This window comes from Lactuca serriola, chromosome 3 (genome assembly GCF_051521515.1).
Source record: "Lactuca serriola cultivar US96UC23 chromosome 3, Lser_US96UC23_V15, whole genome shotgun sequence".
NCBI lineage: Eukaryota > Viridiplantae > Streptophyta > Magnoliopsida > Asterales > Asteraceae > Lactuca > Lactuca serriola.
The window spans coordinates 107,204,692-107,276,780 of record NC_136410.1 but is presented as its reverse complement, the minus strand read 5'-3'; the positions used below and the strand labels follow the sequence as shown (position 1 = coordinate 107,276,780).

Below are 72,089 nucleotides of genomic sequence, written 5' to 3'. Positions count from 1 at the left end.
TTACCTAACTTGGGCATTGCCCCTATTCTCCTACTAATGAGATGTGGAACACTGTCCACACTCTGCTATTAGTGAGATACGAGACCTTGCCCACACTCACCTCCCTACCAGGCACATACAAGTATCACACAGACAACAAGTATACTCTATCATGCAAACCATTCCCTGGGCACCTGCCCGCTATCGATGGACCTTGGTCCTAATTATCACGCTGGCATACCGTGCCTAGGGCTAACCCCTGGGTCTTCCTACTCATATCTACATGGTTTGGCATTGTGGCCTTAGACCCATTCACACAAAGGGAAACTCACCTCGTACTGCTGAACTTGTTGGTAACCCCTCTGGATTCTAACCAAAAATTCCCTGAACCGCTGCTCCACTAGCTCCCCCAGCTACCAATATCAAAAAAAATATCACTTAGCTTAACTGTTCTCCAAAAGTCAACTAAGTCACCTCTAGTCAAAGTCAACCTTCCAGGTCAACCCTACTCGCCGAATCTGCCTACTGACTCGCCGATTTCATTAGCTCAGAATCTTTTCATTCGCGACTCGACTCGCCGAGTCAGCCCCTAACTCGCCGAGTCTACCGTTTTTCGGGTCATGACCTGTCTAACTCACTGAGTCCCCACTCAACTCACTGATCCGAGTCTTAACTTGGAGGGTTTAGGGTTTCGCGACTTGACTCGCCGAGTCCAAGAACGGACTCGCCGAGTCCGAGGCAATCTTCAACAGACTCGCCGAGTTGTTCTTCCAACTCGCCGAGTTCCTCCTAATCTTCATACTACTCGCCGAGTCGCTTCAGCTCTTAATCCATACAGTGGCTTTTCGAGCCGTGTTGGGGCTCCAACCTGTAGATCCACTCTTCCCAAGTCTATTCCTCACGTAAAGTTGCAAACTTTATGTGAAGCCATAGAGATATAGGCTTAAAACACTCTAGGGCTAGGGCTTGGGGCAAAGATGTTTTACCAACACACCAAAAACTGATACTTTATGGGTCTCTAGGCCAAGACACACCTAGAGCTGAAGGGATCCATCTTGAGGACGTCCAAATCCCGAAATGCATCATACTTGGTCCAAAATCTCATAAAGAGGGACATGAAGAGATCTAACAAATAACAAGACAAGGAAGGAGCTTGGTTACCAAAATGAGCAGCAAAATAGATGAATCTTCTGGATCCACAACCTTCCTCGTGAACCCTCAACTCCTTCTTCTCCTTCTAGGCTTCAAGAACACTCAAAATCCTTCAATATTGGCTCACACACTCAAAGAGAGCACTAGGGTTTCGTGAGATAACTTCTGGACAACGGGGGCTACAAATGAGGCTGATAGAAGGAGAATGAGATGTTTAAATAGTGCACAAAGTCCCAGATTTAGGGTTTCCCTCTTAAGAACGGACTCGCCGAGTCCTCTTTGCCGACTCGCCGAGTCGGCTACTTAATCGATCCCCCGGATCCCGCTCCGACTCGCCGAGTTCCTCCCTGGACTCGACGAGTTGACCCTTTGACTTAGGGTTTTCCTTTCTTTTCTTGGTCTTTCTTATTATGGGTGTTACAAGTAAAATGTAAACAATTTCAACAAGTTAGATAATATATGGTGTGCAAAGAAAAAAAAGACTAAATGCAAACAAAATTCAAAGTTTTTATGATGACCAATATTTGCGTAAGAACTTAAAACTGTTTTTCGGCAAAAGTGTTTCAAAACCAACACTACCATACTAAAAGGTGATTTTGTTAGTTTTTTATTTTATTTTATTTATTTATTTTGTAATTTGAATATATTTATATTTATTGTTTTCATGTTTTTTCTTCTTATTTCGTAATTTAAAACTAAACTATCAGACTAGTTTATCAATGTATGCAGGAGTTTTACTCGTCGTTTTAATTAATGTTTATTTAATTTGGTTTAATCAGTTTTTTCCTTCTGAAATATTAATTTAAATCATACCAAATAAGGTTTGATTAAAACAATTCTGATGATATTTTGTTTGGTTCTCGGTTAAATATGATTAACAAAAATCAACATTTCAAGTGTATTAAGAAACATTGATTTGTCCAAAAAATAACTTAACAAACAACGTTTAGACTAATGGTGGGTCAAGAAAATACAAAAAGAAAAAAAATGAAACTATAAATATGGATTGTGTATATATGCACATTTGTGAATATTCACACACACACACACACACATATATATATATATATATATATATATATATATATATATATATATATATATATATATGCGGATTACCATAAAAACTATTATTATTATGGTGCGGCTCACTTAGATAATACACTAGTAATTGTGTGGTGGTGTCAGTTTTGATCAAAATTAACAGGAAAAAAAATCTAAAGTTCTCACATAAATATTGGATCTCTAAAAACCTTTTAATTTTGTTCATATTTAGTCTTTTTTTTTTTTTGTACATTATAATTCATATAATTTGTTGAAACTGTTTACATTTTACCCGTGTTACCTGCAACTAATCATAACGGTAAAATGTGAACAATTTCAACAAGGTTGATGGTATATTTTGCATAAAAATGAAAATGGCTAAATGTGAACAAAACCTATAGTTTGTTAACTAGTTATACAATTAAATATGATAATATTGTTGGTCATTTTACTATTAACACATATTTAAGTGTAATCAGAATTAATATAAGTTGCAAATGAGATTGTTAGCTATTTTTAATGTAAACTAGAAAGGTTACCCCCGCTACGCGTGGGCTAGAAGTTTTCAATGTTGTATCCGAATCGATAAATATAACAGACGTAGGAAGTGCAAGGATGAAAAGCCCGGGCTTTGCTCTGGACCATTTTTTTCATGTTTTTATGAAAAAATGTAAAAAGTTTTGGCCGCAAGGATCAGAAGCGTCAAAACGGATAAAAAATTAAAGGGGTAGGAATTATCAGTAAAGAATGAGGAGCAAAGTGTAGGGACCAATTTTGCCAAAAAAAAATGTTAACTTTACTATTCCTAAGATTCATTATATATATATATATATATATATATATATATATATATATATATATATATATATATTAATTTTTAGAAAATGGATCAAAGTTGTCAAACTGTTAAAGTTTTGTGGCCAAGCTTTAAATATTAAAAGGTTCCTAAAAAATATAAAAATATTGATTGTAAGGACAAAAACTGTCAAAATAGATAAAGAATGAAGAGCAAAGTGCAGGAACAAATTTTGTCAAAACAATGATAACTTTACTATTCCTAAGATTCATAAGTTTAATATATATATATATATATATATATATATATATATATATATATATATATATATATATATATATATATATATATATTAATTTGGCGGTACGAAGTGCATATTTAAATTTGGTCTCAAAACAACAAATGAAGAGGGTCAAGGGGGTCATGCCCCTAGCGGTGGTCCCGCTGATCGTCGCTAGAAAATCATGTTTTCAACTACAATTAATTCAAATATAACCATCTATTTTTTTTCAATATACATATTGCTTTTCTAAAGGAATGTAGGGGACATATTCTCATAGTCGTTTTTTTCTTCTCTCTATTTTTGAGAATTTATCATTATCTTTAAGAATTTAGCTTTCGTGTCTTTGTCTAGAATTGAATGTATCCTTGTAGATTATCCTTCATTGATTTTAATGATGCCTATACATATGGTCGAAATATCAGTTCGAAAAATGATCTTAGACAACCCACAAACAATCTGAATTTTTGTACCGTAGCTTCACCTTTTTCGTCTTTTTGTACCGACAAAAAAAAATACTAAATATTATCATATACTCATCTACTTAAACTCAAAATCCTAGAACAATTACTACAATAAAATTTCATATGTCTATGGGATTTTGCCATGGAAGCAAAATCCATAGATGTTCTAGCTATGAAATTTTCTTGAATAATTGTTTTAGCTATTTTTCTACACGATTAGATAAAAATAAACAAGTCCCTAATAACTACAGACGTTTCAAAAGTTGCTTGATATTATGAGATGGATTATGCTATTAAATGCTTGGTTGTAAATATTTTATATACTTGATGGGAAAATTTTAAACCAACACATTATATACAATAGTTATTTATAAAATTCCAAAATTACACTTATATGTTTGATTGATCTGAAGTTTGTTTAAATCGAGTTTAGAATACACAATCAATCACTGAAAGCAATAAGAACACAATCGTAAATAATATTTGATTGGCTCATTAATCGTATGTAAGAGTACACGAGTTCAAGAGAGAGAATACAAGAACGAAACATGCAAAAAGCTCCTCTCTACCGTATACTTACTCTATTTATAGAGTTTTACAGACGCACAAAAAATATACAAGGACTAGACATTGAACTTCGATATCAACAGTGCTTTCCAAAATACATCACTTCGAAATACATGACTTCCCACCCAAATAGATTAAAATGAATTCTGACTTCTCACTAGACATTTCACACCCTAAAATATCCCCCTTACTGAGAAAAGTATAAATAATGTCATTATCTTCATAGTCTAAAGAAGTACAACACGAATCTCCACATACCAAAGTATTTGTTAGGTCCAGTTAGTGTTGCGTCTTGGGCTCGATAGTTAGTCTAGTTTAGTCTCCGGTATGGGCCTGTCCATCCGTGAGTTCTTTGTAGGGTTTAATATTTATAGATGCTTGCATGCATTCTGGAACGTAAAATTTGATAGAGATTTTCATAGCGTTCAAAGTTCTTATCTTTTGTAACCCTAATATCCTCTACAACGGAAGTTCTTCATCGAGCTCTGCTGAGGATTGAGTTAATTGAATCATTCGACTCATTCAGATCCATTCTTGTGTTTTTATCTTACTATTTTTGCTTTCTTGATTTACCTGTTATAAGATCTAATCGATCAAAGAGTTTTATAAACTCATCAATTGGTATCAGAGCAGGAGGCTGTGTAATTCATACACATCTCTTCTGTGAAAGAAGTGATTAGGGTTTACTCCGCATTAACTGATATTTATTGAGCCGTCACACCATAATTGACGTATCTCATTATTTATTCGTTTTCCCCTAATATTACATATTACAAGTCTGATCTTGCAACATGTTAAACGATCAAGCATGGACGATTCCAAATCTAATCCTATAAACATCTCAAACAGTATTGGATCAACAACAAAGATTCCAATTCTTTACACTCAAGATTACGAGGTTTAGGCGCATCATTTCGAAGACTACGTCATCGGATCTGAAGATAATGGGTATCTAATATGGGAAGCCATTGTGTCTGGACCATTTGCTCATTCAGGAACATCCAGAATTATTAAAACTCAGAAGGAGTATAACGATCTGTTAAAGGATGTGAAAGACGTCGCTCAGGACGAAAAGGAGAAGTTTCAATGCGACATCAAAGCATTAAGACTGATTCGATTCGCTCTTCAATCTGACACGTTTAGGTTGGTGAGTTCCTGCAGTACCGCTAAAGAAATCTGGGATCGGCTGCGAGAGCTGTATTCCACAGATGAAGATTTGGAGCACTCTATTCAGACTTTGCTTTTGTTTGAGTTTGGAGAGTTTAAGCAAAATTCCGATGAGTCCGTTACTCAGACGTTTGATCGCTTCAATCATCTTCTCAGCAAGATGATCAAACATGATATCGAAAGGAAGTTTATTGAACAAAAGGTTACCTTTTTGGATGCCTTAAGATCCGAATGGAGAGCTGTTGTGTCTATAGTTAAAGCTCACGAACAATTAAAATCATATTCGCTGGCGAAACTGGTGGGAATTCTGAAATCCCAAGAAAAGATAGTGATGCAAGAGAAGAGTGTTGTCTCAAAATTGGGGTCCTTGGCCCTCCTGTCTAAAAGTAAGAATGCAGTAGAAGACGAAGATCTGAACCCAGAGGACAACGATCTAACATCAGAAGATTACGCTATGATGGTGTCCAATCCAAAAAGGTTCATCAAGAAGAGGTTTCCTACCAATAAGAACCGAAATTGGCAGGGAAGCTATAGTTTAGAAAAGGTAAGGGAGGAGCCGAAGATTGACGAACCAAAGAAAGAAGTGAAGGTTGAAGCGGATTCTAGTGTCAGCTGCTATTACTGTGGAGGAAAGAATCATTACGCCAAAGATTGCGTTTTCAAGAAAATGACGGAGAAAGATGAGGAGAAAGATGAAGAGGCAATCCTGATGAAAAAGCTAGAAGAGATTAAGAGGAAGAAAGCTGCTATTAATCCTTCTATGAATGCTCTTATTGTACAGGGTTTGGCAGAGGATGACGAGTTCGGTGGCGTACAGGTGTGGTCGACCGACTCAGAAGATGATGACGTGAGAAAGCCTTCGCATGGAAAGGCGTATGTAGCAAGAGGTGGTGAAAGTAGTGGAAAGTGTCTGATGGTGACTGACGTATCTCACGTGAGGGGATACAATACTGATGGTGGAAATGAGGACACCAAGGGGCGAGAGGACTTATGCTTCATAGCAAAACCTCTCAGTGTGCAGATCAGTGAACTTGATGAACTGATCAAGAAGGTACAATCTCTTTTTATTTCGGTCAAAATTCCACAGAAATCGTATGAAAAGGAATTAAATAACTTAAATTCAAGAATCTCAAATCTAGATAGTTGTTTAACTCAAACACGGGTCACAAATTCTAACCTAACTGACCAAATAAGCAGGGTGTCATCCAATAGGGCAGAAATACATCTCAAATGTGGATTGAGCAGAAGGAGTCGGGGCTAATTATGTCTAAGGATGAAAACATTTATTTGCAAAGAGACAATTTGAAATTGTTAGAACAAAGGAATGTTTTTTGTTTGATTGCTAAAAGACCTTACGCTAACATTACTCAACTGCATCTGAATTGTGAAATAGGGCAGAAATACATCGCATGATTCTACCCTTCCTTGAGATTAAGGAGGATGAAATCGATGCCGAAGCATACAACTGTGAAAGTGTTGTATCTTCCAATGATGTGAATCCTACTTATATGTACGGTCTGGACAAAATAGAATCTTTTATAAAGTCAAAAGACCATAAGGACACGCTTAAAAATCTTTTGGATGAAAACGATAAGCTGAAACTAAGGACCGAAACCATACAAAAATTTGACTCATTGAGTGCCAATTTAAGTTCAGAAAATAAAATTGATGTTGAAAACGCATCTGAACTTAATGAGGACGATGATATGAGTGAAATTTCTGTAGAGGTGAAAGTCGACTGCTCTAAGTTTGTAAAGAGCGAACCCGAAAACCACAAAAATCTAATTTCTAAAAATTCTGTGGAATTCACTCGTTTGTCCAAGAATAAGTCCCCGACCCTTAAAGAAAAAGCTCTTGTGTTTCAGAAGGTCAGAACTACTCCAAATCAGGTGTATAAAGTCACAGGAGTAACCGAACATCAAACAGCCGAACTCACTGCCATAGTGAACGAAGATAACGTAGATGGCTGTGATGAGTTCTTCTGGTCCGCTCCTATAGATAATGCAGACAAAACCGTTGGTCTGTCAGAGCGAACGTCCTGGAAAACCAAAGGAAGATATGTACCAGAGCCGCTGAATAAGCCTGACAATTTTGACGTGCCAAGTACAAGCGGCACAAAAGAAATACCTGTAGAAGAAGTCACCTCCACAAGCGAAACCTCATCTATGAAGAGTGAATGGGTTGTCAAGAAGCTAAAACAAAAAGCTAATATCCATAGACAACCAAAACAGGTGAAAAATCAAAAGCAGCAGAGAAACCTAAGATACAAAAAGAATCTCTCAGAGCGAAAGCAGTTTTGGCGCTCTCAAAACACTCATTTCTCTTATCCTGATAAAAATTCAAAGTCAGAGAAAAAGACTTTCAGGACGCATGAGGAACAGAACCGAAAGGTTAGGTTAGGTCCCGAGAGCAACAGCAACCGAAAGGACAGGTTCGGTCCCGAGAGCAACAACAACCGAAAGGACAGGTTCGGATTCCAAGGCAAACGCTACCGAAGGTCCAGGTTCGGTCCCTCAAATGACCAAAAACAAAAGGGTCATTTAGAACCTCAAGTCAGGAAAAACCCCCAGTCTAAATTCACTCGTTCTGATTCCTCTCATTCTCAATCCTTTTCTAAACCCAGTTCTGTTCCTGCACAAAATTCAAAATCATCAACGAACATGAAAGGAAAATCGAAGATTTCCTCAGTCAAGGATGACCGAAAGCAGTCTAATGCCCAAACACCAAAATCTGAAACCAAAACGTCTGTAGCTAACCCTAACAAAATCAAAGTATTTACTATTAAGAGGAAAGATGAAACAACATTAATAAAAAGAACATATCTTGTTGATGTTTCTCTTACTATTCCTGTTCCTGTGAAAGGCTCACGTGGACCAAAGAAACTTTGGGTTCCTAAATCTGCTTAATTTTTGCTGGTTATAAGTGACGAGCAGTTCGACGAAGAATGGTACATTGACAGTGGCTGCTCACGTCACATGACAGGAAGGAAGGAAGAGCTAAGGGAGTTTCGATCTCTTCAAAATGGTGGGAATGTCAAGTTCGGTAACAACTCTTATGGAACGATAAAGGGTTATGTGATGATAACCAATGGAGACTTCACAATAAGAAAGGTGTCATACGTTGAAGGGTTGCAGCATAATCTCATCAGTGTATCTCAACTGGTGGGCGGTACCGGTCTCGAGGTTTCTTTCGACGATGAAGGTTCAGAGATTATAGAGAAGAAATCCAACAAGGTCATTCTCAAATCAGAACGAAAAGGCGAAATGTTTCCTCTCAATCTCAAACCAATCAAAGGAAATCCAGCTATATGTCTTTTATCCAAAGCTCATTCTGACGAAAGTTGGTTGTGGCACCGAAGGCTCTCACATCTCAACTTCAAAGACATCAACAAGCTTGTCACCGGAGGTCATGTTCGGGGTCTTCCCTTGCTCAAGTTTGATTGAGAACACTTGTGCGCTGCATGTGAAATCGGGAAACAAAGTCGTTAAAGTCACCCTTCTATTATAAACACAAAAGTTGTTGAACCACTTGAGTTGCTTCACATCGACTTGTGTGGTCCATCATCAATCGAAAGCATTGGCGGTAGCAAGTATATTCTTGTTATTGTTGATTATTTCTCACGTTTTACATGGGTGTTCTTTCTGAAGCACAAATATGAGGCTACTCCTAAGTTAAAGATGTTCATCAAGCAGGTTGAAGTGCAACTGAGAAAAGTCGTTCGCAACATTAGGAGCGACAATCGACTGGAGTTCAAGAACAAAGAATTTGAAGACTTTTTGGCAGAAAAAGGAACCAGTCACAACTTCTCAGCCCCCTACATGCCTCAACAAAACGGAATTGTTGAAAGGCGAAACCGATCCTTGTGTGAGGCGGCCCGAACTATGCTAAGTTTTGCTTCTCTTCCATTATATTTCTGGGCTGATGCTATTGATGCAACATGTTTTACGCAGAATAGGTATTATCTCAACAAGCGTTTCTCTCTTACACCTTATGAGATCATCAATAACAGGAAGCCGAACGTAAAGTTCTTCCATGTGTTTGGCTCACGATGTTTCATCTTCAACCCCAAAGAACATCGTAACAAGTTTGACGTTAAAGCTGATGAAGGAATTTTTCTGGGATACTCTCTTACTTCAAAAGCATACCGGGTCTAAAATAAGCGTTCTAGAAAGATTGAAGAAACTTATTATGTGACTTTCAATGATAGCTACATCAAGAAGCTAAAGACGACTGAAGAAGCAATTGGAGAGATTTTCTCTCAAACTGGTCAAGTCACCGCCACGATTGCTAATTTGTTCGATCAGTTTGTGGATTTATTCAATGAACCTGAGAAAGCTACTCTCTCGGAAGCCAAGGCAACAGACAACAAAATCGATCATCTGAAGAAAATCGTCGAAGATGCATCCAAACAAATAGGTGAAGGAGAACAAGTTCCAAACGAACCTCCTCAGCAAGGTACTTCAGTTGAGGGGGAGAATCCATTTTCTTCAAATCAACCGAACTCACACTTTCAGGAGGAGGATTCTATTCCTGCTACACCCGAAAGTCCTGTAGCACCCGAAAGCCCTGCTACACCTGAAAGCTTTGCTACACCCGAAAGTCCTGTAGCACCAGAAAGTCCAGCCATACCTGAGAGTTCTGTTGCACCTGAAGGTATGAAACAACCTGAATACCAAAGAAATTCATCAGTCGAGGGGGAGAATTCCGACATGCTTTTCGATGACGATAGTCAATCTGAAATGGAAGAAATGGTCAACGCCGAATTGGATCCATCTTATGATCCAAATTATCCTCCTCTTATTAAATGTACCAGAGATCATCCTGTATCTCAAATAGTGGGTAATGTATCTGAAAAGGTCCTGACCCGATCCCAACTGAAGGCAAAGCAATCATCTCTATTCTCCAAAGTAGAGTTCTGCATGTATAATTCTTTCGTATCCAAAATTGAGCCAAAGACTGTTAACTCAGCTCTTGATCATTCCGATTTGGTACAAGCCATGCAAGATGAACTCAATGAGTTTGAAAGAAACAAGGTATGGCGCCTTATTCCAACTCCTAAAGATGCCTCAGTCGTTGGTCTCAAATGGGTATTCAGAAACAAAATGGACAAGGAAGGTAATGTAATTCGAAATAAAGCTCGTCTCGTGGTGAAAGGATACTGCCAGGAAGAAGGAATTGATTACGAAGAAACTTTTGCTCCGGTAGCTAGGCTGGAATATGTTTGAATATTTCTGGCCTATGCTGCACACAAGAACTTCGAGGTATACCAAATGGACGTAAAATGCGCCTTTCTGAATGGAGAACTTGAAGAAACGGTTTACGTGGAGCAACCTCCTGGTTTTGTGAATGAAAAGTACCCAAATCACTGTTATATTCTAGACAAAGCAGTTTACGGTCTGAAACAAGCACCTAGGGCATGGTATGAAACGCTAACTAAGTTCTTAAAGATGTCAAAATTCAAACAAGGTTCGGTTGACCCAATCTTATTTCGTAAGAAGGAAGGTAACCACCTTATGATAGTTCAAATCTATGTCGATGATATCATCTTTGGCTTAACGAATCCTAGCTTAACAGCTGAATTCAGAGAGCTGATGGAGACCAAATTTGAAATGAGCTCAATGGGTCCGATTAACTTTTTCCTTGGTTTAAATATTAGACAGGGACCCGAAGGCATCTTTATCAACCAGGAAGCATACGCCAAGACTCTTCTTGCTAAATTTGGCATGATGGGAGACTCAAAGGTCAAAGTTCCAATGGCGTTCGACACCAAACTCACACCATCCTTGGAAAAACCGGCAGTAGATATTACGTTATACTGCCAGATGATTGGTTCCTTAATGTACCTCACCACTAGCAGGCCTGATATAATATTTTCTGTGTGTTATTGTGTTAGGTTTCAGGCGAATCCTCGTGAACCACATATGCTTGCAGTGAAAAACATACTCCGGTATCTGAAACGAACCACCTCCCTCGGTCTATGGTATCCATCAAACTCAGGTTTCTTTGTTCAAGCCTACTCAGATGCAGACCTTGGAGGATGTGGTTTAGACAGGAAAAGCACCACAGGAGGCTGTCAATTCCTTGATGGGAAGTTGGTTAGCTGGCAATCAAAGAAACAGACATGTGTTTCTCTGTCTACAACTGAAGCAGAGTACATTGCAGCTGCCTCCTGTACATCTCAAGTGATTTGGATCCAAAGCCAGCTTCGTGATTATGGACTCAATATGAAAAAGATCCCACTATATTGCGATTCAGAAAGTGCAATTAGGATCTGTCATAACCCAGTGCAACACTCCAAGACCAAGCATATAGCACTGAGGTATCACTTTATAAAGGATCATGTGGAAGATGGAAACGTCGAAATTCACTTTGTTCGCACCACTGATCAACTGGCCGATATCTTCACCAAATCTCTTCCTGAAGCGAGTTTCAATAAAATTTTACAAGGGCTAGGAATGATGGAATCGGAGTCAGTACCAAAAACTACTTCTCAAAACTAAAATTGGAAGCGAAATGAACCGAACGTTCGGGTTCGGTTCACATGTGTGCCGAAATGAACCGAACGCTCGGGTTCGGTCCTATTCTCTTATCTTCGCTTATCACTCAAAGGTAGTTTCTTTGGTTGTAAACCTTTTGTATCCTTTTCTCAAATTTCATCTCTCTTATTTTCAAAGTCCTTTTCTTTTTCAAACTTCATTTTTTTTGCAACCGAAATAGACCGAACGCTCGGGTTCGGTTCCATTTTTATTTTGTGTGTCTATTTTTTTTATCTTTATTTTTTTTAAAATCAAAAACTCCAAAAACAACTTTTATTTTTTTATGTTCGTATTTGTGGGAAATTCTTTTATTAGTTAGGTGTCCCTAGAAGCATGCTGTTGTATGTGTCCAAAGCCTCACCAGATTCTGAATAACAGCCTTACTGACTTGGTATATACAAACCTTGTCTTCCCAATCAGGCTTTTACATTTATTCTAATCATGAGCTACCTTACTCTCTTCTCACATGAGATAAGAGTTTTCTGCTTGGTCCTTATTTAAATAGCAGACGTACTTTGGTTTCTTTACACCATCTCAATTATTTTTCTCCATCATATTTCGATCTCATACACGTAAACCTTGAGACTCTCAGAAATTACCACCGAGGATTATGGTTACACAATTTTTGTGTTCATGATCTTAGCTTCGTGCCACTACGTGCTGAGTGAAACCCACAATTCACTACCTTCTATGCATTGACGGTGAACAATTAACTTTGATCTAGCTTTCACTAAAGAAGTGACGAATTCAGCCTTAAGACTGTACCTTGAAATCTCTGAATTTTATCTTTGTGTGATTCCTATGAAATTGTTAAATCCCATAACATTTCTTCCCTTGGAATCCAGTTTTAATTTTTTTTGAGATTTCACCAACAAATTTTTCCACCATGTCACTTAAATTCTTTTCAAACCTACTTGTTCAACAGACTACATTGGTCTCACAAGTACTTTGGTAGATTTCTGTCTTATATCAAAGATCAGGAATTCTGAACTGAAGCAAAAGCCACCCAAATTAGCCTGATTAAAAGAAGCCTTTCAACACTTCTCAATAAGTGTCTAATCGTTATTCAACGGGAAACCAAACAAACACTTTAAGGTCTCTCTTGACTTTGAAGGAAGCGATTCGTTCCCGGGATCCATTGTTTCGTGTCTTTATGGACATCACAATTTCCCACATATGTGTTGCTTTATTTCTTTTTCTTTTACACACTAAGCACGAAAATCTTTTTGATTTTCCATAATTCTGGTTTCATTACTTACAAGGCATTTTTTTTAAGAGTTGTGGCTTACATTGTTACACGTGGTCATTTTGCTTTAAGATGACATTCCCTCCAAAGGGATAAGATGTTGACTCAGCCGAGAGTCCAATCGCTTTGATTTTCAAACGACGCTTGAAGGACAGGCATGCGAAGTGGAACCGTTTTTTTTTAAAACGACGCCTGATGGGAAGGCGTGTGAATCAGGACAGTTCTTCTCTCTCCTGCGTATTCATCAGGGCTACCAACTGTCACACATCAATCACCTTAGAAAACCCTTCGTATTTCCCTCGAAGATTTGGGAATAGATTCTTCTCTCTCCTCTCGCCACAGTATAAAAGGTAACTTCAACCATTATTTACCTCTTTACTGCACCCAAAATTCAGAGAGCAAGAAAAGCTTTGAGTATTCTACTGTTCATCATCTCTCCCAAATTCTTCACTTCAATGGCGGATTCATCTTCTGTTCATGCCACTTCCCACATTCTGCCGATTCGTCCTCAACAGAGTCTGATCATCGATCTTACTCCATACGTTTATGATGCCTTCATGTTCCCGATCATCGAATGCCTCAAATATTCGCCGCTTGCTCCCTCTCTCACCAAAGTTGAAGCTGTTCCTATGGAGTGTTTATCGCAAATCTTCGCCACAACTCATTATGATAAGTTTGTCGATAGAATTTTCTTCGACATTCTTGATCACAAGGCATCCATCTCCAAGCAGCGACTCTGCTCACTTTTAGGGTTTGAACCCGATTCATCTAGGGTTAACCCTGAATCCATTCCAGTGGGTCACCTGTTTTCTATGTTCTATAACATGGGATACACTGAGGTTATGACGACGGTAACCAAGTTCAAGAAATCGTGCTTGCCTCCTCAATGGAACGGGTTATTTACCGTGTTATTCAAGGGGTTATCAGAACGCAGTGCCGGTTCAGACGGAGCAAGTCGTCTGTTCATCACGATTCTTTATGGGGTATACAACGGTATCAATCTGGACTATGGGTCGATCTTATGGCAGCAACTGATTCAAAGTCTGGCCTCTACATCTCGCCATTCTGAGATCTCCTATGCTCGCTTCTGGACTCTGGTCACAAAATGGGTGATGGACAAGTATCACGTCCCCATTGTTGCTGATTCTCCACTCTCTTCGATTGGTACTTTCCATACCACGAAGATAATAGTCTCCGATGCATGTAAATTTCAGTTCATTGGCTCCATCCCTGAGTCGATGTTTGGAGACGTTCCTAGCGACAGCCGTATCATCCGAACTTACAAGGAGTTTCGTCGCTCTGGTCCTAGAGAGCTCACTCCTGAGATGATCAAATCCATCCACGAAGCTAATAAGCCCGCTCCAAGGGGAAAGAAAAATGAAAAGGGCAAAGACAAGCAGGTTGGCAAGGGAGCGAAAGGGCCTTCTCCGAAGAAACGTAAACCTACCAAGGCGGCTCAATCTCCTCCACTGAAGAAGAGAAAAACCCAACCTAGGTGAAAGCTGATACTTGCTTCCTCCTCAAGCGAATCTGAGGAAGAAAATTCAGACTCTGACGAGTCCCCATGTGGTAACACTCCTCCACGATCGCCTACCCCATAAGTATATTTTTCCAGTTCACCTGTCTCTTCTCCACCAATCACCATTCCTATTTCCATTCCTCCCATAACCTCCACCACTCAAATACCACCTACCTCTATCCCAGTACCCCCTCCCATTTTCACTGAAGCTACCACAACAACCGCTGAAGTAAGAACCAATGTATCTAATACGGGGGCTCTTACTAAAGCACCCGAACCAACTCCCACTACCGAACATACATCATAACCCGAACCTACTTCCACAACCGAGCCTCCACCATCCCATCCACCCTCCTCTCCTGCTCACTCCGCATAAAATGAAGAACCTTTTCTTGGTGGGGAGGACATGACATTTGATTCGGTCTATTACAGTCCGTATCAGGTGCAAAGTGACGATGACGACGATGCTCCTGTCACCAAGAAGCATCTCAAGGAGCTTCACGAGAAGATTGATTTGCTCATTGCTTCTTCCTCTTCTTCATCACAGTCTACCATCTCTAAAGCTGCTATTCAGAAGATTGTTGATGCTTTCTCTAAATCTCATGAAGCCTCCATCAGCTCAGCCACTGCCGCCATTGACGCCTCCACCAAGGCCTGTGCTGATGCGACCGAAAAAGTCGAAAAACTATTTGCTGATGCTTCTTCTCTTTTGCAGTCTTTACAGGAAACTGCTGATGCCAACAAAACAAAGTTTCAACCCATTGTCAACAAGCTGGCTACCTCAGTTGCCTCAGAACTGCAGTCCTTCGCCACTCTTCTTCAAACTCTCACTGAGGACAACTCAGCGTTTAAGGCGACTATTGAGGAGTGCCTTACTAAGCTACAAGAAGATTTAGCTGCTGAGAACTCCCTCATGGACGCTCTCCCTCAAAAGACCACTGCTCTAAAGGTCAAGAATCTTCAACTCTCCAATTCTCAAAAGGAGATTGAATCTCTTCGATCTGAACGAGAGATTGTGTCTTCATGTGTTTCGGATGTCCATGCCGCTCTTTCCAACATCCTTGAAGCACACGATCCCATACTGAATTACTCAGTCAGGCGTGATCTCGCTGAAAACCTTGCTCCTGCCCTTTCTCTCCTGAGCAAAATTGAAGGGCTCCTTGAGTTCGTGTCCATTCCGAAACAAGGGGGAGAGCATGTATCTCAACCGCCTCCCACTTCTACAGCAACAAAAACAACCGAACCTCTTCAACAGGCCAAGCCTCAGGTTCGGGTGTCAAAGACAAGGGGAAGAAAATTGCTGAAGAGAGCGATGATGATAAAGAGACGATTGCAGATCTCTTAAAGAAGCAAGGTCGAGACAAGGACGCTAATATGAGTGCTCGGGTTGCCAAAGAGGCTGAGGCAACTGAAAGAAAATTGAAAGAGGCTCATGACCATCTTGAGAGTAGGAAAACCCTTTTTCCTCCGTGGACTCTTGAGAAGCTGCTGAAAGAAGCGATTGAAACTCCAAGCATCTTGTGGCTCAAACCGGTGATTTCACTGGATCGCATCAATTCTATTGATTCTTAGTTCGACATGCCACTGACTCGAAAGGCCTTCATCTTCCATGCCTTTGACAACATTGCTGATATCCCTCATCCTCATCCAAAGGTTGACAGGGATCTGGTCGAGTTCTATCTGAGAGCTGCTCAACCACAGTATCAAACTTGGAGCACTCAGAAAATAATCAACGTTCGGGTCCTCAAGCCGTTTAGGGAAGGGAACTTCACTAACGTTCGGTTCAAGGTGCTAGGGGGTTCTGCTAAGACCGAACATGCCATATCGCTAGCTGATCTTCCCAATTTGAATCCACATGATTGGATAATTTTGCACAACATCCTCCTCACAAATGAAGCAGAATATGGTCCGATCATTGATCACTTGAAGAGGATGCTTGTATGCTACATAATGGAAGTTGCCAAGATGGATCAGGAGATCGCTAGTGTCTTCAAGAAAAAGCCCACTATCTCACCTGTTGGCTATGCCAGTGACCTAAACATGATGCAAATGGGGAAGATTGACCCGAAACGCAATTCTGTTATGTTTACCAGAAACGAAAGCCAAAAATGCCTGTTCGCTTTGGCAGACAAACATTTATACACCACTGCATGCCTGGAACATGTTTTAGGAATCATTCATCGTTGCAAGCAGAATTCGGCAGATGACAAGAAGTACTTTGATGATATGATTCAGTGGTACATTCGCTTCAGACAGACAATCCTCGCTCTTATCCCTCGTCTGTTTGATACCACTAAGAAGGTTCCTGCAGCTGGACCCAGCAAGAAGAAGTGACAGTCTCACTCCAATTGACGCAAAGGGGGAGATTGTTAGGTCCAGTTAGTGTTGCGTCTTGGGCTCGATAGTTAGTCCAGTTTAGTCTCCGGTATGGGCCTGTCCATTCGTGAGTTCTTTGTAGGGTTTAAAATTTATAGATGCTTGCATGCATTTTGGAACGTAAAATTTGATATAGATTTTCATAGCGTTCAAAGTTCTTATCTTTTGTAACCCTAATATCCTCTACAGCGGAAGTTCTTCATCGAGCACTGCTGAGGATTGAGTTAATTGAATCATTCGAGTCATTCAGATCCATTCTTGTGTTTTTATCTTACTGTTTTTGCTTTCTTGATTTACCTGTTATATGATCTAATCGATCAAAGAGTTTTATAAACTCATAAGTACTGTCTTTCGAATTTTAGCCTTGTCAACTGCGTCATTCCTTTTGCAGTTGTTAACTCGAACAAGAAAGCTTGTATATTGGGAATTTGTATACCTCTCTACATCATATACTTGAAATAAAAACTTCGTCATCCTCACATTCTTGTTTTTGCTACGAAACACCACTCCCAAAGGTTGAGGAATGATTTTCCCCATCTTCATATTCATCAATGTTGATCTTCCCCTTTAGAAAGGATTGAGGAACTTTTGAAATCTTGTTGACAACCATAGCCAACTCAATATCAGTGATTGAGAGGCAATCAAAATAATTATCAATGAACACCTTGATATGAGCAAAGCCAATGAGAAAATCATCCTTATTGTTCTCTAGCAGCTTCATAACATCCACATTGCTTAAAATCTCTGTCATAATGACCAAGTCATTTAAGTTCATCAATGGGAAATCAGTAATAGAAAAATCATAAACTACATTATTCACTCTAACAACCACATCGAAAATTCTATAGTATGCCTTCGAACAAGTTCTCACATGTAATAGACATCACTTTTGTGATTTTCACATATGACAATACCCCCTCTTCACTTTCCCCCAAAACTGAATGAAATCGCATCTTCAGTCTTTTATATTCTTCTTTGTCATTGAAGTGACCAACCAACTTGTATTGAGAAGATATGTACATCATATGATTTATTGGGAAATCAAGTTGATTAAAATCAGAGTTCTCAATCTCATAACTCTTCTTTGGTACTTTATGAAAATACTCAAGCTTCCCAGTTGAAACGATTTCCTCAATAGTTTTGTAGCACTAATGCTTGTTGGGATCACCCTTGTTTAAGGCTGGTGGATTATTCTGCCTTCTCCACAATATACTATTGACTTGCCTTTTCCTTTCGATCTCTAAGGCTTGTTGCTTCTTCTTTTCTTCGTCTGAAGGAGTAACTTCAACACCCTTTCCTTTGTCTCCCTGATTGTTTTTCGAAGGAGGTGGCATAGAGCTTGAACCAGAACCTCCATAACTATCTCCTATAACAATCCCTTTTGTACTAGGTCTTGAAATGATTGTAGTTGAGGTTGTTGTTAATGAAATCAGAAGTGAAGTGGGTATTTGAGTGGACATCACCTTCCTAATAACCGTTCCTTTATTTGTATCTTTCGAACATCCAACACATCCACATCCTTTTCTCTCTCCCCTTGTGAAAGTTACTTTGCTGGTGTAGCTTTTGGATTAGGTGTCTAAGCCCATAACTATAATTGGAATGTACTTGACCCGAGAGTAGCATGGTCCATTACGGGGTGCCTTCACCAGAACAATTTGAAAGGATGGATTTTGAGAAAGAGGGTATTTGTGATTTATTAATATATTATAAGATATATTAATTGAGAAATCAAATTATTTAATTGGTATTGATCATGAATTAATTTGGAATTAATTTAGTGTTCAAAAGAGACTGATTAAATTTACGGGGACTGATTAGGCAAATCAGTAATACTTATAGTTTGGGCTAATTATCCATGTTGATTAGGATTGGACTAATTCTTTGTGAGATTCCATGAATAGTTAATCCAAAAGGCTAATGAGTTATTGGATTAAAAGCCCAAGTGAATTGGGGCTTACAAGTTGAAACTCTAAGAATTCCAAACTATAAGTTAAACCCCTAGCTCGCTAAAATCAGCTCTAAGACTCCTAAGGTTAAAACCCTAGCCAATTTATGCTTCATAACTTCTCTCTCATTATCCTCCACTTGTTCATAGTGTTTGTGACTTGTTTGAGGCATCACACTTGGGGTGCTAAGCTCTTGAAAGGCCAACTTCTACAAGCTACATCAAAGAGGTAATCATCTAACTAGGTTTTTATGTTGTATATCTCCAATTGTATAGAAAAAGAAGTTTTATATTCCACAAGCTTCTTTATTGCTTCAGCAATAACATCTACTTTGCGATGAAGACTAGAATAATTCTCTTCAAGCTTTACAACGTCTTTTTTCATTTCATATTTAAGTTCTGCTACTTTGAGATTGGCAGACTCCTCCACCTTCTGCACTTCTTTGATAAAAAGATATGGTGTTCTTTGGCTACATCATGAAGCTTGGTGACCTAATGTTGAAAATTGTCAGTCTGAAGTTTTAAGCTATCTTCATGATGCTTTTCAATCTTTTCCATAGCCACTTTCAATCGATGTTCTTGTGACTTAAGCAACATATCCACTTCAATTCTAGACACTGAATGTCAACTGGTTGTGTCTGTTTAAATTTGCAACAACGAATTCAACTTGTTGTTTAAAATTTTAAATTAATTCCTAGATATAAGCATGTGATCTGGAATATTATCTTGTTTTGGGTTGAAGTGAATTTCATCAAACGACACCATCACATCATCATCATCTTGATCTTCTTCTCGAATTGACTTTTCATCATATTCTTAAATTCGCTAGACAATAAAGGGTCAGTCGAGCCAAAAATAATATCATCTACATAAATTTGAACAAGCATTAGATGATCCCATACTCTCTTTTGAAATAGAGTGGGATGAACTGGTCCTTGCTTGAATTTAGAGAGTTTTAAGAAATTGGTAAGAGTTGCATACCAGGCTCGTAGTGCTTGTTTTAATCCATAAACAGCTTTATCGAGAATATAGCAACAATCAGGAAATTTATCATATACAAAACCTGGTGGTTGTTAGACATAAACAATATCTTCTACGAATCCATTTAGAAAAGAACACTTGAGATCTATTTGATACACATCAAACTCTTTGTGTGCTGCATAAGCAAGAAATATTCGAACAACCATGAGTCTCGTGATAGGGTCAAAATTTCCATCATAGTCAATACCTTCTTGTTGCGAATATCCTTTAACTACCAGTCTTGATTTGTTTCGAACAACATTACCTTCTTTGTCATTTTTATTTTTAAAAATCCATTTTAATCTTATGACCAAAACGTTATCAGGTTTTGGAACTAGTCGCAAAACCTTATTTCATTCAAAGTCAACAAGTTCAGGTTGCATAGAAAAAATCCAATTAGGATCTTCCAAAACAACCTTAACTGTCTTCGGTTCTATTTTCGAAATAAAAATATTAAACATGCAAAATTCTTTGTGTTCATTCAGTATCTTGTTTTTAGCATGAAATTGACCCCTTTTCAAAAATCCAGCTTGAGGATCACCAAGAACTTGTTCTTTAGAATGATTTTCCGTCCATCTATCCAGTGGTGGATATACAGGATCGAAATCCAAAGGTGCATCTTCAAACATTTCATCCATTTCAAAACCTTCACCTGTATTGGACACATTATTAGACACATCTTGAAAAACTTTAGTTTGTGCATTAGAAACATTAGGTATTAATACTTTTTGCTCCCCCTCGACAATTAGATGTGGATTGTGATGCTCCCCCTTGAAATCAGCATTCGAATATCTCTTCTCCCCTTCGAATCAATTGTTAGTTGGACAACGCTCCCCTCAACATGAGACACATTGAAATGATTTTATGATATCGAATTCAAGTGCTCCCCCTCCACTTGAACACCTTGAAACACAATTTGACATTCGATATGCACTTGAGAGTTTAAGGTAGAATGAGAATCATCATCTTCCCTAGTCATCGTCGAATCATCAGAATGTTTCGATGCTTCAGGAAGCCGATTATCATCTTCATGAACTTCTACATCTATTGCTTTGTATGGAACAACAAAAATTAAATTGTAATCAGGATCAAAAGAATTAGCAATTGCAGACTTATCAATTGTTTCTGTAATGATAGGCTTCTGTTCAAAAGTTTGTTCGACACTTTTGACATAGTAATCATCGAAAGTCAGATTGAAAGTTTCTTCATTCTTCCTTTTTCGCTTATTCAACTCCCGATATGCTATGGAATTGTGTGAATATCCCAAGAAGATCCCCTCATCATCTTTGGACTAAAAGATAGAAAGGTTATCTTTGAGATTCATTATGAAGCACCTGCAACCAAAAACATGGAAAATTTTCACATTTGGTTTTTGATTGTTGATGATTTCATATAGGGTGATGTTAAGATGATGATGAATGACCGATCGGTTTTTAGTTAAACACGCTGCTGAAACTGCTTATGCCCACAAATATTGAGGCAAATTCGCATAAGTTAGCATTGTCCTTGATGCTTTGCATAGAGATATGTTTCTTCTTTCGACAACACCATTTTGTTGTGGTGTGTAAGGAGATAAAAAAGTATACGTTATCCCTAAGTAAGCCAGAAATGAATCAAGAACTTGATTCTTGAATTCTGAGCCATTATCACTTTTGATCCTTTGAAATTTCTTTCCTAGACTGAGCTCGATGTTCTTGATGAAATCAATCATTACTTGGGCAGTTTAAGACTTCTGTCGAAGAAAGAAGACACAAGTGAACCTTTAAAAATCATCGACAATATCCAAGATGTACCTCTTCTTGTTGAGAGTTTCAACAATCGAAGGTCCACATAGATCAATGTGAAGAAGTTCCAGCGGTTCGATGATCTTGGAATCAATCACAAGGGGATGACCTTGACGATGTTGTTTTCCTTATTCACAAGTTGAAAATAACGAATCGTCATCAAATTTTAAAATAGGAAGACCACACACAAGATCATGTAAAACCAATTTAGTAAGATTTTTAAAGTTTAGATGGAAGAGTCTTCGATGCCACAGCCACCTACGACCAGAAGATGCCTTAGAAAGTAAGTAGACAGAAGGAACACCAATACTTGGTTTTATTTTGAGTGTGAACATATCACCTTTCCTCTTAGAATTAAGCAAGACCTCTTTTGTTTCTTTGTTCGAGATGACACTACCTTCCTCATCGAAGACTAATTGATTATTAGTGCCCACAATAAGCTGTGAAACACATATCGAGTTGTGTTGAAGACCTTCGACATATACCACCCAGTTGACCGTAAACTTTCCATTCATAACCTTCCCATAACCTTTAACCTTGCATTTTTGGTTATTTCCAAACTTCACAACTCCAACATTTTCCAAAATTCTAAAATCACATAGATTTTCCTTTGACCTGTTAGGTGACAAGAGCAAACGCTGTTGATATATCAATGTTCATCATATTGCTCGTCACACAATACCGCCGTTCAATTAAAAGAATTTTGGTCTGCAAGGCTTTTTGGGTCCTTGGTTATTAGATTGAAATGGATTGTGAAAAGAAGATCCTAACAACCAACTTCGAACCTTCGATTTCATACTATCGATTAAGTCAACTTCTACAGTCTTAGGTATCGAAATAAAATCATTCATTGGTTTAGGTTCAACACTGACTTTCCCTTTTCCATCAACAACTCGTTTTGCCTCAACCATTACTTTGAGAACATCTTTCCATTTTCGAACTAAAGGATTCAATTCCAATGATGAAGAACTCTCAGTTTGTGACTCATTCAAGTAGCTGTCAAAAGCATACATGATTTCCTCTTGAGAAAACTTTCCTGATTGGTATGGCTTTTCTGTGCCTTCGAGCCAATGATTGATATTCTTTATTTCAATTTTCCCTTTAACAAATGAAGCTTTGTCGTTCTGCTTTGAATCTGGATTTGGAAAGTGAGGTTGTGTTGGTTTAAATAGTTCATTTATCTTTCCTTTAACATCCAACTTTAGAAGATTTCTTTTAGGAAATGATGATTTTGTAGTGTTTTGAAACTGATTTTTAAAATGTTTATTATAACCAACTGATGTTTAGTTAAAAACATTTTGTTCTTATGAAAAACTTATTTGATCATGAAATTAACGAAATTTTCTTTGTACCTTATGTTGAAAACAATTTCTTTGAAAATTGTGTTGTGAAAACCTTGCATTTTGATGATTAGAAACAAAATTCCTTTGATTTTGGTTTTGAACAAAACTTTCATTTCTTTGTTTGTGACCAATTGATGTTCGAACTGGTTTTGGAACTTTTGAATGATGTCACACCCTAAAACCATGAACGGCGGAAACGTTCTGGGGCGGAGGACGTCATGTACAGTATCACAACAATGAAAAGTAGTAAACAAGCAACAACATCATCCATTGCATTAATAATATAATTTTAATACAAGTGAGTTCTGTCAAGTTATGATAAACACTAAAGCATAAATCAGAATGAAAGATGCGTCTTGAACGACCACCATCTTCCCTGAACCTTGCATCGGTACCTGTCTATGGTTGACCTAAGGATACAAGTTATTTTGAAAGAGAGTATCAACTTTAATGCTGGTGAGATCATATGTACTTTAGTGTCTTAATTTGTATGTAAGTATTTGTAGGTATATGAAATGTAAGTATTGAATATATATATATATATATATATATATATATATATATATATATATATATATATATATATATATATATATATATATATATATATATGAACTGTAAGTATGAAAATGTTTTGAATGATCCTAGGAAGCCCTATGTTTCCTACTAATCGTATCCTTCTACCAAGGCATCTAGTGTCTGGGTGTGTGTCTCTTGTAAGAGTGTGTATTTTCCCAAATCTGACTATCATTAACCAAAAATATAGTTTCTACATTACCGTGCGTCGTGTGAATGTTCACGAAGTGAATGTAATGGGAAAATGAAATAGTACTATGGTGTAGTGTCGAACTACAACCGTACTAATTACCTTAAGTCTAGGGTAATTCTTCTAAGTACTGTAGTATTTGTAATAAATGACTACTTCTGTATTCCTATTGCCTTATTTGAGGGATAAGGTATAATGTGATGGCTAGATCCCAGGCTAGACGCTCCCCTGTCAAAGGGATTTTTGGACCTTTACACGACCCCTACGTATATGCAAGCCGTGGCCATCCACATTACTATGATCATGTATACCCGATATAACTATCACAATGTGTTGCGATTCATCGGTATAGTTAGATCTTGAACTTATAACACCTAGTGATGTCTGTCCTACTTACGTATATGTAAGCACACTCATGTAAACGTACCTATGTATACGTACTCATGTAAGCGTAATCATGTAAAAGTATATGAACGTATGCCTTGCTACCCCAAAGGTACTGAACTGACTGAAAGGAACTATTATGTCCATATATGTACACATGATATATAACTAATGTTTAAACGACCTTCGGACGGGTACCCGATATCCCACCAGACCACATCTCAAGCGCGAAAAGGAAATAGGGTGGATAGCCTTCCTAAGTCCTTTAAACATTGCTTATATAACTATACATATATTGTCATGCTTATAACCGGGTCTTTATGTAAACGTATCTATGTAAATGTACTCATGTAAAAGTAATCAGGTAAACGTACTCATGTAATTGTATAGTAATGTACTGTAATGTTCTGCGTGTGCTAGCTGTAATGTATGTTCTCTCTATCTAGCAAGTATTGACTCATGAATGAACTTACTCGTTGTATGATATCGCGTTCTAGTAATGGTTCTAATATCTTCCTAAACTACCCATATGGTAGCTTACTAATAATGTAACTGGTACGTATGAACATGGATGTATACCCTTGCTACCTACGGGTATTAAATGAACTCGAAGAACCTTTATGACTATATATGTACACAGGATATATAACTAATATTTAAACGACCTTCGGACGGGTACCCGATATCCCACCAGACCACATCTCAAGCGCGAAAAAGAAATATGGTGGATAGCCTTCCTAAGTCCTTTCAACATTTCTTATATAACTATACATATATAGGCATGCAATTGATAATATAAAAGCATAAAATAAGTTTTGTAAAACCTTTGAACATAATTATTATCTGAGAAAAGATCGACTTGATGTCAATATATAAAACGGGTTGAAAGCTTGGGTTTGATAAAACAGTTTAATTATAAAGAAACATTTGTTTGAAACAAAATTGTAAATGAGTTTGAAATGAAACATACAGAGTAAAATGAACAGTTTAATAAGGAGTTTTAAATCTATAAAACGTTTATGAAAAACATTTGAAGGAAACTGTTTGGTAAAACGGCTAATGAGTAGCCAATCATTTGAATGTTGCTTATTAATCACATGTGATTGATATAATAACTAGCATGATTCTACTTGTATCCCCCCCCCCCTATAAAACATATAAAAACAGTTAAAACATTGATTAAGGCGGTATGAACTCACCTGCTGTGAGTGGTACGGATGAACTGAAGAGGTAGGACGGCAAGGTGTCAAGTGAAGTCTTTAGACACACACAATGATCCTAATTACATATGAAGACACATGTATATAAATAATTAGTGATTTAAAACACTAATTAACCATGTATAAATATCCTAATGCGTGGAAAACACTTTGGTCTAGTGCTAGGAGGCTATCGGGTTGCAACAAAAGAGTGCAAGACCTCATACGGGAGTTTATGGTCTAAAGACCATGTGTGTTGGAGTTTACGGCCCAGGGGAGTAAACTCCTAGCCGTAAACTCTCTATTGGGGCACTAAATGAAGCTCAAAGCTATTACAACTTAAGTGGTGAAGTGCTTCTAGGCTTAAACAAGTGTTTGGGTGGGTTTAAGGCCTTAAAATGGCTTTTCTTAATGTTCACGGCCCTGAGACCACTCCCCCATGAGTTTATGGCCGTAAACCCATGGTAAGGAGTACCATTTGATGTTTTGAGGTTCCTAGCTCATTGGTGATTGGCTATATGATAAGTTCTAGCCATGTGGAAGCATTAGGGGCACAATATCACCCCTTTATAGAGTTTACGGCCTAAGGACCAATCCTTATGAGCTTACGGACGTAAAATATATGGGAACATGGTTTCTTGGATGCTTAAGGTCCTTAACACTTCAAGGATATGATCTAAGTTGGGTTCTAGGCTTAAGGAAGGAGTTAGGGTGCAATTTGCCCCATTAATAGGGTTTTACGACCCACGAACTTGTCTTGGCCGTAAACTCCTTTGTCCTTGTGTTTCCTTATGATTTCTAGGCTATAAACACATTAGGGTACAAGTCCAACTAGTTTCACACTTCAAGAAAAGGTCTAGGGCATCATTTTCTCCTTAAAGAAGGGTTCACGGTCCAAGATGTTCTTGGGCCATAAACTCTTAAATCTAGGGGTTTTGTTACAATTTCTAGTGTTTTAAGTACATAACTAGCCTTATTACACACTAGGATGGAAGTACTTACGATTTGGGACGAAATCCCGAAGATCCTTGAGAGAGAATTCGACTTTTCTCTAGTTGAAAGTGGAACTAATGAAATAATATGGCTCAGAATCCTATATATACTCCTGGGATTTTTGGCAAAAAATATTTTTATCCCTAATATCCTAGAGTTTTGGAATAACAGTGTTGCACAAAACCCTAGTGCATCCACTCTCCTGATATCTCCTTAAGTGTAAATCCTGAAATACTCAAACTTATACCCAAAAGTCTGGAAATTCTCTATAACTGTTCTACTTCTATTAGTTGGATATGGTTTGTATAGAATGGAAATTTCGGGTTGTCACAAATGAACTTTCGAAAAATCATTTTGTTTTAGAGCAGTTTTCTTCTGATCAAAAGACTTATTTTGTGAAAAACTCTTAACTTTGTCAGTCAATTTTTGTTCAGACGATTTTTGTGAAAATGCTTTTTTTTTCTTAAATGACTTGATATTTTTCCAACAGACCTTGTATCTTGCATTAGACATCGAAACTCCTTCTTTTGAAACTTTTTGAATTTCTTCATTGAAAATTTGTGCTTTTGTCTTTTGATTTTGAGAAACTGGTCTATTTCTTTGTTTATCTACTTGTGCTTCTTTTTTTTTTTTGTCTTCAATTCCCAAATTCTTTTTGGTTTTTGCCTTTGAAAAGTAGATGAATTCTTGTTTAGATTATTTTTACAATGCTTTGGTTTGAGAAAAACCCTTCTTTTGTTACTCCTTTGTTGTCTTCATCAACAATTTTGTTGATTCCAGGATTCACTTTGTCTCCATTTCCTGTAGTGACAAACAGCTGATTGGGAAACACTGAATCATCGGTGTACTTGAAAGACGAATATATGACAAACAAACCTGGGAATAGTTGTTTCTTGCTCATCATTATCATTGTCATAGTCTTTGACTTCCACATGATCATAATCAGGAGCTTTCGATGTCGAGGGTTTATCAGTGTTCACCTTTTCTAATGAATCATTACAAAATTCTTCACCCATGGCCATCGAATTGACATTAATGACAAATAACTAAGAACAGTCAAGAGTTTCCTCTTCCCGAATCTCACTACTATTGTCAGAATCATCTTTGATATCAGCAAAAGTGTGTTGAGAATCAAATGTCGAATTCTCATATTTTTGAAAATTTTGATTCGTTTAGTCTTAGACAAGGTCTCATTCACAATATGTACCAAATCATTAGCATCTAAACATTCATCGATTTTAACAATTCCATATGCATAAGAATCATTTGGGACTTTATCATATTCAAAGATCTTTTTCTCACAATCATAAGAAGTTGAATCTATTCTCTCCCTTTCAAATACCAAGAAGGGTAATAGTTTCCTATGGTGCTCTTTACTAATATCAGAGGAATGATGAAGATCTGTTAGTTTAGCATACAATCATTTTGCACTATTGCAGTAAATATTATGTTGTTTCATTAACACATAATTATCTGCACTAACAATATCCCTATCTAGATTAATGTTTTTCAATTTCAATTCTAGATTATCTACTCTATTCCTCTTTGTCTCCAAACGTTTCTGTGTTTCTACCAACAATGATTTTGATTTTTCAGCTGCGCTATGAATAGAAATAAGCATGTCATTAACATAATATAAAGTATCATCAAAGTCATATAGAACAGAATTATAAGAACTAAAAGGAATATCAAAGGATTCGAGAATAGAACGTACCTTCGAAGTCATTGGAGATTTTTCTGCTCTAGTTGACACGAAGCATTTTCCAGTTACCTTCTCCTAATCATAACTTATTTCTTCAAACCTCAAATATATATAGCTCCATGTGCGGGATTCCTCATCTCATCGTTATCGAAACCAGATGACCAGATTTGATAGGTTCCTTATCCATCACCACATCCCTTTGCAACTAGTGACATTCCCTTCGTCCTAGCTCTTACTTCCTCTAACCTTTCGACATAGTAGGCTTTATCCTTCACTTTTTCTTTCTTCTCCTCTTTCTTCCTACGCATACCATCAACTGCAAGATGATTCACACCATTCCAGTAATTACAGTTGAAACTAGAATCTCCATTAATTTTCTTCTCCACCTTCTAATCAGCGATGTTACTCTCTTTCTTCTCAACCTTCGACTCTTCTCTAGCACTCTTCCCAGACGATGAGTTTCCATTGAAATCATTGTTTCCTTTGAACTTCAGATTAAATGGCTTCTTAAAGAACTTCTTGACTTTGTTATTGGAATAATACACCACAACTTCATCTTCCGAATTCATAAGAAAACCCTCATCATCTGAACCAACAATCTCAGCAGACTTGACCTCAGACTCTTGTCCAGACAGCTTCAAAATCAATGCAAGAGGGCCTCCCAGATTCATTTTTCTCTCTTCAGCAATCTCATTGATTTCACTCCCAGGAGGTTTTATAACATTGAGATTTCCCAATAAGTAGTTATCGAAGCTTTGCTGGGTCTTGATAATCAAGCTAATGTTTATCCATTCCTTTCGAAGACCCATTAAGAAAGTGAGATTATACTCGATAGTAGAACGTATGAATCCATAACGATTGCATTTGAAGATCAACTCATTTAGACGATTGTAATAAAGTTAGATTGTTTCATCGTCCTTTTGCTTGAATTCACCCAATTCAAGGAGACACTGTTTAACAGAACTTTTCCTCGTCTTCTCACTTACCTGATACTTCACTTTCAAAGTATCCCAGATCTCCTTTGCTGATTTGCAACCTCGAACATAATTATAAACAACCGGTGGAAGAGCACCATGAAGTTCATGCATACACTTCTTATCATTTTCTTACTGTTTGTCAGCTTTCACACCAACATCAGTAGAAAAACTTGTTGTTCCTATCTGTTCCAGCCTTTCGGAAAGGTAGTCTCCGCTCATAATACAACGCCAAAGATCTTCATTAAACCCATTGAGATAATCTTCCATTCTATCCGCCCATTGATCGTAATATTCAGGAATTAATATAGGAATTTTGGTAGAAGATCCGAGAAGATGAGAAAAACCAGAAATAGTATTCATGTTAAAGTTCGCCATTGTTGTACAGACTGAAATTATGAAAAGCTTCAGAAAATAGAATCTAATGGATGAATCTGTCAAAGAGATTCAAAACTTTTGAAAATACACGAAAACCAGAAACCAACTGAAAAAATTCTGCTCTAATACCAAATGTACTTCGTATGAATCGAATGTTAAGAACAAAATTAGAGTAAAGAATGAATTAAGAACAAGGATGTAAATATAATTTTTTTTGGCTTTTTGATTACTTTTGAATGAGTACAAGATTTCTGAAAGAGTAAAATGCTCTCGTTCCCACAAGAATACAAATGTTACCCTCACCCTTATACCTACGCCTATTTATAGGGTCATACAGACACGTACAAAAAACATAAGGACTAGACATCATCGATTCAAAATTTAAATAATGCCTTATGTAATACATATTTTCAAAAGACAAAACACTGACTTCGAATCTAATCAGGTCTAACTACACTTCAACACCTCACAACAGACGTCGAACTCTACATTAATTCCTTTGTTTGTCAAGAAATCCTCAAATGCTTGATTTTTGAATTACGTTCCATTGTCACTTCTAATCTTCTAAACATGTTTTCATAACTGCAACTCAATCTGCTTTACAAAATCTATCAACTTTTTTGTAGTTTCAGACTTTTGTTTAAAGAAAAATACTCAAGTAAATCGAGAAAAGTCATCAACAATAACAAAAATATATTTTTACCACCACTACTTTCGATAGAGTATGCACCGCACAAATTAGTATGAATCAATTTGAGTGGTTTAATGATCTTTGTATTCATGATTGAAGAATGACTCTTTCTACTTTGTTTTCCAATTTCGCAAGCAACACATAAATGATCTTTATCAAATTTGAGAAGTGAAAGACCTCGTACAAGATCACCAAGAATAAGCTTGTTGATATCTTTGAAGTTGAGATGCAAAAGTCACCTGTTTCATAGCTAACTTTCATCTGGAGAAGCTTTCCTAAGTATACAGATTGAAGGTTTCCCTTGAATTAGATTCAAGTTGAGAGGATACATTTTGCCTTTCCTCTTTGACTTCAAAATCACTTTTTTAATTTCCTTGTTGATGATTTCTGATCCTTCTTCATCAAACGAGACTTTTAGACCAGAACCTACAACAAGTTGAGAAACACTAATAAGTTGTGTTGTAATCCTTCCACATATGCTACCTTCTGAATGGTAAATTATCCATCAGTTATTATGCCATATCCTTTGATTAACCAGTTGCATTATTTCCATATTTTACTCCTCTAGCATCCTTCAAACTCTGAACTTCTCTCAATTTTTATTTCCTTAATCTCATGTGACATCAGCAGCTGCTATCAATATACCATTATGAATCATATTGCTCATTGCCCATAACCTACCAAATTACACAAGTTTAGTAACCCACACCAACTTGGGCCCTTATGAGGCTTTTGATATTGAGATAGAAACAGGAATGAACTTAGTTTTGTCAATCCAAAATGATTTCGATGTCAAAACTTTATTTTCATCATGTTTTTTGTTGAAAACTTGAGTTTTGGCATTACAAATATTTATCTCACTTATGAGAGTTTTCTTTTGAAGATAAGCCTTTATTTTTCGATTGACCTTTTTCAAAAATTCATTTTCTCTGCCTTTAATTTTTCCTCATAATTCTTTAAAAGAACATCTTGATCCGAAATTAATTTTTTTTGAACAAAGACTTGTTTTGAAATTGGTTAATTTGATTTCGAATCCTTTAAATAAAATGAATTAGGACCAAAATGAGCACTTGCATTTTTGACTTGTGATGAATAACGTTTTGGACTAAAATATATTGATGAATTGATAGACTTTTGATCATTCTTATGAGATAAAGAACAAGAATCGACATTCTTTTTATTATTAACATAATATGGTTATTTTTCTTTTGTTTCCAAAAATTCTTTCTTTCTCTCAAATTCTTTTTGTATCTTGCATTAATTGGCTTTTTCTTTCATTAATTTTTCCTTTTGTTTTTTTATCATCCAAGTTTGATTTTCCTTTCGAATTTTTCAAAACAACTTCTTTTGAATTGCTTATCACAGTTTCAGGTTCATCCATCTCATTAACCACATGCTAAATGTTCACATCATTTAGTGGTTCTGGAATGTATCTATCTTTTTGTTTTCCAAGATGTCTTCTCTGATAGACCTTTCGTTTCCTCAGCATTATCACTTGTTTAGACCCAAAAATAATCCTCACAAGAATTAGTATTATCAGTTTTAACAATTGATGTCAATTTAGTTGTATCTTCTTTTTCCAGTCCTTTCTTAACAAAAACATGATTTGGAGTTGATTGTACTTTCGGAAAAAAAACATTTTTTTCTTCCAAAATCTTTAAACCTTGATTGTCAACAATCTTTTCAAATTCAATTAAATTTTTAGAAATCAATTCTTTTGGGTTCATCAATATTCTTCACATAAGAAGAACAATCAATTTCCTCATCAACATAATTTCACTCATTTCGCTTTCACCAAATTCAGAATCATTCTCACAAGATTGATTTTCTTCTGAACTCAATTTCTGAAACAATAAGTTATACTTCTCTATAGATTTTATTTTGATTTGTTGTTTGTCATCTTCTGTTAAAATACCCTTAATCATTAATTTATTCTCTTTTGATTTTATGAATTCCTCAATCTTTTCTATTCCAATCTTATATGAGTCATGTAAATATTCATATGATGATACCAAAGATTCACATTTGTAACAATCTGCATCAATTTCTTTCCCTTTAAATTCAAGAAAAGACAATAAGAATATTAATATATTCAAGTGTACCCTATTGATCAGGTTCTCACTTTAAGCCACATATTCACGAATGATTTTTGCAAATAGAAAAACATCCTAAACAACACCTTCATCTATGGAATATCCATGACTTTCTAAGCTCATGTTGGTGGCTATCAAACATTTTCCTCCTATTGCAACGTCTGCTCCTTTCATAACTTTAGCTTCTTTCACATTCTTGTATTCTTTCACAATGTTAACATTCCCCATAATTTGGCATCCTTACCTCGTCATCCGTAGAGTCTATTCGCCATATTTCAAGATGTTCGTCATCATTATCATCTGTGACATCCCCAATTTCACGGTCAGAAAAGACCGATTTGTTTATGCTTTGTTTTTAAAATCAGAGTAATATTTTATAGAAAAATAGTTGCGGAATTTGTTCCCAAAACAAAATATGATAAGAATTTATCAAAACATTTCTTTAAAGAAATGTATTTTCGTTAAATAACAAAATCTCGGGATGTCATGTTCCGATACAGACCAAAAGCATCAACAATATAAAATAGATCTTACAACAGTTATTTATAACTACTGATCTATAATCCAAAATCTCTCGTCAAGCCTACCAACTTATACTCTTATGCCATTACCTGTAATGCAAAGAAAACTGAGTGGGTCAGGGTTTATCCATTTGTAGATGGAGCTTCGATAGCAGCTAAGTCTAGAGGGAAATTATGAGCATTACGTTCAGGCTTGGGAGTCTGGTGAGCAGATAGGGTTTTCAACCCACAATATTATATCTTATATATATATATATATATATATATATATATATATATATATATATATATATTCAATCATCAAACGATCATTCCAATTACCCATCCCCATTATTTTCCTTACTCTTAAGGGTCTACACTAAGAGTCACGTATTCGTTCATTCCGTATTAGGCACTAAGACAATAGCTGCCAAGGTTCTTTCGTAAAGCACTAATTCCATAGCTGCTCTGGTTCATTCATTGGGTACTAAAGCCATAGCTACTAGTGTAAGTAGTAAGTCCATAGCTACTAACTTTCGTCTATACGGTACTAAATCCATAGCTACCAAAGTTCATCTATACGGTACTAAATCCATAGCTATCGAGGTTTATCTTTCGTCTCATCCTCAAACTCATCCTTCATCACACACCAACTATTTCTTCTACCACTGTTCTACCCAACATATTTGTAGATATAACATAAATATACAGTTGACCTCATTTAAAACGTATATAAAACATCCATTCCACACCCATCTCAAATAATCAACAATACATAAACACATAGCACGTATTTCATAGCCAATACTTCATACTTATGTGTTAGAAGAAAGTAACTATACACTCACTTGATCAGAAGATGATCAAACAACACTACAACTTGTAGAAGTAGTATTCTTCAGTAGATCTCGAAGATCTTCACAAAAAAATTGGCTTCTCGCAGGCCGAGCTTCGGCTCGGGAATTGCACTTCTCAAGATCATCGGGGCTTCGGGACTTGCTTCAGTGCTCGGGAATGATACCGGGGCTTCAGGATATTTCTTGCACACAAAACGATGCAAAACAAGAGAGAAAGAAGAAAAAATGAGCAAAGAAATAAGGCAGCCTCACATTCTATTTATAAGGTGTTGAATTTGGGATTACGTTGTGCGTAAATCTAGGTACGCTGGGCGTATTCAGTACGTTGGGCGTACTAGGCCTTACGTTGGGCGTACGCGACGTCATTGCATGCGTATGTACTCGAGTGATGTCATTGCATGCGTAGCTGAGGCGGTTCCGAGTACGCTGGGCGTACTCCAAAATTACGTTGGGCGTACTCGATTAAGTAGACTTCAAACTTGCGTAACATTCGCATACGAGCTCTGTTTTTGACATTCTTTATATCCACGTGTAGGTGAGACTACGCTCTACATCTTTCGTTTATACTCTGTCGGCTAATTTTGACTTTATTTTTATTATTTATTTTTAGTAGGCCGGGGCAGAAAAACTCCTTTATAAATTCATAACCTTTTCATCTGACGTTCGTTTTCATTTGTCTTTTTATCGTTGCACTACTAATGAGGAGATCATCGATTCTAATTTAGATTGCTTCGGATAGAAATCACTCGATCTCGAATTTGAGTTTCGGGCTGCATACTGCTAAGCTGAAACTTAGAAAAATAATAACTTCTTCATACGAAGTCAGATTTGAGCATTCTTTTTATGCACGCTCTCGGTTTAACGAACTCTACGACTTTCATTTAGATCACTAGGGCTAAATATTGCTCTAACGAAATTTCACTATTTCGTCGCGTTGTGTCGTGCCGTTTCTATCGCGATACTTCGACATGTCATAACTTCTTCGTTATAACTCGGATTTCGACGTTCTTTATATGCACGGAAACCTTGTGACATATACTAAAACTTAGTTAAGATTATTCATTATCAATAATCTTCTATCAAAAAGTAGTTTTTGACGCTTATTGTCTCTAAATTGACTAGCCCTAATCTACGGGCATTACAATTATCACCCCCTTAGGATGATTACGTCCCTGAATCATCAACGAAATAGGGCTTGTAAAATGATTCCAATCTTCTGACTTAATTCAGATGTTAGATCAAACTTGGTTCTCTGAACCCCGTAACATACTTACTGTAGTCGGACTCAATTTGAACATGACCACTAGGGTCGGAATAATAATCATCCTACTACTCATTACCGAAACAAGGGTAATGGCATACTCGAATAAAACAGAATGAATTACTAGTTTCTTGGTAACCTTGTGACTTTCCCTAGTCCAAGTGCGAGTCCTGTGCTTCTGGTAGTATATGCATCTACTGCAATTCACACCTACTCATACTCGTCCCAAGTATTGTCCCGCAGTCGACCAAGTCACCATACAAGAAAAATCACACAATCATTCAAGTTCACCCTATACTATGCCTCTAGTAGGCTACACTTCCTGATACAGACTTTATATATTTATATGAAGTCTTCATCCTTGAATCCTTGCGTTGTTTTCTGCTTCGTCGAGGATCATGTGGAATGCCCTTGGCTGGTGGTGCCTCTAGCCTTGCTGCTTCATTTTTCTTTGGGCAGTCTGTAGACATGTGCTCGTTGCCTCCACATCCGTAGCACACCTTATCATTGTGTGTACAGTTCTTTGAATAGTGGTAGATCCTTCCACATTCGTAACAGGTTACTTCTTCGTTGCATGTTCCAAAGTGCTTCTTCTTGCACTTTTCACACTACTTGGCTCCATACCTTTGGTCATCCAGGTTAGACTTTGCGAATTTTCCCTTATTATCAGGTCTTGAGGATCCTTCAAGCTTCCTCTTTTCTCCAACTTCAGCTTTCTCCGTACCCCGTTCCTTCTGCTAGGTCTCTACATTCTTAGCTGCTTGAACAACTGTTTTCAGAGTGGTTGTCATCTTGACTGTTGGGCTAAAGTTGGCTGGCAGTCCATTCGCGAACCTCCCAATCTTGGAGAGTTCAGTTGGCACTAGGTATGGAAATAACTTCATCTTTTCGGTAAATGTAGTAGCATAATCATCAATGCTCATTTTACCTTTCTTCAGGTTCTGAAATTCATTGTTCAGATCAATCAGATCTATCTCTGAGTAGTATTGCATCTTTAACTGCTCCAGGAATGATTCCCAAGACATCCTTAGTGCTTCCCCTCGGGGCATCGTACCTACCAGTAACTTCCACCAGCTCAAGACTCTATTCTTCAGTTGTCTAACTGCAAAGACAATCATTTGTTTGTTGCTACAGTCGCAACTTTCAAACACCATCTCCATTTCGGAGATCCAGTCTATAATCTCCATAGGCTTTGGGCTCCCAGAAAGACTTGGCGGTTTGGCGCACAAGAAATTCTTATACATACACCCATCCCTATTTATTTCCCTTTCTGGGTCATTCCTTTCTGCCACTGGGGGTTCTACTTGTCCAACAGTCCCACTGTAGTTACCTCCCTCCGAATGCCCTCCATTCACTTCGGGCTCTTCCACTTGAAGTGACAGTTCCTCACGACTATGTTGGAGTAATTACCTTGTCTCTTCCATTTGGCGATCCAACATCATCTGCATCATCGCTTGAACCCCAGCCATCGTCATTGGCTATGGTGCTGCTGTTACAACAGGTACTCGCTCATTCACAGGTGGTTGATTCCTGTCTTCGTTCAAGTTTCCAACTCCACTTCTGGTTTTTACCATTTTTTATCTATACACCGAATATGGTGAATTCAAATCCTCAATCACGATAGATAATTAAATCATCCTTATCACTCGGAAACGTTTACATGCTAATTCTAATATCGTAGTCGTACGCTTAGAATCCTAAACACATAAGGTTTCCAGATCCAGTCGGCAACAAACCATAGATCCGAACAAACAATATCATATATAGCAAACATATAACATTTAGCACAAAAAAGCATTTTAGGCATCTTTCGTAAAATATACTAGTGCTCGTGTCTAAAATATGGTAGACACTCATCTCACAATCATTTCTTAGCATTCTAAGTTTAAGTCTAGAAATCCTACAAATTCCTAGCTCGTTTAAACTAATGCTCTGATACCAACTGTGATATCCCCAATTTCACAGCCAGAGAAGACTGATTTGTTTATGCTTTGTTTTTAAAATAAGAGTAATCTTTTATAGAAAAACAGTTGCGGAATTTGTTCCCAAAACAAAATATGATAAGAATTTATCAAAGCATTTCTTTAAAGAAATGTATTTTCGTTAAATAAAAAAATCTCGGGATGACATGTTCCGATACAGACGAAAAGCATACACAATATAAAATAGATCTTACAACAGTTATTTATAACTACTGATCTAAAATCCAAAATCTCTCGTCAAGCCCACCAATTTATACTCTTGTGTCATTACCTGTAATGCAAAGAAAACTGAGTGGGTCAGGCTTGGGAGCCTGGTAAGCATATAGGGTTTTCAACCCATAATATTATATCTTATATATATATTTAATCATCAAACGATCATTCCAATTACCCATCCTCATTATCTTCCTTACTCTTAAGGGTCTACCCTAAGAGTCATGTATCCGTTCATTCCTTATTAGGCACTAAGACAATAGCTGCCAGGAATCTTTATTAGGCACTAAGACAATAGCTGCCAAGGTTCTTTCGTAGAGCACTAATTCCAAAGCTGCTATGGTTCATTCATCGGGTACTAAAGTGATAGCTACCAGTGTAAGTAGTAAGTCCATAGCTACCAACTTTCTTCTATACGGTACTAAATCCATAGCTACCAAAGTTCATCTATATGGTACTAAATCCATAGCTACCGAGGTTTATCTTTCGTCTCATCCTCAAATTCATCCTTCATCACACACCAACTATTTCGTCTACCCATGTTCTACCTAACATATTTGTAGATATAACATACATATACAGTTGAACTCATTTAAAACCTATATAAAACATTCATTCCACATCCTTCTCAAATAATCAACAATATATAAACACTTAGGACGTATTTCATAGCCAATACTTAGGACGTATTTCATAGCCAACACTTCATGCTTATGTGTTAGAAGAAAGTAACTATACACTTACTTGATCAGAAGATGATCGGACAGCACTACGTCTTGTAGAAGTAGTATTCTTCAGTAGATCTGGAAGATCTTCACAAAAAAATTGGCTTCTTGCGGGCAGAGCTTCGGCTCGGGAATTGTACTTCTCGGGATCTTCGGAGCTTCGGGACTTGCTTTGGGGCTCGGGAATGATACCGAGGCTTCGGGATATTTCTTGCACGCAAAACGATGCAAAACGAGAGAGAAAGAAGAAAAAATGAGCAAAGAAATAAGGCAGTCTCGCATTCTATTTATAGGGTGTTGAATGTGGGATTACACTAGGCATAAATCTAGGTATGCTGGGCTTACTAGGCCTTACGCTGGGCATACACGACGTCATTGCATGCGTATGTACTGGAGTGACGTCATTGCATGCGTAGTTGAGGCGGTTCCGAGTACGCTGGACGTACTCCAAAATTACGTTGGGTGTACTCGATTAAGAAGACTTCAAACTTGCGTAACTTTCGCATACAAGCTCCGTTTTTGACGTTCTTAATATCCACGTGTATGTGAGACTATCCTCTACAACTTTCGTTTAGACTCTATTGGCTAATTTTGAATTTATTTTTAGTAGGCCGGGACAGGAAAACACCGTTATAAATTCATAACTTCTTCATCTAACGTCCGTTTTCATCTATCTTTTTATCGTTGAACTACTAATGACGAGATCTTCGATTCTCATTTAGATTGCTTCGACTAGAAATCACTCGATCTCAAATTCGAGTTTCGGGCAGCATACTGCTAAACTGAAACTTAGAAAAATCATAACTTCCTCATACGAAGTCAGATTTGGGGATTCTTTTGATGCATGCTATCGGTTTAACGAACTCTACGACTTTCGTTTAGATCACTTGGGTTACATATTTCTCTAATGAAATTTCCCTATTTATGTCACACTGTGTCGTGTCGGTTCTGTCGCGAAACTTTGGCAGGTCATAACTTCTTCGTTATAACTCGGATTTCGGCGTTCTTTATATGCACGAAAACCTTTTGACATATACTAAAACTTAGTTAAGATTATTCATTCTAAATAATTTTCTATCAAAAAGTTGTTTTTGACGCTTATTGTCTCTAAATTGACTAGTCGTAATCTAAGGGCATTACATCATCTTCCCCAACAAGCAACACTTTTTCATTTAGCTTTAACTTGCAAACTTCTTCAATCTTTTGCACATAATAAGATTCATCCTTTTTTTTCCTTTTTCTCATTTTTCTTTCTTAGCATGCACTCCTTTGCGAAATGATTTTTACCGTGATAGTAATTACAATCATATTTCTAGACTCCAAGTAGCGTTTTCTCATTCTATTCTTCTTATTTCTTATATGAATTGTATCCTTCCTCTTTCGCTTTGTCATAACTTGAGTTTTGATTCTTGAGGTCTCCTCCTCCATTATCACTTCTGTTGGAATTTTACTTTTGAACTTAGAGAAAATTTTCATACAAAATTCCTTGGGGTTACTGACCATGAGATCTCTAATTTTCACTGGTGAATTCCTCATTTGTACCATCAGAATCTGAATAATCATCCACTACCTTGGACTTCATAACTTTTGAACCCTCGTCTTTCGCAACAAATGCCAATGGACCGCAATTCGGAACAAAATCTTCATCCTTAAGATCCTCAGCCTCATGAGATTTCAGAATTTCTACGACCTTAGCAAGATAATAATCTTTGAATTGTTCATGTTCTTTGATAGTTGATCCAATATATTTCCATTCATATCATAAAAATTCAAGAAAAATTACTTTTTCTTCAATTGTTTTTCTTCTCAGATCATGCTTAAGCATTCTACTCAACAAATGATTAAAACGATTAACAGTTTAATGAATCGTTTCATTTGATTTCTACTCAAAAGATCAAAATTCAGAGAGAAGTGTAGCTTGAATAGAATGAGTCAGATCAGCATCTCCTGAATATCATTCTTTTAACCTATCCCATATTTCTTTAATATTAGGAAGAGAACACACCAATCAAAAAGTATTTGGAAGAAGAGCAAACCACAAGATTCGGATTTCTTTTAGATTATTCTGCAACTTGTCCTTTCCTTCTAATGTCATACCTTTACCATCAGCAATGATGTCATCTAGTCTTTCATGAGTTTTAACAATATTTTTTGTTTTCAATTACCTGTGAGCTTCTTTCATGATTGAATGTCAAATGCTTGAACCATGAGTTTTAATTCAAACAACATAATCTTCAAAATGTAAAGCCCAAACTTCATAGTCATCTCGAAAAAGGATAAGAATCTAAGTAGTAGATCCAATACTACCCGGAAGATTGAAAGAAATCAAATTAGAATCATCTTTTGACATTTTCAAAAACGTTTCAAATCGAAACAAAATTTAAATCATATATGTGAGAAAAGGAAAGATTTCAAATCGTAGAGAAAATTTTGAACAAAGAACTTAAGATCAATTTTGCAAAAATACTTGCAAAATGTGGAAATGATAAAAAAAATTCAAACTAAAAATATGAAGAACACAAAGAACTTCGAACAACTCAGGACTAGAAAAACAACTCACAAATCTCCAACTCTAATACCACTTGTTAGAATAATTGGAACTGGTAGATTCTAGTCAGATAACATCATGAAGATATGAAAGATTAACAGCACAAGAAGGTAAATAAGATCACGATTTCATTAGAGAGTAAGCGAACAATTCAGTACAAGATGTAGAGAACTATACACAAAATATACTCTCTCTACTAACTAACTTCCCTATATATAGGGATGGAGGAAAGTCAGAAAGGAACATCTAAGTCAACATCAAAGTTGCGAACCTAAACATGAACAAATATGTCAAATACAAAACAACTATTCTCGCATATGTAAGTGAAGAATTTATAATAAGACATAACAAGCTACGAACACAATCACATACAAACTTAACAAAACATACAAATACTAAAACCTAACAGGTCGACCTCTTGTTCTACCACCTACCTCATTAATGGAGTTTTGGGCTACTAATGTTGGCAAAATAACATGATACAAGATACATAATATGAGCCTATTCTTAGATCATAGAGTCAATTATATAAGCATAAAAAATTAGTATTAATACGTAGGGGTCTTTAATTGAGTATAAAAATACTAAATTAAACAAATTTTAATAACCAGCTATCAATCAATCTCTAAAACTAGGTTTCATAAATATAAAAAAAAATCATAAAGGGTTTAATCCCAAATTTTGAAAAGAGCATATATGAAATCAAAAGCTTGACTAATTATAGACCGAAAACTAAACAGATCGATAACCAAATGATTTCTTCTTTTGATCTTTAACTTTCTACTCCATAATCATCTAGTCGACTGATTTTGCCAAGAGACCCTCAAAACGGCCTTTCTCTGGTCCTAATCTTTTGTATTCTTCTTATTTTCTGATATATTCTTTTTCTCGAAAAATTTGGGGATCTATTTATAGTTCTTCAGAATGGACATAAATCGCGGTGAGAAATAGAAACTATGGAAATTCTCTACATAATCTTTAGATTCCTTTCCATGCTTAATTCCAGTTGTCTTTCTTTTTCAACACTTCATGAAATTATGTACAAAATGACCCTTTTTAGCTACTAAATCACCAATATGCCCATAACATTTGCAAAATATAAATAAATTAATTAAAAAGCATATAAAAGTACCTGAAAATGTCCATTTATATATGTATAATTTAGGATATATCAAAATACCCCACACTTGCCTTTTATTTTTCCCCACACAAAATATAGAATATGTAAAACCCAGTTCCAGATAAGCATCGGTGTGGAATTTCCTATTTAAATTCTTAAGTTTAGACCAACGTCACGACGTGACCCCATTTAGAAGAACGCACATATGCTTGAGGGTTACAACGTGACCCCTTAGAACTGGCTGCGAGGCAAACCCTAATTTTCAGAGTTTTCCCATATTTAAAGCATGTGGTGATTTCTAGCAAACAAGATGAGGAAGAGCATCTAAATTATTATTTATGCTTTCAAGCCTCACCATCATTCATCTTTACACCTTCTGGGCCCGTGTAACTATCTAAGTTCATTGTTTTTTGAGTCTCTAATTTTATATCTAGGTTTTTATGCATTATCTTACATGTATAGAATGATATATTGTTTGGAATTCATAACGTTACCAAATTTATGGATCTCCAATGTCTCTTTGATGAAATAATTGTGGTATTTGAAGTATGGTTGGGTTTTGAGACTCTTGCATGAGCTTCTAATGCCATTTCATCCATTTGTGCCCTAGTTTGTGTTTGGGACATACATTGAACATGCATGTCCAAAAAGCCACAATCTTTATGATGTTCTGGAGTAGATAAGACATTCTAGAAATATGGTTTCTTGTCGAAAAGGATTACTAGCCCATTGCATAAATTTGTTCAGAACGTATCTCACGACATAAGGCCTTGTGGCTCACGACATGAGAATGGAATATGTCAACTATTTTGTCTTACTGGGTCACGACGTGACCACTAGTTTTTCACGACGTCACGTATGGTTGTATGGCTTTTAAGTGTGGATTTTAATCGTTGACGGTTGACTTTGACCAGTGACCAAGTTTGACTTTAGGTTAAATAGAGTATTTTGAGTGGTATATTGAGGTTGGTTCCCTGTTTATTGTATAGGTGACCAAGAGAGTCAATATTCAGGGCGGTGATCAGTTCAACTATCTTTAGAATATGATGTGAGTTTTCCTCACTATACTTGTGGGTAGAAGGCAACAATGTCGGCTTACTTGGTTATGTATCCTGGTATGTATGGCGTCCCTATGCAGTACTGGTCTGTTAGATTTGCATGGTTATCTAGTTTCTATTCATATGTTTATCTGTTGCATATGTCGACATAGTATTGTTGGGTTGAGGCAATATTGCTATGTACGAAAGCCAACAAACTTGGGAGCAATCCAGACATTAAATATGGGTCAGGAGAGCAATCTAGAATTATGATGTGTGCTCGGCAGCAATCCAAACATAAGTTGTGGGTCAGAAGGGTAATCCAGACTTATGATATGGGCTTAGGGGTAACTAATTTGATGGTTGTAGACCTAGTATGCATGTTGTTATATGTGTGTCGAGTGGTACTTTAGGGAAACTCATTAAGCTTTGGCTTACAGTTTAATTTTATGGTTTTGGGTACTTCAAAGGACAGAGGCAAGGAAAAGGCTTGATCGTGCACATCCTCCTACAATTTTATGTGATTATGATTTTGGGATACTCTGATTCCTTGTTTATGACTTTTGGAAACTATGTTTTTGTGAAAGTTATGGATTTTGGATTGGTTTTGAAATAAAAAAAATTTTCTTTGATTTTTTGATGTGACAATTTGGTACCAGAGCCCAGTTTGATAGAATTGGATGAACATTCGTGTGAGTCAATACACAAATTAAGGATTTACAAAAGTTTTCAAATAATTTTCGAAAGTAACCAAGGAATGACGAGATGTGTATGATCAGTCGGAGCAAAAACGTTTTCCCCAAGATACCCACAATTTTATTTGCATATGATGATTATGATAGAATTGTGTGGTAGTTGTAGGCTAGGGATCTTCTAGAATTCTATGATATTATTGGCTGACGTATGATGCCTGATAGCCTAGGAAAATTTGTTGTTATGCCATATAGAATTGACATTATGATTGTGGTTTCTTAGTGTGTGAATCATAATTGTACATAACTAAGATTCTATAGGATAAGAATGTTTGATTTAGCCTTATTTCTTGTTCCTTGTCTAAATGTGGGCATAGGGTAGAATCAAGTGTTCGACTAGCTATGGAGTCCAGTGTTATGTATGATTAGAATACATGAGCGGCTGTAGGGTTAGTTGAAGTTTCATGACTAAGTATGGATTGTAGAAGGATAGTGTGTGGGAGGATTAGCCACTCTTGAGAATATTTGTAGGATGTATGCGTATTCTAGATGTTGGGTCTTGCAATCGGGTGGTCCGTGATGACCCCTTGAGACAAATACATGTAGGTGTGGAAAGTAGTATGGGCCCTTACTACTTGAAGCACAGGACCTATATGTGTAGCAAGGAAGTCACGGACCGCGAGGATCTAGTCTTCATGTAATGATTGTAATAGTAAAAATTTTGGTTTTTCTGAAGAATTTTGGTTTGTTTTCCATATGTCGATCAGTAGAGGCACTGGATCAGGAGTTGGTGGCCCAAAGAGGCAAGGATTGATCGATGATGACATTAGGAGATGATCACTAATTAGGTGATTATGGTTGTTAGGGAGGCTATCACAGAGTTCTTTAGGTCTATCAAGACCGCGATGATTGAGCTTTTTGATAAGCGATAGGCCGTTGTGACTGAGGCTGCTCCTATTGCAACTACTGTAGTTATTGATGCTGCAGGACATCAGGTATGGATAGTTGTTTCTATGGGATCAAGGACCCGATCATGGAAATAAGGTGGATTTCTGATGTGGATAGTTGTTTCTTCACAAGTTCATGTCCGGAGGACTAGAGCGTCCGGTGCGCCTTGAACCTTCTCCGTATTGGTGTGAAGGACTGGTGGAAGCTGGTGACCGGTTATTAAACTCCTGAGTAGAAGGCTTGTGTTACTTGGGAGTAGTTCTCGGGGATGTTTTATAAATAGTATGTTCCCTTGGTCAAGAGGAAGAGGCTCGCTTAGGAGTATCTACGTTGAGGCAGAAGATGAAGTTGGTGATGGAGATCACCAAGATTTTTACTTAGAGAGCTCTTTTCTGCCCTAGGTATTCTGCTTCGGAGAACACCCAGATATCGCACTACTTCAGTATACTCAAGATTGGGATTCCGGAGTTTTTGTCTACCCAATGATATCGTAACCTCTCTAAGCTTCAGGATGCCGCGTAGAGGTGGGAGATTGAAATCAAGACCCAAACGAAGTAGCAGAGGCAGACTCTGGTTCAGCCACAGCCTGCAGTAAAGCGGTTCAACCTCGTTGATTCATGATCTAGAGGTCAAAAGGGTCACACTTGTGGCAAGTGCAGGAAGGCGCATGAGGGCGCTTGTCAATCGGCTTTTGGGTGCCACAAATGTGGCAAGGAGCGCCAAATTTCTAGGGATTGTTGTCAGCAGGCCCCAGTGCCAAGCACAAGGATTTGCTACCACTATGATCAGGTTGGCCACGTGAAGGCCAACTGTCCCATGCTCTCCACAATACCAGTGCAGGCTCTAGCACCAGCTACTTTGAGGAATAAAGATGGACGCTAGGGGAGAGTTGAGGCCTGGAAGGCCATGGGTCAAGCTTTTCACCTCACATCAGAGGAGGCCAGGGAGGTGTCTGGCGTCATTACTAGTATATGAATTGGGTGTGATTCAGTCTTTTTGTCTCAGACTTTTGTGTCTCAGTCCTTTAGTAAGAGTTTTGATATTATTCTCGGAGTCTGTTGTGGGTTTCCATCACCAACAAACATGGGGTTTCTACAATGAGAATTTTTCAAGATTGTACCTTGGAGATATTTGGGGTATCTTACACGATCGATTTAATTCCTATCCTTATGGAGAATGTGTGTATGATAGTAGGGATGGATTGGTTGAGAATATTTGGTGCCATTATTGGCTGTAAAAGACAACAGGTGATAGTTTGAACCCAAAGTGGGGGAGAATTGGTTCTTTATAGTAAGGATACCAAGGTTGGTTCAACCTTTTGTTCAGCTGCCAGGGATCAATAGTATCTTCAGCATGGATGTTTGGGTTATCTTACTTACATGATTGACACTCAGGTCAGGGGGGTTGAGTTTCGAATGCCTGTACTCAGAGAGTTTCTAGATGTATTCCCGGAGGATTTACCCAGTGTGCCTCCTATGAGACATGTGAAGCTGAGTATTGATTTGGTTCCCGGCAAAGCCCCGATTGCTGAGGCGTCATACCGTTTAGCACCGCCTGAGATGTAGGAGCTGTCCTCTCAGCTCCAGGAGTTCTGTGGCAAGGAGGTTAACCGACCAAGCAATTCACCATGGGGGCACCAAATTTTTACTTGAAAAAGAAGGATGGTTCATACTAGATGTGCATTGATTACCAGGAGTTAAAAAAGTTGATGGTAAATATGTTGGATTAGGTGTCTAAGCCCATAACTATAAGTGGTATGTACTTGAATTGATAGTAGCACGGTCCTTTTGGGTTACCTTCACTCTAGCAACTTAACATGATGACTTCTGGAGAGAAGTGGAACTTATTATTTGGAATACTAAATAGATATAAATGATTTATTAACATGTTATGAAAATAATATATTAATTAGAAATCATGTTGTTTAATTAATATTTAATCATAAATTAAATTGGAATTAATTTTGGGGTTAAAGGAATTAATTAAAAGTATAAGGGGTTGTTTTGCAATTTATTGATAGTTGTGAAATTGGACTGATGGACTCCATGGAAGGAGTGGATGAAAATTATAAGGAGGCCCTATAAGTTTTCATCCAAGGCCTTATGAATGGGAGTGCATGGGCTACTTAGGCCTTAAGCTGGAAATTAGGGTTTCCTCCAGCAAACCCTAGCTTTGGCTCTAAGCAACCAATAACTATATAAAGACCCCAACCACTTAGGATTTCGGATATATGCTTCCTAACCCTAGTGAATCTGAAATTATGGTGCTACCTCCTCCTTACTCCTCTCATCGTCTTGCAAAGAGTTTTTGTAAGCCATTAGAGGTGTCACATTTGAGGCAGTTGCTCTCAAGAGTTCAAGATCATCAAGGTTTCATTGTTATTACTACATAATAACAATGATATGCATCTAAACTCTAGTTTTGTATAGATTTCGAAATTTGTATTAGCTTCCTATAGTTTCTATTTTGTATTCAAGTTTTCATGTTCAACTAGTGAAAACCTAGATCCACAGCATTAGGTTGCATGAACACATAGGATTTGTTGTTATGCTCAAAAAACATTAGTGGTTTCAGATCCTAGGGTTAGTTTTCTATTGAATATGATGCAATTGTCAATTGTTCAAAGGAGAGGAGAACAGAATATTCATTATGTTCATCGAACTCGACGAGTTGACATCAATTCGATGAGTGCATTGCCCAGACTCGAGGGGTTGCACTGTTAGATCTCAGATTTTCGGCTTTGACAAACCTTTCATGGATTGATTAGGATAATTACCTTAAATTTGTTTTAATGGTTTAAAATTGGAAATTTTTATCGGTAATCTTATATCCTTATCATGGATACATGATTGGGTTAAATTTTTAGTTAACGATAAAATTAATTTGTTAATTTAATTATTAAAAAATTTTACCTAGTATTTTTGAAAAGTTTTAAAAATACAGCCATGGTTTCGAAATTTTAAATTTGAATTGAATAGTTTAGTTTTGGAAACTTTAAATTTTAGAAACTTAGTATTTTAAATGTTAAAATACACCATGATATATATTGTAAAATTAAAAGTTAATATATATATATATATATATATATATATATATATATATATATATATATATGTATGTGTGTGTGTGTCTAAAAAATGTCAGTCTTACTGTTAGTAGGGCTCATTCACGAAGCATATATATATATATATATATATATATATATATATATATATATATATATAAGGGGGTATAAGGAAACTGCCTATAAAAAGGCGATTGAATAGGTGTCCACTCTCACCCACCGCTTCCTTGATTGGTAGAGGCTCGTTAGCCGAACGGGTTTGATAGGACACTAAACTCTCATTAATAAGTATAATGAAATAAATAAAGTAACTAAATGTTTTCTTAAAATTCTCAATCTTAGTTACTTTAGAAAAATGTGAATTTGATGCTAATCCATGAAATTGCACATTGCACTTTATAAAAGTCGTTAGTGGAGCATGTGTGGTTAACCGGCACACTAATATGGACTAATAAAGGGTAGCAATGGGTAGCTCGTAAATTATCATTGAGTAGTGGAGCGTGTGTGGTTAACCGGCATATTAATTAGGTGATAAATGACATCAGGAGTACCAAGTTAATTTGCATGGTTATTCACACCTTGTTTTTGATCTTTGGTATCCTAGTTACAAATGGAAAGGGCATAATTGAGATTAATCATGCCATTCAATAGTTCAATGAATCTCAAAAGATCTAGGAATTTCATTTAAAACATAATTCGCATAAAATTTCGTTTTTCGTGGTGGTGAAATTTGTAAATCATCATTTACCTACCTTTAAATAATTTGCAGTTGGATGACGACATCCCTCTTCTGAATTGTGAATTATTTAGTTGGATCCTAGCCTTAATATTTCATTAGGGTATTATTTGAGAATTTCATTATCTAATTAAAACTTGTCCTTCTTCTTTTTGTAGATGTCAACTTCCAACAACGCTTCTGGCTCCTCTAACAACAACTCCAACCACTTCTCTCTCTTGAGCATCTGCTCAAAAGTCACCTTTGATGGATCCAATTATAATGATTGGATTTTCAACATCAATATGGCTTTGATATTCGAGGACAAGGAATATGTTCTCGAAAAAGAGCTGAACGAGATCGATGAAACTAAAGCTACTCCTGAAGAAATTGTTAAGTACAGGAGACTTTACAACGATGCGACCAAAGTGTCGTGCATTATGGTTTCCCCTATGACTCCTGAGCTTCAGAGGTTCTATGAGGAGTATTGGCCATATTATATTAACAAGGAATTGGTGGAAAAGTACCATCAACAAGCTCGTCAAGAGAGGTATGAAATTATGAAGACCCTCATAACCAGCAAGATGAAGGACGGAGAGTCTGTCATGAGCCACTTGCAATTCATGCAAAGATATATGGATCTTCTCCTGAAGCTAAATGTGAACTTTTGTAACATCCCCCTCTGGCACGTATCACAATATTGTCCGCTTTGGGCCACTCGGCACGAGGACTTCCCAGGGGGTCACCCATCCTAGTACTACTCCCGCCCGAGCATGCTTAACTGCAGAGTTGTTATGGGATCTGCTGCCCTCACGGATTTAAAACGCTTTGTGATAGGGAAGATATTCACACCCCTTATAAGGAATGCTTAGTTCTCCTTCCCAGCCGATGTGGGAACAGATCTAACCCACTTTCACCCCCCCCCCCCCCATTATAGGGTTCGACGTCCCCGTCGAACACATCGACCCGTGCCCTTGCTCTTATACCATTTGTAACATCCCCCTCTGGCACGTATCACAATATTGTCCGCTTTGGGCCACTCGGCACGAGGACTTCCCATGGGGTCACCCATCCTAGTACTACTCCCGCCCGAGCACGCTTAACTGCAGAGTTCTTATGGGATCTGCTGCCCTCACGGATTTAAAACGCGTTGTGATAGGGAAGGTATCCACACCCCTTATAAGGAATGCTTAGTTCTCCTACCCAGCCGATGTGGGATCAGATCTAACCCACTTACTGTGACATCCCCTAATTTCTCGGCCAGAAAAGACCGATCTAATTTATGCTTTTTAAAATAAAATCAGAGAAATCTTTTTAAAAGATGTTGCGGAATTGGTCCCCAAACAACATATGATAAAAGTTTATCAAAATCCTTCATTAAGAAGGTATATATTTTCCATATATATCAAAACCTCGGGATGTCATGTTCCGATACAAGTCAAAAGCATAAACAAGACATTATAAGCCTTTCAACAGTTATTTATAACTACTGGCGTATAATCCAAAAATCTCTCGTCGTCCTCCGACTATGCTCGGGGTCCACTTCCTGTAACATAAAAAGCTGAGTGGGTCAGGCTTGGGAGCCTGGTGAGCATATAGGGTTTTCAACCCACAATAATAATAAACTTACTAAGTTCATCAATCAACAATAACCCTGATTACCCGTTCCCGTTATCCTTACTTTATGTTCCTAAACACTTTTCACAAGGGACCTAGCCTAATGAATATCATCGGGATGGACACTACTGCTAAGGGGTTTCCTCAGCCATACATGTCCTAAAGGCAACCATGAGGGGGATGGAGTACAACGAATGAACACCCAAGTTCATTAACACCTACAGGTTGCGGACCTGCTAATGTTTCCCACTAGACCGTCTAGAACGTCCGTGGTCGTCATCCAAACTCCGCTAGATGACTTGATCTCAAAAGTCATCGAGGCCTCTCCTCAAATTTTATTTTATCACACATCACTATCTACCCATGTTCTACCCAACATATTTGTAGATAAAAATACTTATACAGTTTAAAACTTGTATAAAACATCAACTCAACAGTCACCTCAAATAAACAATTAATATATATACACATAGCACGTATTATAAGTTAAATACTTCATATCTATGTGTAAAATGAAAGTGACTATACACTCACATGATTTGGTGATAATCGGGCAGCAATTCGTTTCCTAAAACGATCGTTTCTAATAAAACCGGGAGTTTTATTGAGAAACCGGGTTTTGCAAAAGTCGGGCTTCGAAACCGAAAAAATAAATTTTCCGGGCTTCTCGGGCACTTCGTGGAGTATTCCGGTCTTTACAATCGATACCGGGGGTTTGGGGGATGTTAAGATGAAGAAAATATGGGTTTAGGGGTTAAAATTGACAAATATTCAAAGTTACCCGGGAGGTCTCGCACCCTTCTATTTATAGGGGCGAGGCTTCTGATCGGATGGTCAGGAAGAAGACACGCGGCAGCAGATCCGAAGCTCGTAGGGGGTGGCTCGCTCGTAGGCTGCGCATGCGAAGGCCTCGCTGGCAGCTGGTGATTGGACCGAAGTCCGGATCCGATGAGGGGGTTCGTGGCACCTGCGAGGGTTCGGACGCACGAGGGAAAGAGGCACGCGTCGCATTTCTACTGGACCAAACCTCGGACTCGCGAAGATCATGACATGCCTCGCCAGGTGGCTTCGGTGTCTCAGCAATTTCTGGACACGCGTCGGATGCGAAGCGAGGGTGACGTGACCGAAGTCCACGTGTGCGAAATTCCTCGGTTTTGGGGATTTTTCTCGTTTTTCGCGCCAAAACTTCTAAAATCCATAACTTTCGCATACGAGCTCCGTTTTTGACGTTCTTTATATGCACGCGTAGCTAAAATTATGCTTTACAACTTCCGTTTAGACTTCGTCGGCTAATTTTGACTTTAAATTTTATATTATCATTTTTAACAGACCGGGACAGGAAATCCGTTAAAAATTCATAACTTCTTCATCCGACGTCCGTTTTCGTCAGACTTTTTACCGTTGTGCTCCTAATGACGAGACCTTCGATTCTCGTTTAGGTTGTGTCGGCTAAAAATCGCTCGATCTAAAATTCGAGATTTTAGCTGTCTACTGCTAAGCTGAAACTTCGAAAAATCATAACTTCCTCATACGAAGTCAGATTTGGGCGTTCTTTTTATCGAACTTCTCGGTTTAACGAATACTACGACTTTCGTTTAGATTAGTAAGGCTAAAAAGTAGTTTATCAAAAACTCACTTTTTACGACATTCAGCACCGTGCCGGTTTTGTCGCGAAACTTCGACAGGTCATAACTTCTTCGTTATAATTCGGATTTCGGCATTTTTTATATCCCTAAAATCCTTGTTTCGACCACTACAACTTTATGTAAAGATATCGGGCTTATCTCACACTTTAATTTTGACGCTTATTTTTATTCTTAATTAATTAAACCCTAATAATTAAGCATAAAACACATAATTCACATAAAATTCACATAATTCCTTTTCATTTCTTCTAAATGAGTTACAAAGGTTAACCTAGACCATTATGTCAATATTAATGTCTAGCCTAGAAACACGGGCGTTACAACTTTGATGAGGAATTGGCTATTGACGTAGTCTTTCACTCATTACCTAGCAGTTATGATTAGTTTGTGATGACTTATCATCTAAACAAGGAGGAAGTCACATTTAGTCAACTCCAAAGCTTGCTGAGAACCATTGAGAGTGGAATCAAGGGAAAGAGTATTTCATCCACTCCTCCTACCAATGTTGTTGCTCCCGTCTTGGCCATTGGGCAAGGGAAGGGGAAGAAGAGGAAAGCTCCCTCAAAAGAACTGGAAGTGAAAGTATCAAACCAGGTAGTTAAGCAAAGTTTCTAAACAAAAATCTAGTTATGAAGCTCCCCCTGATTCTAATCCTAAAGAGGCTACTTGTTCTTATAGACATGACAAGGGGCATTGGAAGACAGGTTGCCCCAAGTACTATCAAGACATAAAGGATTGCAAGGTTAAGCCAACCTAGGCAGGTATTTACATTATTCAATCTAAAAACTCATCGCATTCTAATTCTTGTGTCCTTGATACAAGATGTGGTTTCCACATTTGTTCTGACTTGCAGGGGCTAAGAAGAAGTCAGGATGTGGAGCATGGGAAGATGAACCTGATTATAGGAAATAGGAGATCGTCGCCTGTTACCAAGATTGGGATTTACTCTTAAGTGCTTAGTAGTGGGTTAGGTTTAGATTTAACAAATTGTTGCCACTCATCAGAAATAACAAGGAATATTATTTATTCTCATGGTTTATACAGACAAGGTTTTAGATATTCTTTTGATAATAAGAATGTGTTGGATTTGGTGTCTAAGCCCATAACTATAACTGGGATGTACTTGACCCGATTGTAGCATAGTTCTTTTGGGTTGCCTTTATCAATTCAATTTGATAGGATGGACTTTTGAGAATCAGGTTATTTATTATTTATTAATATATTATAAGTATAATATACTAATTGAAAAATGATATTATTTAATTAGTATTGATCAAGAATTAATATGGAATTAAGTTTGAGATCAAAAGATACTAATGAAATATATGGGGATTGATTAAGTAAATCAATGATTCTTATAGTGTGGGCTAATGATCCATAGTTATTTAGGATAGGCTAAATCAATGTGATAGTCCATTGAGGTTTTAATCCATGGAGCCTAAGTAATATGAAAGGTCATTAGGGTTTGCAAAGATGTAACCCGAGCACTATAAATGGAACCCCTCATGACCAAAATCGGTTACATCATTCATTCTAGGAGAGTGATATTGATTTTGTGCCAAGTAACTTATTATCTCAAGCCCCTCTTGCATTTGGTGTTTGTGACACATTAGAGGCATCACACTTGAGTTGCTCAAGCTTTCAACGGTCAAGAACTACACCCTACAAATCATATTAAGAGGTAAGTTATCTAACTAGTTATATTGTTCATATGTATGCTAGTCAGGATGTATGCTTTGAGAAATTGAAAAATACATGTATAATTAGAGAAAACATAGATCCAAAGCATCTAGGGTTGCATGTGCACCATAGAAGTGTTTTAGTGCTCTAAACCCAACAGTGGTATCAAAGCCTAGGGTTGTTTCCTGTTATACTTGATGCTTGTTAGTTTTCAAAGTTGAAAAAAATCAATTTTCTGGCCTCTGACTAATGAACTCGCCGAGTCCACTCAGTAACAAGGGCAACTCAACGAGTCAGTTCATGCACTCGTCGAGTCCATGGCTCTGATTGTAGAATTTCGAGTTTTCTTGGCCTAGATTGGATTGGAATCACTACTACAAACTGTTTTACATCCTTAAATATGTTTTTTATGATATGGTAGTTATGCTCATCCAATTACAAGATAATCGTCAAAGTTTTAAGATAATTGTTGATTTATATGATAAACAAAGTTGCTTGCAAATTGTTGACTTGATGTTATCTTATTTATGAGCTTAGCTAGATCAATCTTGAATCATATGATAATTTTAATTGTAGAAAATCGATGTAAATGATTTTAATGACCTCCATAACTTGTACTCAAGTTATGAAAATTGAAAAGTCTCATCCATTAAAATAACGTTAAACTCATAAGTTATTAATTCCAAGAGTCATCAAAAGATAGATGTCAAAATTCTTATGATAGTTGTTAATTTATATGTTAAGCTAATTACTTGTATCATTTGATTTGAAACTATTTTTCCTTATGAGTTAGTTTAGATCATGATTTAAAAATTATATGATAATTTTCCAAGTTAGAATCGATCTAAATGTTTTTTAAAGAGTTCCATAACTTGTCCTCAAGTTATGGAACATGAAAAGTATTATCATAAAACCAACATTAACTCATAAGGTATGGAAACCAAGAGTTTTGAAAAGTTTCAAAACTTGTCCTTATGTTTTGGAAATTTTAAAGTCTCACAAACAAAACATTTAATTCTAATCCTTAGAGTTTAAAAAGTTAAAATTCAACCCATATACTATTATTATATTAAAAGTTAATATATATATATATATATATATATATATATATATATATATATATATATATATATATATATAAGACAAGTCAGGCTTACCATTAGTAGGCCTCATTCACGAAGGCAGTCTATAAGGGGGTATAAGGATACTGCCTATAAAATGGCAGTTTAATGGGTGTCCACTCTCACCCACCGCTTCCTTGACTGGTGGAGGGTCGTAAGCCGAACAGGTAGGATAGGACATTAATTCTCATTATAAGTATAATGAAAATTATAAAGTAACTAAACTTTATTAAATTACCAATCTTAGTTACTTCACGAAAAATGTGAAAATGGTGCTATTCCATGAAATTGAACTTTGCACCTTGTTCAGTCATTAGTGGAGCGTGTGTGGTGAACCGGCACACTAATCAGGGACTGACAATGTATGTCAAAGGGTAGTTTGATGTTAATCATAGATTAATGGAGGGTGTGTGGTTAACCGCCACATTTATTGGGTGATTTGTAACATTGAGTGTACCTAGCTAATTTGCATGGTTATTCACACCTTGTTTGTGATCCTCAGCATCCCAGTCACAAACTTGAAGGGTATAATGGAGATTTAAACACGGCATTGAAAAGCTCAATGAATCTCAAAGGATCTTGGAATTTCGATCCAGTTAAAACTTAATAATCCATTTTGTTTTTCATGGTGGAAATTGGTAAATCGTCATTTACCTACCTTCAAATATTTTACAATTGGATTACGGCAGCCCTCTTCGCAATTGTAAAATATTGTGTTCGTTCCTGGCCTTAATATTTCGTTTTGGGTGTAATATTAAGGACTTAAATCAACTAACTTGAATTTCTCCCTTTATGGATGTCTAGGTTAGACAACTGTGGTCTTTCCAAATCAGTTGGAAAAGGCTTTCCACATGAAGATGATATTCCACAATATCGTATATCACTTCCTCCACCTCCACCAATTATTCTCCCTGATCCACATGTTCGAAGACTTGAAAAGTTCAAGGTCACTCATGCCCTATTGGCGAGCAAACATGAAGATGGAAGATTTGTGTGTGCACATGTCTTGGAGATGAAGTCACACATTGACAGGCTGGGAATATTAGGAGTCGATGTCTCAAGAAATTTGGCTATTGACTTGGTTCTTCAGTCACTTCCTGATTTGTATAGTCAGTTTGTTAAAGAATACTATATGATAGACCGCGATGTGACCGTTATTGATCTTACCTATTTGCTTATTGCTGCTGAGTCTGCAATGATTTGGCGCACTGGTAAAGCAAATTTGATTAGAAGATCTACTTCCCAAACTTCCATGGACATTAACAATGGAAACATTGGAAGTCCAGAAAAGATTTCTCTTTCCAAGGGAAAGGTAAAGGATAAGTCTGAGATTGTCTCGTGTACCATCCCCAAAGAGTCCATATGTTTCTATTGCCAAGAGAAGGGGAATTGGTTGTGAAGCTGCCGTATCTACCTGAAGGATCACAAGAATGGTAAGGTCAAAAAGTTTGACTCTGCTCCAGGTATATCCATTATCTAACTCTGTTAAGTTCTTATCTGTAGATTCTTAATACATGATGTGATAAGATTACATTTTTATGTTTTGTAGGATCAAAGGAAGCTTAAAGGAAAGGTATGCAGAGTCCGATCGCGAAGAGATGGATTTCGATCGCATGGTTTGATGATCGGATTTTTGAGCAGCTGCTTAAGAGTTATGATAGATTGTTGAGAATTTTTTAATAACATAGTTTTCATTTGTAATTGCATTGTAGGGAAAAGTTTTTCCGCAATTATAAAAATAAAGAAAAAAATTATCTTATTTTATATTTCCTTGCAATGGCGTATGTGAAAATTGATGTTTATATTTTTAGCAATATGGATTTGATTCTTTCGTTTGTGGTAGTGTCTAAATTTACCAAATAAAGAAAGATTCTCATCACCCAAGTTTCAATTGGACAGAAACTTGGGATCATGCAACTTGTATTGTATGATGAATGACAACCTTCATCTTTGGGAAATTAGGACTAATTCCTTGTTCACATACAGAGGTGAGTCAAGTGAATGACTATGGGATCAGATAGACTTGGTTGTGCACTAGTCAGGTCCACCACAAAGAACAATAATACTATTCATTATGGTTTACTAAAGTTAGTAAATATGGTTATGCTTACAAGATTAAATATAATTCTGAGTCATTGAAAAGACTCAATGTATAGCAGAACGAATGAGAAGAATCAAATTCGGCAGAAAGATAAAAGTTTCTCCAATCTGAAAAGATGAGAGAGTACTTGAGTATCGTGTTTTATGATCATCTTAATGATTATGAAAACCATATCAAAATTTGATCCTCTAAGGATGCCTTAGTGCATTTGTTATGAAGAGGAATCAGGAATTGTTGAAATGGTTAAATCAATTAAGATGAATCATACTTCGTTCCAAAATCAAATCTTAGAGTCATGCTCCAAGATTGTATATTGAGTGACATATCAGCAAATGTAGAGTAAAATTTTTTCTACTCTTGTACATTTGAAATTGGTAAGTTGTAATGTTTTGGATAAAATAAAGATCAAATAAGACCGATTGTCAAAAGTGTTTGTCTTGATAAGAAATCACACTAACTCTTGAATATTTGTTTTTCAAGTAATGTTTCTTCAACATTGGAAATTATATATATGGAAATATTATAGCAAAAGACTGGTCAAGTATCATGTCTTTATGTAAGACATTATGAATCTTATCATATATGTTTCGGGTATAGGATCGATTGTGTATGCTATAATATTCATGTGTTCTAATTTTCCAAACGCCTAGGGCATTAATGGGGAAAATGGACTAGAACTGGATATGACTAAAGTTATTAAGCAACTGCTAAGAACAATCCAAGGTTCGCCAAAGATTGGTTGCTTATGGATAGTTGGAAGTATAGTAATGGATGGACCATATTGACATTATTATGAATAGACAAGATTCTATTAACAATGAGTTGTCATATGGAAAATATGGAAATTTTTCCATAATGGGAGTTTGATATCAAGAATCTATGAGAAAGTTAGAAACTTTTATGCAAGAAGGATGCTCAAAGGAATGTGCTTTGAATATGAGACTTCGGATCTATGGAATTGTCTTGTAACAATCTCCAATGGAAATTTTTGTAATTGAAAAAGTCTTTGTGACTTGTGTACATAGTCATTACAAAAGGATCACTGCATATAAGTTTAGAATCTAACAAATTACAGTAAGTGGCAAGAACATGGTATTCTTACACTTACGATAAGGATTTGGAATTGTGAAATTAGTATCATTGGAAATGTTTACAATTGATCTATTTCACAAAGTAAGGATCGTAGGTAAACATAGTGTGCATGCTTGGAGCATGGGATAGCTATTGTTTTAATTCAAGTATTAGTTGATAAATTGAAATAATATACAATGAATACTGTGTAATCAATATGGTGATTAAATAAAAGGTATTTTATTTATACTCAAAAGTTTTGGGGCCATATAGGATTAGTATTATTCTTGTGTTTCACTTTGCATGTTTTGACTTCCCGAAAAATAAGATTATTCAAACCATCCACAGTCGATCATACTTTCAAAGTAGGTAATGAGGCTAGACTGTCATGAGTTGGCTTGTAGATTGTCTAAGGTATTAGACATAGCAAAAGTTTGCTACACCATTCGTGAGTACTCCTAAAATAAGATTTGAGTAGTGGATTAACCCACGCTCACCTGAATCACTTCATTGAATTTATCACAAGTGATTGTGAGATGATAATATCATATAATATTCAAACTAAGATATATGAGTTGTTAACTACGAGTTGGTTATGCATTGCTGATACTAAAACACATAAGTAACTTGATGTTATAAAATGTGTCGTTGTGCATGAATTAATGAGTAGTTAGTACAAGCATATAATGTCGAAGTTTATTTGTTCCTTTTATCCTAAGAGGATTAAAAGCGATATCTTGGTCCCCTCAGTGATTCTATTTTGACTATGTGTCGGGCCCAGTCAGAACTAAATTGATGTGTTCAGTTATGTTCTATGCCAAACAAATTGGAAATCGAGAAACAAATTGCACGACAATAAGTATGACTATGTTCCATGTATTTTTCTGCATAGATATCTTGAGAACAGAGGAATATATGATCCCTTCTCTAAAGGACGCGTCATTGACTGGGTTAGAGTAGACAACGACTTTTGAAAGCTACGAATTCTAAGTCGGATCCTGAAGTTGCATTGGCAGCTATAGTTATTAGACTTATCTAAGTGGGAGACTGTTGGATTTGGTGTCTAAGCCCATAACTATAACTGGGATGTACGTGACCCGATAGAAGCATGGTCCTTTTGGGTTGCCTTCATCAGTGCTATTTGATAGGATGGACTTTTGAGAATAAGGTTATTTATGATTTATTAATATATTCTAAGTATAATATATTAATTGAAAAATCATATTATTTAATTAGTATTGATAAGAATTAATTTGAAATTAATATTGCGATCAAAAGAGACTAATTAAATATATGGGGATTGATTATGTAAATCAATGATTCTTATAGTGTGGGCTAATGATCCATGGTTATTTATGATTGACTAAACCAATGTGATAGTTAATGGATAGTCCATGGAGGTTTTAATCCATGGAACCTAAGTAATATGAAAGGTCATTAGGGTTTGCAAAGATGTAACCCTAGCACTATAAGTGGAACCCCTCATGACCAAAATCGTATACACCATTCATTCTAGGAGAGTGATATTGATTTTGCACTAAGTAACTTATTCTATCAAGACTCCTCTTGCATTTGGTGTTTGTGACACATTAGAGGCATCACACTTGAGGTGCTCAAGCTTTCAAAGGTCAAGAACTACACCCTACAAGTCCTATAAAGAGGCAAGTTATCTAAGTAGCTATTTTGTTCATATGTATGCTAGTTAGGATGTATGCTTTGGAAAATTGAAAAATGCATGCATAATTAGAGAAAATATAGATCCAAGGCATTTAGGGTAATAGTGCTCTAAACCTAACAGAACGGTTCTATTTATGCTTATTATAATGGTGTATTTTATTTTGAAGCATTACCTTGTGATGGCGTGTATGAAACTATTATGGTTGTAGACAATTTAGGAAATAGTCTGTTACAAATTGATTCGTCTAATGGTTTAGACAAAGCATGCTTGTGGCATTGTTGTATTGGACATATCAACAAGAAGCACATTGCCCAACTCCAAAACGATGGAGTGTTGGAATCATTTGACTTAAGGTCAGCTGATACATGCAAGTCTTGTTTGTTTAGAAAGATGACTAAGTCACCTTTCACGGGTTCTTGTAAAAGAGCTGAAGGATTTTTGGATCTCATACACACAGATGTGTGTAGGCCCTTCAGATCCACCATAAGGGATGCAAATCGATTTTATGTGACTTTTACCGATGATTATAGCAGATATGGATATATCTACTTAATCAAGAATAAGTCAGAAACCTTTGAAAAGTTCAAAGAATTCAAGCATGAAGTCGAAAATCAATTGGGCAGGAAGATCAAGATGCTCAGATCTGATAGGGGTGGTGAATATCTTAGTATTGAGTTCCACGACTACATCAAGGAATGTGGAATTGTTTCACAATTAACCCCACAAGTTAATGGCGTGGCTGAGAGGTGTAATCGAACCTTATTGGACATGGTTCGTTCCATGATGAGTCGAGCTTCGCTTCTGATATCATTATAGGGGTATTCCTTAGAGACTGTTGCCCATATTCTTAATGTAGTCCCAACAAAGAATGTTGCCAAAAAACCTCACGAGATGTGGACAGGGAACGTTCCCTCATTGGCATATATCAAGGTTTGGGGTTGTGAAGCTTTTGTTAGACGAGAGACTCACGAGAAGCTTGAACCTCAAAGCGAGCGATGTATTTTTGTAGTGGTGTTGATTATGATGGCATGTGCGGAATTAGAAAGATCTAGTGAATCATCATGTAAAATCAAGAACACAAGAAGTAAATAATTCTTTTTAAGCTCTCATTAGTTTCATAGAAAGAGTACAAATGGGTCTTGCAATATTTCTCTCTCTAAACTAATGCTCTCATAAGTGTTCCTTTCCATAATGGGAGTCACTCACTTCCTATTTATAGGAAAGACTCAACCCATTTACACATACAAAGAGGAAAGCCTAAACATTACATCCAAGCATGACTTTGCACCCTAACATTCTCCCCTCAAAGTTAGGATTGGATGTCCGGCTTTAATCTCCAACGAGCTAGCGCGATCAAGACCAAACTCCCCCTCGAAGTAACACCGGTCTTCAAATCCGCAAATGAATATTCGACAAACCCGAGAAGCTTTGAATACCCATCATTCTCCCCCTTTTTATAATCAAAAAATGATTATAAAACCCACTAAGGATGAGAAGCGCCCAAGGAATAATCTTCACAATACTCCCCCTTGATGTGTACCAAAAATGAATCATTAGTTTCATAGACTTTTTGGGTGAAAGTTGCAAGATTTTTCAAAATCCGGGTAGAAATTGTCACTTTTTGAAACTTGCAGGGACCCGTTGCGCCCAAAACAGCAAAATATGCAAAACTCTCCCCCTTTTTCAAATCTGGGTAGAAAGCTTTAATTTGCACAAACTGCAGGGACCAGAAATGCACAATCTTCAATTTCCAGCAAAAATTAGTCATTTTTCGAAATTGGGCGAAAACTGCCAAACTTACGAAGCCTCAGGGACTATTTTCGAAAAATCTGGCATTTTGCTCCAAAACGTACGAAGAGTATGTCCAAACATTCGAAGAGTTGAAAAAACTGTCACTCTTTCGTAAGATCAGGGACCAATTTCGTAAGTTGAGTGGTTTCTTCCCAATTCTTTTTAAGGGACGAATTCACACCCTTCGTAAATTCATTCTCCCCTCCACTCTTCGTTTTCAATTTCAAAATTCATTCTCCCCTCCACTCTTCGTAAATAAAAACTCAGTAACCTCAAATCGAAAACAACAGTTTATCTTTGAATCTAAATCACCAAAAACCTTCGTTTTTTTTTTATGTCTTCGTTCCAGGAACCCTTCATTTTTCCCAATATTCACCCCAAAACAAACACCCCTTCGAATCATTCAGAAACACAGATCACATCTAAATCCAAACATCTTTGTTTTTCAATTCATCCATATACCCTTCGAATTTTTATCCAAAATTTCCCAGTCTTCGTAAATCAACATCACTGAAAATTCAAACACAGGAACCCTTCGTGTCTGAATCACCAACACACCCTTGTTCCTTACAATTCTTCTCCGATTCATCAATCCAAAACAAAGGAACCCTTCGTAAATTCACCCATCTGTTCTCTTCGAATCTTATTCACCAAATCACAGTCGATCATTTTTCGTTCATTTTTTAGTTCAACCCAAACATCCAAAAACTCGTCGACATCCAAAAATCACCACAAAACGAAAAAAAAATTCGTCCGTTCTATCATCACACATCGACTCTAAATGTTCGAACAATACTCCCCAATTCTTCGTTTTTCGTTCTTAAATCCAGTAATCAGTTAACCATTCGAACAATCAATTCTTCAAAACTTCGAACATTGATCCCCAACTGCGATCCCAAATCGTTGACTCCAAATATTCGAAATCAACAATCCAATCTCGTCATCTGTTCGTTCTTCATCCATCCAAATAAAATCTATTCCTGTATATAAACCCAACACCCAATCGATCTTCAATATCCATGTATCAATCAAAATCAAGCCACTGAAATCATCATTCTCAGTCGACTTTGCAAAATACGAATCGAAATCATGGATGTTTTGGAATCCATTTCAAAATTTGAGATACCTTTTTGACGAATCGAGATCCGTTTTCAACGAACGAATCAAATTTGGAAGATCTTGGTTCTTTTATCGGAATGAGAAAATCTCCAAATCGAACATTGTACCACCCACCATGCGAGATGTACAACTCGTTCTTGGTGTCTTCGTGTTCTTCAATGATCCAAGAACATCTACAAAAGAACCACCAACACTTTTGGGTTTTGACTTCGAATTCAATTCAACACTTGGAGATTGTTGCTTTGGAACCCAAATTTGCTTCACGGATTTTGGCTTCACAACATATGACGATTTTTGTGAGTAAACCCGCTTGTTTTTTCGATTCATCTTCTTCTTCTTTTTCTTTCTCATCTTTTTGCATCTTGAAGACTTGACTCCATGAACAAACCCACTTTCAACAACATGAACATTTTGAGTTTGAATCAAATCTTTTGGATTTTGATACTTGTGATTTTCTTGGATCACCGGCTTCCGATAAGGAATCATTCCTTCAAACGAATCACAAGAACACAAAATATCATCGGTTTGAACTCCAATTGAGCAAAAAACTTTTTCATCTTGAGAATCAACTTGAACTCCTTTTTCTTGAACATCAGGAACATCACATTGAACTCCATTGTCAAGAACTTCAACAAACTTAAGAGCACGAAGATCATTTGGGTTTTCAATTAGAGAAATGTATTTCTTATTGAACAAATCTCTTTCTTCTCCTTCTTTTTGATTTCTACTACGAACTAATATGGACAAGGCAATTTTATTCAACCATGTAATCTTACAAATTGGTTGAAATACCAAGCTTCCATGATCATCCTTCAAACCTCCATAAGAAACCAAATTACCCTTCAAATCAATTTGCTTAACAACAACCCATAAAATTGATCTTCATTGACTTTGTATTTCACATCTTTAACGATCACAATCCAAGAATCATATGGCAAACCCACCATGATCACAAAAACTTGAAGAATTCTAGAGAGAGAAAGTGATTTTGAATGGGTTTTCTAGAGAGATAAAGTGATACAAACAAGTATTCTAGAGAGAGAAAGTCGAATTATGGATCAAATCAAAGAAAAATTCGACTTCTAGAACACAAAAACACTCTCTAAACACGAAGATCAATGAACAATAAGAATCACCAAACCAAAATAGCCATCAAGGATCAATTCTTGATGAGAATCAAGAACATCCACTCTGATACCAATTGTAGTGGTGTTGATTATGATGGCATGTGCGGAATTAGAAAGATCTAGTGAATCATCATGTAAAATCAAGAACACAAGAAGTAAATAATTCTTTTTAAGCTCTCATTAGTTTCATAGAAAGAGTACAAATGGGTCTTGCAATATTTCTCTCTCTAAACTAATGCTCTCATAAGCGTTCCTCTCCATAATGGGAGTCACTCACTTCCTATTTATAGGAAAGACTCAACCCATTTACACATACAAAGAGGAAAGCCTAAACATTACATCCAAGCATGACTTTGCACCCTAACAATTTTCATCGGTTATCCACAAAAGTCCTTTGGATACTTGTTCTACAAACCTAATGAAAACGTGGTCTTCATAGCACGAAGGGGAGTCTTTTGCGAGAGTTAGCTCATATGCAAAGAGGATAGTGGGAGTACAATTGATCTTGAACAAATTCAAGACTCAAACAATGAAGGAACCTCTAACACTAGCACTCAACCCGAGGAAGACATTCCTATTGAACCGATTGATGAGTGATTACCTCTTAGACATTCCAATCGAGTTAGAATGGCACCATAGCTTTATGGTTTCCATATTACTAAAGATGGTGATACATTTATCAATGATAGTACACTAGTAAATTTGGATGAGCCATCTAACTATAGGGAAGCCAAGGAAGGCCCGGAGTCTACTAAATGAAAAGAGGCAATGGACAGCGAGATCCCATCCATGTATGACAACCAAGTTTGGAATTTGGTTGATAATGTTCCAGGTCGGAAGACAGTTGGGTGCAAATGGATCTTCAAGAAGAAGACTAAAATGGATGGAAAGGTGCAAACCTTTAAGGCTCGACTGGTTGTGAAGGGTTTACTCAAACCCCAGGGGTTGACTATGATGAGACCTTCTCACCGGTGGCTAAGATTAAATTTATTAGGGCTATGTTAGCCATAGTTGCGTTTCGTGATTATGAAATATGGCAGATTGATGTCAAAACCGCTTTCCTTAATTGAAAGTTGGTTGAGGAGGTTTACATGAGTAAGCCAGAGGGTTTGTGGATGCTAAATGCCCCAATAGAGTGTGTAAGCTTGAGAAATCAATATATGGGTTGAAACAAGCTTCTCGCAGATGGAATCTTTGTTTGATGAGAAGGTCGAAGATTTTGGCTTCTCTAGGAGTGAAGATAAATCTTGTGTATATGTCAAAGCTAGTGGAGTATAGTCACATTCCTGCTATTTTATGTTGATCACATACTACTTATAGAAAATGACATTCCAACCTTGCAGGAAGTTAAGTCCTGGCTTGGAAAGTGTTTCTTTATAAAGGATCTAGGAGAGGCTACTTATATTCTAGGAATAAGGATTTTGAGAAATAGAAGTAGAAGACTAATTGGACTTAGTCAAAGCACGTATTTGGATAAGGTGCTAAAGCATTTTAGCATGGAAAAATCAAAGAAGAGAGAGTTACCTATCCATAGTAATACCAAGCTGAGTAAGACTCATAGTCCGAGTACCAATGTAGAGATAGATGAGATGAGTCAAGTTCCATATGCTTCTGTCATTCAATCGATCATCTACCTTATAACATGTACTCGCCTTGACGTTGCTTTTCCTTTGTGCATGGTTATTTGAAATCAGGGAAATTCGGGTAAAGCTCATTGGATAGTGGTTAAGAACATCCTTAAGTATGTGAGGAGGAAGAAGGACTAGTTCCTTATCCTTGGTGGCAGTGATGGATTAAGAGTTACTGGGTATAGCGACGCCGTCTTTCGTTCTCAGTCAAGCTGGGTGTTTACCCTTAATGGAGATGTAGTAACTTGGAAAAGTCCCAAGCAAGATACTGTAGCTGATTCAACATGTGAATCAGAGAATATAGCTGGGAGCAAAGCGTCAAAGGAGGCTATATGGTTGAAGAACTTCATTGGAGACCTTGGAGTTGTGCCAGCCATTAAGGAGCGGTTGCCTTGACTAAGGAACCAAGAGATCATGGAAGATCTTGAAATATCGAAGGAAAGTTTCATTTTATCAGACATCTAGTAGAACAAGGACACCTCGTCGTTAAGAGGGTATCATCAGAGGAAAATCATGTTGATCCCCTAACAAAGGGTCTAAGTAGGATTATGCACGTTCAGCATGCGAGGTGCATTGGTCTAAAGGATGATATTAGTTTTAGTGATTAGATAGATACTCATAAACTTGTATTAAATAAATGTAATTGATATTTGACGATTGAATAAAAGGAGATATATTTATGACTATTGTTTACTATCTTTTGTTAATTGTTTATCATTGTGTTTCACTTTTCCATGTTTATCATTGTGTTTCACTTTTCCATGTTTTACTTCCAGTCGATGTGTCTCAGCGGGACCCTCCAGTCCCGTAGCTCGTTGGACCCTCTGATCTGGACATAGCTCGTTGGACCCTTCGGTTCGGTCTGTATCGTTGGACCCTTCGGTCCGGTCTATATCGTTGGACCCTTCGGTCCGGTCTATATTGTTGGACCCTCCGGTCCGGTCTATACAACAAATAGCATACATATATCACAATACACATAATCTCATACATACACATAGCACACAAGACCCTCCGGTCTACACATAGATACCAATCTAGCCTCCACCTAACCACATAAAAAAATTCCTCAGATAAACAACGGCTCTCAAAGGCTAGATTAAACCTTTCCTATAATCCCATAGAAGGGTAAAAGACCATTTTACCCCTCTCTGGCTCAAAAGTCCACATGTTGACCAAAACCCTAAAAGTCAACGAAAGTCAACAGCAAGCAATATGCGGGGCGTGCCAACTCGTGTACGCGGGGCATACTCTGGCTAACCAGAATTGGGGAACTCGACCCCCTATGCGGCGCGTACTGGGATTACGCCCAGTGTAAGTCCCAGTTTCATATTTCCTTCATTTTTAGTCTGAATCCATTAAGACCTAGGTTCATATTCTAGATCTAAGTTGTCTAATGCCACTTAAGCCATAAAGTTGAAACCTTTAAGCCTTTGCATGGCTGTAAAGGTCACCATTCACATCAAACATATAACCTCTTTCCCCATTAATCCCTAAACTCATGCATGACTTAATCTTAACGTCCAAGATTGGATTTTTATGAACCCACAACTCATATTACTCTGGAATAGGGTAGATCTAAGCTTATGGAGACCATTTGCTCATTAAGTCTCCACCTTGGGACCAAAAAATCTAAAAATTGGTCCAAGAAGCACAAATCAAAAATGATAAGGAAAGCTTTGAGCTTTTTACCTCCAAGTGAAACTCCACCCTCTGTTGAACTCAGATCCAAGCTTGTACTCAAACTTCTAGCCTGCACAAGAACCTCCTCTTCTTCTTTACTATCACACAAAGGCACTTTCTAGTTCAATAACACTCACACACAAGCTTTAGAACGATAATATAGCTCTCCTAGGGTTTCTCTCTGTGGGATGGTGGCTGGGGACAAGACCATATCATTCCTTTTATAGCCCTCAAGCCACAATTAGGGTTTTGCATCTGGGCCAGCTACGCCCAGCGTAACCCTGGGTACGCACAACGTAGCTAGTCGAGTCAGTGTCCAAAATAAGCGCATGAGTACACGCAGTGTACTCTTTAGTACGCCCTACGTACTTAATTGCCATACATTTTCCTTTAGGGGTTAAACTTGACAACTTGATAAAGAAGAAGGGTTTAACAGATGCACCTGAATTTCGGATTGTTACAATTCTCCCCCACTTAAATAAGATTTCTCCCTCGAAATCGCTCCTCTACATACCGATAGAATCCAATAACCAATTGGCACCATCGATAGGACCTCATGCCACACAACTTCCATCCACTCTGGGCACCTGGATCCTAACAGGGATTCCCAATCCCTGAGGAAAACCAACCCTTCAGATTTTCTCCAGACATAATCCACCAATCGGCTATTGATCCCTCATACCAAACATAACAACCATCCAAATCTCGACCCATGAAACGGGAGGGTTCACGTCCCACCAGGGCTCATCCACTGAACCGCTATCGGAACCCAACTGAACAAAGAATTCCCAACTCTATGCCCTCAAACCCAAAAGAATAATCGTGCTCGCTCTAAAGTGTCCTCGTACATCTAAATATCATAAGCCTTAGCCCCATTTCTCGTATCCCTTTTTAACACTGAGTACCAGGTCTGATCTCGACCAAATAGTTGAACCTCCAGGGTCATCTGTTGCATTATCCCAACCGCCTCCATGGTTTCCTTCTTACTATAACCACATCGGCCCGATGTGACACACAAGTAACGAAGTTTGCTTAACCCTAAGCGAAGGCTATCTTCCTAACTGAAGATCGACTCAACCCCAAGCCCGTCATCTGTTACTCATAGTTCCATGCAACTTGCGGTACTTCCCGTACCCGAGTACTGACCCACACAGGTCTAAGACATCAGATGACAAACAATACCCCTCAACATGGAACCCACCTCAGAATCCAAAATCTCATCTCGCCAATCCAACGCACCACCAGAGCCAAACTCGAACTCGAGAGTTTGGTCCAACCCAAAATTGGAACCACTCGTCCCAACGAAGCACTCAAATCAGAACTCATTTCACGCAACCCATTCGTATCTCACTTATCCCATCCCTTTGAGTTGCGATGTCCATACCTCATTCAGTATATAATGATTCCCGATCATTGAGGAGACCCCGGTCTTCCCCCTGGTCCGACCACCAGGCTCCCAAAAATTCATAGATTAGGGCTACTCAAGCCTAAAACTCTTATGTGTCATGCTCTAATCAAAAAGTACTTCATCATAACAAACTCTCGCTGATGAGTGAGTACTACGGCTCCCCGTAGCATCACAACACCCTCTCTCTCTGACTAGTGAGTACTACGGCTCCCCGTAGCATCACAATACTCTCTATTTGACTAGTGAGTATTACGGCTCCCCGTAGCATCACAACACCCTCTATCTACCTAGTGAGTACTACAACTCCCCGTAGCATCACAACACCCTCTATCTGACTAGAGAGTACTACGGCTCCCCGTAGCATCACAACACCCTCTATCTGACTAGTGAGTACTACGGCTCCCCGTAGCATCACAACAACCTACGAGCCAACCATCTCGAATTCACCATTATGACCTCGAAGAATTTCCACTCACCCCAAGGTCTATAACCAACGGCCACTTGCCGTGGAGGCACTCATCCTTTTCAAACATAACACATTTATTATCTCGCTCTACACCTCGTCTCAATCACCAATAACCCTGGCACATGAATTCGCACCACCGGTCTCTATATCTAGATCTATAACCATTCTTGATCGAATCTCTGATGCCCTAAATGAATACCTGGTTCTCCCCCACTTAGGGTTTAAACCATCCCCAATCAGCGCACCAGCAATCTATCCCACAGACTGTTTCCACCAGTAACATCATACCTACTCTTGGAAGGTGCTATGCAATGCTCGATGATCTCCTGACATAGATCGAGCAACTCCAAATGCCCCGAAACTCATATGAAATCCTCATAACTTCCCACCATGACTGCCTCTAGTCATTCAGAATCTCACACCATTCCATCACCGGACCTCCCAACTATCCAGTATTAACCTTGACTCTTAGTCTGGAAGTAATGGTCTACCGTACTCCTCATCATCGGCTCCTCAACAAATGTTCCATCACGTCACTTATCATAAGAGCAAAAACCATATTTCCACTCTTAATACCCATCAAAGATAATAAAGGTCACCGCCCTGATATACTTCTCTTGATCGTCCGACGCCGCAGCTAACACATGCCCTACTATACTTAATTAGGGTGTATCCTAGTCCTTGACCATCCCAGTCCCCACTGACTACCCGTTCAAGCTATATCTTTACCTGACGGCAGACCTAACGCCCTATACTCTGGTTGAAGATCACCATCCGGGCAATCCCACAGGGCACACCCCTAAACTCAAAACCGATATCTCAACACCTCTTATGTCTCCCACGGGAAACAGAAATAGCACGACTCAGGTCACAGAAAGTGACCTCTCCACTATCGGCCGGTCGCCCAGCCCAAACTGTATTCTCCCATAACGCACCATCCCTACTCATCCCTGAGTCTTGCTACTCCAACTAGCATATCACCCACAATCCCTCAGAGCTCACTCGATTTCCCCTTTCAAGGGATGCTCCACTAAAACTTGTTCATCATGTCCTTCTGGCCCCATACTCGTTCACCTCTGATCTTAGTCTAGACAATTCCCACGGAATAACAGGTAAAAACCAGAAACACTAACCGCCACATGTCATGATACTCAAACCGTGTGGCCACCTCTCGATCTGTTATGAATTATGCTGCTTGTACCATTTTATCTCCTCTTAATATTCTACGAATCATGGTACTCGAACCATGTTCCCTCTTCTCAATCCACCACAAATCATGGCACTCGAACCATGCCATCACCTCTCGAGCTGCTACAACTCATGGTACTTGAACCATGTCATCACTTCTCAATCTGCTACGTATCATAGTACTCGAACCATGACATCACTTCTCAATCTGCTACTTATCATGGTACTCGAACCATGACATCACTTCTCAATCCAATACTTATCATGGTACTCGAACCATGACATCACTTCTCAATGCCCAAATACCGGCTCATGTGTGCTTGCTCAAAAGACACGTGCTCAGGGAAAAACAACGCCCTCTCATGAAACATCCTCATAATCACTATCACAAACTCAGTTCCTTGCTTGAGGGACATGAACTCCTGGGCTAAACATTCCCTCTCCACAGGGGGAACATACTCATCTTGAAACATTGCGGTGAACCTCTCTCAGGTCACCGCGCTAAGCTATGCTGTAGTGAAGTCCTCCATCACCAACTTCCACCAGTCCTTCACCCCCAAGCGAAGTTGGTTCAATGCAAACTGAACCCTCAGATGCTCCGGACAAAAGCAGGTGTAGAAGCATCCCTCAAAATCAAAAACCCATCTCATCGCAGCAATCGGATCTTGCGTCCTCAAAATCAAAAACCCATCTCATCACAGCAATCAGATCTTGCGTCCCATCAAACTCTGGTGGCTTCGTGTTGCTGAACTCCCAGTATAGCAACGAGTCACCCCCTCTGAGGTCTAGCAGTTGTCACAGCCGCAGTAGTTGCAACAGTCGTAGCCTCAGTAACCGATGTGTATCTCTCGTCAAACGTCTCAGTCAAGGTGATCTTGATAGACCCAAACATCTCTGGTATCCCTGTGCGGATAGCCGCGGCCACCTCATCGTGGATCATCTGACGAAGCTCCTCGTCACTCACGCCGCTCGTCTCTAGTCTATGGCGTGTCCCAACCATAATGTCTTGAAAATACAACATAAAATATCAGAGACTCGCTCGAGTATACTCACACCCGATAACCCAACCCTACTTGTTCCTTAGTACCCTAAGGATTCTTACTTGGACTGTGCACTGATCCGGTGTCTTCAGTAGGACGGGCCCTATACTACCGTCCACACCGCATCAGTATTCACCCTAAGTCCTCCTCCTAGGATCCCATATCACAAGTTCTCTAGTCTCACTATGCATAGGCTACTCTCCAACAGACCTCTCGTAAGCTCCTCGCTGCTACCTACTCACTCTCAAGCATCTCATAGTAGCAGTAATCTCCTAGGCTAAGGCAATACAAATCAGGCCACTCTAGTCCTACTGTGAATACCTAGCCTACTCTAGCATGCATAACATATCATATCATATCTCATAACACATAATGTAAGGGTATTTTGGGAAATCACCATTCGGGCGCTAGCTGATCATACACACCGCTCTATTCTGCTCGTTTCAAAACCTTTTACTCTTTTAGAAAAACTATTTTATTATGTAAAATTTCTCAAATCCTCAGTTTGAGTTCAGATACGCCCGAAGGTACATCTAAATCCCTCAAACTGATAGGCTATATTTTTGTGGTTTGGGCTAGGCATTGTCATGTATAGGTCGTGGTAGGATGTTAGAATGTGTTGTGGTGGTCATAGCATGTTAGTGGGTGTGTGAATCCATACATGTCACACCCCCAAACCTGAACGGCGGAAACGTTCGGGGGCGGATGACTTCATGTGGTAACGTAACAAATGAATACATAGTAAAGAAAGCAATACAACCATCATATATATATAATTGAAAGTTTACATTTGTCAAAAGTTACATGTTCAAAACCAATTACAATATGATGTCGAAATACGAGATTAAACTGGCGCCGCAGCATCCCTTCATCAAAAGCAAAATGAATACCTGAAATTTACTGATTTCCTGGGACATACAAGTAATTTTGAAAGAGTAGATCAGCATTTAAGCTGGTGAGTTTCATAAGTATTTAAATGACAATGTTTGAATGAAATGAAATGTTTTGTCTTTGTTTGTTTGTGTTTAGAAAATCCTATATTTTCTACTAGTATAATAGTAGCCTTCACTCAAGACCAATGTTTGTTTCCAAAATGTATGTAAGTGTAAAATAACCAATGAGTTCGAAAACCTTGTAAATCAATGCATTTTTAATACCCCTTGTGAGTTTTATAACCATACTATTGCCTCGGAATGCCTATACACAACGTTCTTCAGGCGTTGGAATGTTATGACGTTTGTCACCCCAAACGGTGGACTGCAGCTAACAGTCAGGGCGCGGGTTTGTCAAGCCCGTATAGATCTATACACAAACACCGTGCTCCCCCTCCAAGGGATTCTGGTATATAATATAGGACTTGAAATTTGTACTCGAACGTACATGAAGTTAGTGTCTCACAAAACCGTGGTATAAAAACAGATCTACTTGTTAAAATGTTACGTTTGTTCTTGTATACGAAAGTAAACTTCTTGAAATTCATGTTTCTAGTACATAAGAGTTAGAAATTTGTTCGTAAAACTATACCTATTATAGTTTTCTAAAATTGTGTCTTGTTTGTTTAGAAATACCTAGAAAAGGAATCACTTGTTTATGAAAGCATAGATTTTTGGTGTAGAGTCTAAGATAGACAAGAATAATCTAAGAAAAGTTTAGTTTATACATGCA

The 72,089-nt window shown here is 37.6% G+C and overlaps 1 pseudogene; it reads right to left on the bottom strand.

Annotated features, from left to right (window-relative positions):
- Positions 1-49,095: 49,095 nt before the first annotated feature.
- On the bottom strand, positions 49,096-49,213 carry LOC145096554 (5S ribosomal RNA; annotated as a pseudogene).
- Between the last annotated feature and the right edge of the window lie 22,876 nt (positions 49,214-72,089).